A 72,089-nucleotide genomic window follows, 5' to 3' on the forward strand; every position below is an offset into this window, starting at 1 on the left:
GCAGAAAAACCTAACTATGGTGTGGCAAAAATGGCCTTGCTGGTGTGGACATCCGACGCCACCAATATGGCGCCATAGTTAGAAAATAATGGTGGCGTTCGATCCTACGCCAATGGTATATGACATGTTGCTCGCGTCCACCTTTGTCCAACGCCAATAATTTGTTTTTTTTATAATAAAAAATACTACTTCACAAAAGGGACTAATCAACTAAACATACTTATAAATTCCAGAGTTTAAAACTTAGTATTGATCAACTTAACATACTCATAATTAAACTTCAAAGTTTAAAACTTCACAAAAGATACTGAAATAATTAAACTAGCTATATAGCTACTCGTCATCAAGGATTATCCTTAGCTGGCAAAGCTTCTTTCGATCGTTCTCTCCATCTTTTTTGGAGTAAGCAACATCTGTTTGTCGGTCAATCCTCTCTATCCTCAGTTGTTTTTTCTCCAACTTTAAGACATACCTCAACTCCCTTAGTTTATCTACCTTAGTGCGGACATTAGCACCCTCTATGAGCAACTGCTCCCTTTCATTCTTCACATCGACATTTTCTTCTTTGAGTTTTTTGATTCTGCGCTCTCACGACTCCAAGATCCACTGATTCCACTGCTCCACGTCGCACATCGATTCGTTGTTGTCCGATGAATTGTCCATGTGTGTTGTTTCAAATTGTGTATAAGGATGAATCATTATGACAATTTTTGCCACTACACAACTAAATAGGAAGCACCAAGGCAAATTGTCAATATTGAATAGTTAATCGACATATCATGGTTCTTACAGCTAGTAGTACTGATGAACTAAATAACTAGTAGTACTGATGAACTAAACAACTAGTAGTACATGTTTAACAGGTAGTACTACATACATTTTCACCTACATGTTCTACTACAACTAGTAGTATAACAATTTATATCTATCATGGCGAATTCATCTAATGAAGCAACAATCATCCATTCTAGTTTTCTAGCAATCTAGGATTCTAGTTTTTTCTATCATGGCGAATTAGTTTCTAGCAGTCTAGCATTCTAGTTTTTCTTTGCATAAAAATAAGAGAAGATAGCAACATATATACCAGTCAAGGAGACGCGGAGGTGCTCGGTGGCGAGGAGGGTCTGCGTGCGGCGTGTGGTGTCGGGGCAGGCGACGTCAGGCGGGGCGGTGACGGGCGACATCGGGTGGCGAGACATCGGGCGAGGCATTGGGCAGGGTGGCGTCGGGCGGAGACGGGCAGCGTCGAGCGGCGGCGACATCGGGTCGGGCAGCGGCGGGGATCGAGTGGAGAGAGGACGGATGGAGTTGGGGATCGAGAGAGTGGGGACGAAAGGATAAGGTTTTACTGCGCTGAGAGTCGATAGTGCTGGCGTGAGCCTAATGGGCCTAAGTGTGCAACACAAGGCCTAATGTGCAACACCTACAGTAAACTAATAGCCATGTCGTACAAATTTAGCCCACGCGAGCACTATTTGAAAATATTAGTGCTCGCATTGGTGAGAAATGGCGCGCCACCAATGTAAGTTGTGGATAACCGTTTCTCCACTAGTGTATCTTTCAGATTCTTCATAGTGGCAATTGGATATTCTCAAGTAAACACAATAAATAGAGTTATGCTCCCCGACAATGGTGCAAGAAAAATGTCTTGACAACCCACAAGTATACGAGATCACAACAGTCTTCGCGTGTAGTATTACACCCTGATTTATTGATTCGACACAAGGGAAGCCAAAGAATATTATTGGTCTTAGCAGCTGAGTTGACAATTCTACCACACCTGGGATATCTGTGTGAAGTAGAAGTTTTAATAGCACAACAAAATAGTAGTAGTAGTGATAATAGTAACAATAGTAGCAGCAATTTTGTAGTGATTGTAACAGTAGCAGTAGCAATAGTAACTTAGCAAGATTTAGTATATGAAAAGCGTAGGCACGTGGACTCGTGATAGATAATGATTTACTCCCTCTATACCTAAATAATTATAGTTGGGGAGAACTAGTATAGTTCTCCCCAACTACAATTATTTATGTACACAGGGAGTAGATGACATCAATCATGCAATAGTTACACACTAAAGCAACATAGAACTAGCTTTAATTCATCAATATAATGTAGGCATGTATTCTGTATATAGTCATACATGCTTGCGATAAGAACTTGCATGATATCTTTTGTCTTACCCTCCTGTGGCAACGGGGTCCATACGGAAACTAAGGGATATTAAGGCCTCCTTTTAATAGAGAATCGGAACAAGGATTAACACATGTGAATACATGAACTCCACAAACTACACCAATCATCGGGAAGAATCCCAATTATTGTCACCTTGGGGTATGCGGATCATAACATGTAATAGGTGCTTACAACTTGCAAGACCGTGTCTAAACACTTTCATACTCAGAGAAAACATAATAGGTTTATATCTGAAATCATGGCACTCGGGACCTAGTGACAAGCATTAAGCATATCAAAGTCACACCAACATCAATATCAGAACATAGTGGATACTAGGGATCAAGCCCTATCAAAATAACTCGATTACATGACCAATCTCATCCAATGCCATCACCGTCCAGCAAGCCTGCAAAGGAATTACTCACTCCCGGTGGTGAGCATCATGGAATTGTTGATGAAGAAGGATTGGTGATGACGACAACGACGAATCCCCCTCTCCGAAGCCCCAAACGGACTCCAGATCAACCCTCCCGAGGAATAACAGGAGGTGGCGGTGGCTCCATCTCATAAAATGCAATGAAAACTTATCTCCTATTTTTCTATAATTTTGAATTTATAGGACTGGAATTAGGGTGGGAGGAGCCACGAGGTGGCCCCAAGCCATTAGGGCACGCCCAGGGGGGTGGGCGTGCCCATGTTAGCTTGTGACCAATAGGTGCCCCCCTATGGTGGGTCTTCACTCCATAAATCTTCATATTTTCCAGAAAAATCCACAAAAAGTTTCGTCCAATTATGAGAACTTTTATTTCCACGCAAAAATATCACCATGGTAGTTTTGCTCAAAACAATGTCAGTCCTAGGTTAGTGTCATTCAAATCATGCAAATTAGAGTCCAAAAACAAGAGAAAACATGTTTGGAAAAGTAGATACATTTGAGGCGTCTCAATCCCATTTGAATTCAATAGTTCTATTCATGTAGGAGCAAGTGGAAGAAGAATCGACTATTAGTTGATCATCATGAGAAAGTCGAACATAAAAGTTTTGTGTAATCAATTCTCTTGAGAGCTCATGGTTGGGGAAAGTGTGCATCAATAATTTAGGCCTCCTACAAACTTTAGCGATGCTTTCTCCTTCACAAAGCCAGAAATTACATGTATAGTTCCGATCATAATGAACTAGATGCATAGGATTAAACTTCCGATGAAATTCCACCTTCAAGCGTTTCCAGTCCCATGATCCAATATCATCCAATAGCATGTACCACATCAATGCTTATCCCTCCAAAGATAAAGGGAAAACCTTCTTCTTGCCTTTATCCCTAGATAAACCTGCATGCTTAAATAATCCACAACTCATCCACATATATCAAGAGATAATCAGGATGAGTTGTACTGTCTCCTACATAAGGATTACTAGTAGTTTCTCTAACATACCCGAAGGAATCTCATAAAAAATATTTTTAGAAAGTTAAGTAGGTTGAGGGGTAACTTTTTCCACTTTTGGTTGGGGTGAAGATACCCCAAACATGCGCCGATGGAAGGCGTGCAACCGAGGATTGTCTAATGATTCCTTGGGGATATCCAATTCGTCAGTCCCGAGGCTTAAATCCTCCATGGACTATGGGTAGTAGTTAGCATCTCGGAGGTCCTCATCTCCCTTGTTGGGTGCAGTGTCGTCAATGGGACCGTTATCGGTATTATAGCCTTCGTTGGTCATTAACATCGCGTGGCATGTTCATGTTATCGGTAGCCTCACTGTTATCTGTAGATTCTTGGTTGGTTTCCCCATTATCGGTACCTTTATTATGATGTCTTCGGCAGCGGAATTTGGGTGTCTCCTCTCCTTTCTCCTTTTCCTCGTCATCCTTAGAAATGTCCACCATGTAGACAAAGTGGGTAGACGTGGCTGCCAAGTTCCCAATGTTGCCGGACACCAGAGGTGACGTTGCATATGAAATATAGTTAATGTTCTCTTCTTTGTCATGGCCTCCTTGAAAGCATAGTGAAGCACGTCGGTTAAGTCCTCGATTGTGGCGACTAAGTGGGTGGTGGGCGGGGCAAAAAAGTGTGCTCCTCTAGGTCTACCCCTGGCGTGGTCCCAGGCCGAGGACCATCCATCTGAGATCCTGAGGTTTCGAGTTCGGACCAACATCTTGCTCAGCGCTGAGGAATCGGCTCCACTCGTCCATTGACGCGTAAGTGAGGCTCACGGCCGTTGAAGGGCCTGTGCGAGCTATGCGCTCGCACGGGGCCCCGAAAATCCTAGGGGGGCAACTAGAGTCCATATACATAGGTGTAGTCTAAAAAAATCAATTTTAGGCTAATCTTTCTCTCTGTTCGTTCCCTAAAGTATGAAAATTGGTATTGGGCTTAGTCCGATCGAGCCATTGGTCTTTGGCTTTGCCCATCGTAGGTACTCTCGTGCAGGAGATGGAGATCGATATAGTCTAGCGATCATACATCTTAAACGAAATGATAGCCCTGCCCGTAACCTCCACTTGTATTCCCTACTTCGCTTCGGACTGAATCGGCCGCGGTGGTGGCGATTGCGAGCAGTGAGGCGACGAGCGGAAGAGGAACTCGCAAACTACACATGCACGTACTTTCAAGCGTTGGACGATGCTGCGTCGGCTCCGGCCAACAACCCAATAGTGTTGCGTTGCTCTCTAATTTTGGAAGACCAACGGGTGTGGTGCCCTCCTTACTCTCTTCCCCTTTTCTCTAATTTTGATACAAATACAAAGTTGTGTTAATTTTTTACTAATATGTTTTGATTTTTTGGAACCATTTTTTTCTAGTCGTCGAAGTTCACAAGTAGTCACATATTCAAGAATTTAAGTAGTTGCTCGTCCTATCTCCAAGTCCAAAATCAAGGTTTTATCCGATTCTAAGTTCTTTGAGCTATCTATACAATTCACAAGCCTATATTTCATGTGAGCTCATCAGTTCAAATAAATTTAAGGACTATTTATTTAATTGAAACATAAACAACCATGCATTCTAGTTTGGGAAGAAAGTATAATTCTCAATCTCAATGGGGTGCGCTTGATAATATCTTGTGAAAGGACCCCAAATTGTTCTATTATGACACAAGAAAGGCTCAATGGTTTGGCGACAATAGCACTTGAAAATGATGTCTTGGAGAAGATTAACTATGAAGATATAATTGAAGATATCATTTCAAGGAACACAAAGATGTTGTATGAAATAACATAAATTGTGTTAGTATTTTGCAAAGCGTTGTATGAAATAACATAACTTTTTAATTACATAATTAGGTGATTATGCTCGCGTTATTGTATGTATTTCTAAATGTTAGAGCCCCATTTTTCTTTTCGCACCGGGGTCCCGAATTCCTGGAGACGGCCCTGGTGAGGCTGAGCCGGGCTTGGGTCGAGGCATCACCCGTAGATACCTATGAATCTTCATTGGATAGGCTTGACGCCCAAACTGAAGGGGAAATAACTAAATCTAAACTTAAAGTTAGATTCAACGATGAGGTCGAATATCGGGCCCGCCTAAGATTTTGGGGTGTGCGGAATGATATCCACGGGCCCCGTGTTGGGGAACGACGCATGGGAAACAAAAAATTTCCTACGCGCACATAAGATCAATCCATGGTGATGACCATCTAATAGAGGAGAGATTGGATCCACATACCCTTGTAGATCGCTAAGTGGAAGCATATATAACGCAGTTGATATAGTGGAACATCTATGTGATACAAATCGCAACCCGTCCCGCGATCTCATCACGATTCGTCCCGCGATCCCATCACGATCCATCCAGATCTAGTGCTGAACGGATGCCACCTTCACGTTCAGCACACGTACAACTCGATGATGATCTCCGCCTTCTTGATCCAACGAGAGGGGTGGAGAGGTAGATGAGTTCTCCAGCATGATGGCATGGTGGTGGTGGTGGCGAACTAATCCAGCAGGTCTTCGCCAACCTCTACTGAACTAATCTAGAGGAGAAAATGACCTAGAGAGAGAGAGAGCAGGAGCACACCGCTAATTAGGGTTAGGGCTGCCCTCAAATCCTCTAGTATGTATAGGATGGAGGGAGGGGAGGAGGCAGCCTCGAAAACCTCAAAGGGTTCGGTCGAAGTGGAGGAGGTGGAAGAGTCCACCTCCAATCCTACTCCTACTAGGATTCCTCCCTTCCCAACTTGGGTTTCTTTCCTTCCCACCTCCTAGCCGCATTGGGCTTTAGTGTGAGCTTTGGCCAGCCCACTAGGGGTTGGTCCACGTCCTCCCACGTCCCATGAGGCCCTTTGGGGTGGGGTGGGCCCACCTGATGGATACCCGGAGCCCATTTGTCACTCCCTGTACACTGCCGGAAATGCGCAAAACTTTTCCGGAGTTCAAAAACCACTTTCCTATATATCAACATTTACCTTCGGAGCTCCTCGTGACGTCCGGTCTATCATTGAGTACTTCTAACAAATTTCAGTCACCAACATACATAACTCAACAATACCGAAACGTCACTGAACCTTAAGTGTACACACCCTGCGGGTTGGAGAATTATGTAGACATGACCAAGACACTCTCCGGTCAATAACGAATAGCGGGACCTGGATGCCCATATTGGCTCCTACATATTCTATGAAGATCTTTATCGGTTGAACCTCTATGTCAAGGATTCAGTTAATCTCGTATGTTGTTCCCTTTGTCCATCGGTATGTTACTTGCCCGAGATTTGATCGTTGGTATCTCCATACCTAGTTCATTCTCATTTTCGGCAAGTCTCTTTACTCATTCTGTAATACAAGATCCCATGACTAACTCTTTAGTCACATTGCTTGCAAGGCTTGTTGTGATGTTGGATTACCGAGTGGGCCCCAAGATACCTCTCTGTCCTACGGAGTGACAAATCCCAGTCTTGATCCATGCCAACCCAACACACACCTTCGGAGATGCCTGTAGAGCACCTTTATAGTCACCTACTTACGTTGTGACGTTTGATACACACAAGGCATTCCTTCGGTGCCAGGGAGTTGCATGATCTCATGGTCATAGAAATAGATACTTGACATGCAGAAAACGATAGCAATAAACTAACACGAACATATTCTATGTTCATAGTTTGGGTCTTGTCCATCACATCATTCTCCTAATGATGTGGTCATGTTATCAAACGACATCTCATGTCTATGGTCAGGAAATCTTGACCATCTTTGATCAACGAGCTAGTCCTTCAGAGGCTCACTAGGGACAGTGTGTTGTCTATGTATCCATACATGTATTTGAGTTTCCAATAAATACCATTCTAGCATGGATAATAAACGATTATCGTGAACAAGCAAATATAATAATAACCAATTTATTATTGCCTCTAGGGCATATTTCCAATAGTCTCCCACTTGCACTAGAGTCAATAATATAGTTCACATCACTATGTGATAGTAATGAATTTGACACCCATGCAGTTCTGGGGTTTGATCATGTCTTGCTTGTGAGAGAGCTTTGTAGTCAACGGGTCTGAACCTTTCAGATCTGTGTGTACTTTACAAATCTCTATGTCATCCTCTAGATGCTGCTACCACGTGCCATTTGGAACTATTCCAAATGACTGCTCCACTATATGAATCTGGTTTACTACTCAAAGTCATCTGGATTAGTGTCAAAGCTTGCGTCGACGTAACCCTTTACGACGAACTCTTTTATCACCTCCATAATCGAGAAAAAAATTCCTTATTCCACTAGTTACTAAGGATAACATTGACCGTTGTTCAGTGATTCGATCCTGGATCATTCCTTATACCCCTTGACAGACTCATGGCAAGGCACACATTAGGTGTGGTACACAGCATGGCATACTATAGAGCCTACGGCTAAGGCATAGGGGACGACATTCGTCCTTTCTCTTTCTTCTACCATAGTCGAGCTTTGAGTCTTACTCAAAATTTCACACCTTACAACACAACCAAGAACTCCTTCTTTCAATGATCTATTTTGAACTCCTTTAAAATCTTATCACGGTATGTATTCATTGAAAGTTTTATCAAGCGTTTTGATCTATCTCTATAGATCTTAATGATTAATGTTCAAGCAGCTCAATCCAGGTTCTCCTTTGAAAAACACTTTTCAAACAACCTTATATGCTTTCTAGAAATTCTACATCATTTCCGATCAACAATATGTCAACCACATATACTCATCAGAAATTCTATAGTGCTCCCACTCACTTTGTTGGAAATAAAAGTTTCTTATAAACTTTGTATAAACCCAAAAACTTTGATCATCTTATCAAAGTGTGTATTCCAACTCCGAGATGCTTGCTCCAGTCCATAGAAGGATCGCTGAAGCTTTCATACTTGTGTAGCATCCTTAGGATCGACAAATCTTCTCGTTGTATCACATACAACCTTTCCTCAAGGAAACCGTCGAGGAAACAATGTTTTGACATCCATCTGCAAGATTTCATAATTGAAAAATGCAGCAACTACTAACATAATTCAACACACTTTAGCATCGCTACAGGTGAGAAAGTCTCATCGTAGTCAACTCCTTGAACTTGTCGGAAACATCTTTGCGACAAGTCAAGCTTTCTTAATGGTGACTTTTACCATCATCGTCTGTCTTCCTTTTAAAGATCCATCTATACTTAACATTCTTACAACCATCAAGTAGTTCTTCCAAAGTTCACACTTTGTTTTCATACATGGATCCTCTCTCGGATTTCATGGCCTAGAGCCATTTCTCGGAATCCGTGCCCACCATCGCTTCTCCATGGCTCGGAGGTTCATTGCTATCTAACAACATGACCTCCAAGACAGGATCTCTATACCACTCTGGAGTAGTACATGACCTTGTTGACCTATGAGGTTTGTAGTAACTTGATCTGAAGCTTCATGATCACTATCATCGGCTTCCACTTCAATTGGTGTAGGTGCCACAGGAACAACTTCCTATGCCCTGCCACTCACTCGATGAAGTGATGGTTCAATAACCTCATCAAGTTCCACCATCCTCCCACTCAATTATTTTGAGAGAAACACTTTGCCTTTGGATTTGAGATAGGAGGAACACCCAACTGTCTCCTTTGGGTATCCTATGAAGATGCATTTATCCACTTTGGGGTTCGAGCTTATTAGGTTGAAACTTTTTCACATAAGCGTCGCAACCCCAAACTTTTAAGAAACGACATCTTAGGTTCTTCCAAACCATGGTGTCATCTCAACAGAATTACGTGGTGCCCTATTTAAAGTGAATGCAGTTGTCTATAATGCCTAACCCAAAAACGATAGTGGTAAATCGATAAGAGACATCCTAGTATGCACCATATCCAATAGAGGGCGGCTATGACGTTGGGACACACCATCACACTAAGGTGTTCCACGTGGCATGTGTTGTGAAACAATTTTCACAATGTCTTAAATGTTTACCAAACTCGCAACTCAGATATATATTTACCTCCACGGTCACATCGTAGACATATTATCCTCTTGTCACGACGATCTTCAACTTCACTCTGAAATTTCTTGAACTTTTCAATATTTCAGATTTGTAATTAATCAAGCAAATACACTCGTATCTACTCAAATCATCAGTGAAGTAATAACATAATGATATCCACTGCGTGCCTCGGCACTCATTGGACTTCATACATCAACATGTATTATTTCCAACAAGTCACTTACTCGTTCCATCTCACTGAAAACGAGGACTTCAGGCATCTTGCCCATGTGGCATGATTTGCATGTCTCAAGTGATTCAAAATCAAGCGAGTCTAAACAATCCATCTGCATGGAGTTTCTTCATGCGTTTATACCAATAGGCATGGTTCACATGTCTCAAATGTTTCAAAAACGAGTGAGTCCAAAGATCCATCAGCATGGAGCTTCTTCATGCGTTTTATACCAATATGACTCAAGCAGCAGTGCCACAAGTAAGTGGTACTATCATTACTATTTTTTATATTTTGGCATCAATATTATGAGCATGTGTATCACTACGATCGAGAATCAATAAACCATTCATTTTAGGTGCAAGACCATTGAAGGTATTATTCAAGTAAACAGAGTAACTATTATTCTGTTTAAATGAATAATTGTATTGCAATAAACACAATCTAATCATGTCTATGCTCAACGCAAACACCAAATAACATTTATTTAGGTTCAACACCAATCCCGATGGTAGAGGGAGCGTGCGATGTTTGATCACATCATCCTTGGAATTACTTCCAACACACATCGTCACCTCACCCTTGTTAGTGTTTGTTTATTCTGTAGCTATAATTTCGAGTTACTAACACTTAGCAACTGAACCGGTATCTAATACCCTGGTGTTACTAGGAGTACTAGTAAGGTACACGTCAATATCACGTATATCCAATATACTTTTGTCGACTTTGCCAGCCTTCTCATCTACCAAGTATCTACGGTAGTCCTGCTTCAGTGACCATTCCCCTCATTTTTAGAAGCACTTAGTATCGGGTTTGGGTTCAACCTTGTTTTTTTTACTAGAGCAGCAACTGGTTTGCCAGTCATGAAGTATCCCTTCTTGCCCTTGCCCTTCTTGAAACTAGTGGTTTTACTAACCATCAATAATTGATGCTCCTACTTGATTTCTACTTTCGCGGTGTCAAACATTGCGAATAACTCAGGGATTATCTTGTGCATCCCTGATATGCTATAGTTCATCACGAAGCTCTAGCAGCTTGGTGGCAGTGACTTTGGAGAACTATGTTAATCACTATCTTATCTCGAAGATCAACTCCCACTCGATTCAAGCAATTGTGGTACTCAGACAATCTGAGCACATGCTCAACGATTGAGCTTTTCTCCCTTACTTTGTAGACAAAGAATCTTGCCGGAGGTTTCATACCTCTCAACACGGGCCCGAGCCTGAAATCCAAATCTCAGCTCTTGGAACATCTTATATGTTCCGTGATGTTCAAAAACATCTTTGGCGCCTCAATTCTAAGTTGATAAGAATTATGCACTGAACTATCACGTAGTCATCAAAAACGTGTATGTCAGATGTTCACAACATCCACAGGCGACACTCAGGGTTTAGCACAACGAGCGGTGCATTAAGGACATAAGCCTTCTGCGCAACAATGAGGACAATCCTCAATTTAAGGACCCAGTTCGCATAATTGCTACTATCATCTTTCAACTAAGTTTTCTCTAGGAAAATATCAAAAATAGTAGAGCTACAGCGCAAGCTACAACATAATTTGCAAAGACATTTTGACTATGTCCATGATAATGAGATCAATTAATCATATTACTTAAGAACTCCCACTTAACTCAACATCCCTCACGTTGTTCGAGTGATGCATGATCCAAATTCACCATCTCAAGTATGATCATCACGTTAGTTGAGTTGGATTCAATGGTGAACATATCTATGTTGATCATATCTACTATATGACCCATGTTCGACCTTTCGGTATCTTGTGTTGCGAGGCCATGTCTGTACATGCTAGACTCGTCAAGTTTAACCCAAGTGTTCCGCGTGTGCAACTGTCTTGCACACGTTGTATGTGAACGTATAGTATATCACACCCGATCATCACGTGGTGTCTCGAAATGACGAACTGTCGCAATGGTGCACACTCGGGTAGAACACTAATTTATCTTGAAATTTTAGTGAGGGATCACCTTATAATGCTACTGTCGTCCTAAGAAAAATAAGGTGCGTAAAAGGATTAACATCACATGCAAATCATAAGTGATATGATATGGCCATGAACTTGTGCTTCTTGATCTCCATCACCAAAGCACTGGCATGATCTCCATCATCACCGGTGCCACACCATGATCTCCATCATTGTGCTACCATCGAGGTTGTTGAGCTAACTATGTTGTTACTACTAAAGCCACTGACTAGCGATAAAGCAAAGCATCACCAAGTGCAAAATAATTAAAGACAACCCTATGGCTCCTGCCGGTTGTCATAGCATCGACATGCAAGTCGATATTTAACTATTACAACATGATCATCTCATACACCAAATATATCATATCATGTCTTTGGCCATATCATGTCACAACATACCCTGCAAAAACAAGTTAGACGTCCTCTAATTTGTTGTTGCATGTTTTACGTGGCTGCTATGGGTATCTAGCATGATCGCATCTTACTTATGCAAAACCACAACGGTGATATACAAGTTGCTATTTAACCTTCTCCAAGGACCGCCTTTGTCAAATACGATTCGACTAAAGTAGGAGAAACAGACACCCGCCAGCCATCTTTATGCAACAAGTTGCATGTCAGTCGATGGAACTGGTCTCTCGTAAGCGTACGAGTAAGGTTGGTCCGGGCCGCTTCATGCAACAATATCGCCGAATCAACAGAAGACTAAGGAGGAAAGCAATCTGAATATCAACGCCCACAAACTCCTTTGTGTTCTACTCGAGATGTCATCTACGCATAGACCTAGCTCATGATGCCACTGTTGGAGAACATCGCATGGGAAACAAAAAATTTCCTACGCGCACATAAGATCTATCCATGGTGATGACCATCTACGAGAGGAGATATTGGATCCACATACCCTTGTAGATCACTAAGTGGAAGTGTATATAATGCGGTTGATGTAGTGGAACATCTTCGCGATCCAAATTGCAGCCTGTCCCGCGATCTCAACACGATCCGTCCCGCGATCCCATCACGATCCATCATGATCTAGTGTCGAACGGACGACACCTCCGCGTTCATCACACGTACAACTCGATGATGATCTCCGCCTTCTTGATCCAGCAAGAGGGACAGAGAGGTAGATGAGTTCTCCAGCACGACGACGTGGTGGTGGTGGTGGTGAACTAATCCAGCAGGGCTTCGCCAAGCTCTATTTAACTAATCTAGAGGAGAAAACGACCTAGAGAGAGAGGGCAACATGTGGCTAATTATGGTTAGGGATGCCATGAAATCCTCTAGTATATATAGGAGGGGGGGAGGGGAGGAGGCAGCCTCAAAACCCTCAGAGGGTTTGGCCAAAGTGGAGGAGGTGGAAGAGTCCACCTCCAATCATACTCCTAGTAGGATTCCTCCCTTCCCCACTTGGGTTTCTTTCCTTCCCAGCTCCTAGCCACATCGGGCTTTAGTGGGAGCTTCGTCCAGCCCACCAGGGGATGGTCCACGTCCTCTAATAGCCCATGAGACTCTTTGGGCTGGGCGGGCCCACCTGGTGTACCCACGAAACCCGTTCGTCACTTCTGGTACACTGTCGAAAATGCCCGAAACTTTTCTGGAGTTCAAAAACCACTTTCCTATATATCAATCTTTACCTCTGAACCATTCCGGAGCTCCTCGTGACGTTCGGGGTCTGATCTGAGACTCCGAACAACTTCCACTCACCAACATACATAACTCAACAATACCGAAACGTCATCAAACCTTAATTGTGCAGACCATGCGGGTTCGAGAACTATGTAGACATGACCGATACACTCTCCGGTCAATAACCAATAGCGGGACCTGGATGCCCATATTGGTTCCTACATATTCTATGAAGATCTTTATCGGTTGAGCCACTATGTCAAGGATTCAATTAATCACGTATGTTGTTCCCTTTGTCCATCGGTATGTTACTTGCCCGAGATTCGATCGTCGGTATCTCCATACCTAGTTCAATCTCGTTTCTGGCAAGTCTCTTTACTCATTCCGTAATAGAAGATCCCGTGACTAACTCCTTAGTCACATTGCTTGCAAGGCTTGTTGTGATGTTGTATTACCGAGTAGGCCCCGAGATACCTCTTCGTCCTACGGAGTGACAAATCCTAGTCTTGATCCATGCCAACTCAACAAACACCTTCGGAGATACCTGTAGAGCACCTTTATAGTCACCGAGTTACGTTATGACGTTTGATACATACAAGGCATTCCTCCGGTGCCCGGGAGTTGCATGATCTCATGGTCATAGAAGCAGATACTTGACATGCAGAAAATAGTAGCAATAAACTCACATGATCATATGCTATGTTCATAGTTTGGGTCTTGTCCATCACATCATTCTCCTAATGATGTGATCCCATTATCAAATGACATCTCATGTCTATGGTCAGGAAACCTTGACCATCTTTGATCAACGAGCTAGTCCTTCAGAGGCTCACTAGGGACAGTGTGTTGTCTATGTATCCACACATGTATTTGAGTTTCCAATAAATACCATTCTAGCATGGATAATAAACGATTATCGTGAACAAGCAAATATAATAATAACCAATTTATTATTGCCTCTAGGGCATATTTCCAATAGTCTCCCACTTGCACTAGAGTCAATAATCGTTTATAATATTCTTGCACTATGTCAATAATAGGCCCCGAGATACCTCTCTGTCCTACGGAGTGACAAATCCCAGTCTTGATCCATGCCAACCCAACACACACCTTCGGAGATGCCTATAGAGCACCTTTATAGTCACCTACTTACGTTGTGACGTTTGATACACACAAGGCATTCCTTCGGTGCCAGGGAGTTGCATGATCTCATGGTCATAGAAATAGATACTTGACATGCAGAAAACGATAGCAATAAACTAACACGAACATATTCTATGTTCATAGTTTGGGTCTTGTCCATCACATCATTCTCCTAATGATGTGGTCATGTTATCAAACGACATCTCATGTCTATGGTCAGGAAATCTTGACCATCTTTGATCAACGAGCTAGTCCTTCAGAGGCTCACTAGGGACAGTGTGTTGTCTATGTATCCATACATGTATTTGAGTTTCCAATAAATACCATTCTAGCATGGATAATAAACGATTATCGTGAACAAGCAAATATAATAATAACCAATTTATTATTGCCTCTAGGGCATATTTCCAATAGTCTCCCACTTGCACTAGAGTCAATAATATAGTTCACATCACTATGTGATAGTAATGAATTTGACACCCATGCAGTTCTGGGGTTTGATCATGTCTTGCTTGTGAGAGAGCTTTGTAGTCAACGGGTCTGAACCTTTCAGATCTGTGTGTACTTTACAAATCTCTATGTCATCCTCTAGATGCTGCTACCACGTGCCATTTGGAACTATTCCAAATGACTGCTCCACTATATGAATCTGGTTTACTACTCAAAGTCATCTGGATTAGTGTCAAAGCTTGCGTCGACGTAACCCTTTACGACGAACTCTTTTATCAAAGCTGGTTCGTCCTCTAATCATCATCGTCGGTTTGGTGGCAAGGACTCTTCCGGCCGTCGCCCGGGCTCGGTGCTCGTACAACGGCTCGTCGGCTTGCCGATGCCCCTCGTACAGTGCGACGAGTGCACAGAGACAGTGCTGCGATTCACATCTAGCACACGACAACACCTCGGATGGGTATTCTTCAAATGCAATAACGACGGGGTATGTCCTTCTTTCTGTTCGACTTATTTGGTTCAATTTGGTTAAATTTCGGTAGCTTATTGAGGTGTTCATGTGTGTAGGAAGGTGTATGCTCATTTTGTTATTGGGAAGAAGAATACATCGATTTATTGATAGGAAGAAACTTAATAGATGTTCGTGCACTCTTTAGTATAATTAAGTCTAATGATGCGGCTGCATGTGCAATTAGAAAAGAAATTAGAGGAGAAGCAACGTCTAATTCTTTGGAATCAAAGCCGAAGAATGAAGAATATAAGATCAAGAATCCATAGAGCAACAATGAATGCATGAAGAAGATATTGATCCAACTAGTGGGAGTAGTTATGGAAGTTGGATATCTTCTAAAATGCCTAATTGTGAGTCTTGTTTTCTTTCTTTTGCTATTTTAACAAAGATTTGGTGAATTATTATGTATCAATGCCTTTGAAGGAAATAAGGAAGCAAATAAATGTGTTTCATGCTCCAAATTGAAATGCAAATAACCGATTTACGGATCGATGGTGGATGATGGCCGAATAGATCGCGCAAAACGGATCCATAAAAAAATATTCTGGTCCGTTTTGCACGGTCTGCTAGGATGCCGCTCGCGCCAGCCCACAAAAGCGTTTTTTTTGCAAACTATAAAAGCATCTCCAACAGCCGCACAAAAATTTGGCGCTCAATAAATTTTTTAGCGCGTCATTGTATCACTTTTAATGCGTGGGGACCGAAGCATCTGCAACAAACGCGCGCTAGCGCGGCGCCCAATCCAGCAGCCCCACCTGCAGTGGTCCAGATTATACCGTGCGCGCGCCGGCGTCTCAAATATAGTGCGCACGATAGCGTTTTGCAGCGTGTGCTTAAAACTTTTCAGCACGTGCACAATTTTACAGCTTTTGTTAAAGCTGTCCGGCATCCAAAAAACGAATAATTTAGCACGTGAAACATTTTTTAGACGGATGTTGGAGATGCTTTAAACGACTTTTATGAATCGACGATATACGGAGTGTGCATGGTCTAAGAGCAACTCTAGCAGTCCCCCATCCCGTCGGCCCACAAAACACGTTTGCAGTTCACGCAAAATCTGTTTTACGGACCGGCGCGGGCTGATATGGATGCAGACCCGTTTAGGGTAAAAAGTATATAAGCGGTGCGATATGATAAGTGCCATCCATTTCTCCCGATAGGCTGTGGCTGACCTAGATGGGTTCGTGGTCCACTCTCTCGCCCTCTCCCAATTCCCCCCATCCACGCGCCAAAACCGCAGCCCCATCTCCTCCTTATCTCTCCGTGCCACTGAAATTCCCTGGGAACAAACACTCACTTCCCAAGGATAAATTGTCAAGATTGATTTACACGCTAGTGGCTGTGCCGCGACGTGCGGCGGAGGGAGAGAGACATGTCTCTGCAGTGCACTGCAAACTCACTCCGGGCTCTTGCTGCGCTCCCGGCGCCATCCTCCTCCCGCCGCCTGGCGAGAAATGCTTTCCTTATGCCATGCCATACGAGTCGCATCGGTGCGCTGGTCCGAGCTGCGGATTCTTCCCCTCCCGCCGCACCCGCGTCATCGTCCGGAGCAGCCGACAACAAGGCCGTCATCCCCGACGATGAGTTCACCCTCGCCAAGGTGAGTGGCTCGGTCATTTTCTTGGTTCTCGAGAGCCAGGAGCAACAAGCAAGCGGTAGCTCTGTGTTCTTAGAATTTGGCGCGCGTTTGGCGCTGAATACCCCACCATCTGCAGGTGTCTTTTGGCGTGATTGGACTAGGGATAGGTGGCTCCCTCTTGTCGTAAGTTCAAATGTTGCAGATCCTATTGTGCAAATCAGAGAGATCCAGGATGTTCTTCTATCAGTGGCTCATGTGTTTTTTGCATCCCAGGTATGGATTTGGGGCGTATTTCAATCTTCTCCCTGGTTCGGAGTGGTCTGCTCTGATGCTAACCTACGGATTTCCTCTCACAATCATAGGCATGGCCTTAAAGGCAAGAACTCTCTTCGATTAATATCAGTGCTTCTGTCAGTTATTGGTCTTTTAAGTTATACGTCTTATGGATTTATAGTTGAATATATGTTTTGAGATGATTGGCCATGGTTAAGGTTCTTGTGAGTTTAGGTTGGACTGTTTATTGATTTATTTGTCGAGGAATGTGTTGATTCTTGAATTGTATATGCAGTATGCTGAACTGAAACCAGTGCCCTGCATAACCTACTCTGATGCTTTTGCTCTAAGAGAAAAGTGTGCTACCCCTATCCTCAAGCAGGTAATAATTATTTATGAGCTCTTGGACACACAACTTCTTCTTCCACTGCTGCACTCGATCAAATGTCATTATTTACCAGTGATGTGAATATGTCATCAAACTGTCTATGTTGTGTTTTCTTGTTTGGATGAAAACCAGGCTGTGTAGTTGGTAAGTTTGCTGATAGTGGAGTTCTAAATATGAGTGCAATCGACATGATCCGTTAAATGTTGAAAAATAGTAAGTGAAAAGTATTGTTAAATAATGTCACAAAGGACGAATATATCCAAACTACCATAGGACTGATTGGATTACCAGAACCGATGTAGATGAACTTGCCCATCGAACCACGATGATCACCTAGCAGCACCTGTATGGGCCCCCACTGACGGAACCTAAACCAGCAGATCTCGAGGTAGGGATCCTAAACTAGACGTCTGGGAGCAATAGTAACAAGGACACATGATTTTACCCAGGTTCGAGCTCTTCGAGGAGATAATACCCCACATCCTGCTTGTGTTTATTGTGTTGGAGTGTAGTATTGAGTACATGTATCTAGCAAGAGATTGTAATGTACAATGTTGTCTATCGACTAGCTCAGCCTCGGCTTATATAAGACACCGGAGGCCTAGGATTACAGGTGTCCTAGTCGGTGGAGAGGAATCCCCCGCATATACAGAGTCCTTGTCTTGAACGACAAGGCTTCTTGATTCTTCTTGTAGATTGCCATGGGCCGCCTGAAGTGGCCCAAGACGGAACCGATCTAGGAGTTCTCAGCCCCGCCCACAAGACCGGGAGTCGACGTGGCGAGAGGCCCCTTAGGCTGTGTTTGGTTCATCTTTTTTTACCAACTTCTGCTTTGAAAAGCTAAAAGCTAACCAAAGGGGTAAATGTTAAAAGCAGCTTTTGAGAATCTGTAGCTTCTTCCTAGTGTAAATTTCAAAGCTGGGGTATCCCAACTTCTCAGCTTCCAGCTTTTCCACAGCAGCTTCTCCACAACAGCTTTTCTACAACAGCTTTTTTAGAATCTGCAGCTCAACCAAACACAGCCTTAGCCGAGACATTGTGCTCGCTTCCGGCCATCGGCAGGGACTTGTGGCTCTCCGCTTGCCGGTCGATCACCGGCAGGTTAAACGCCACGTTCAATCACAACCAGCATTTCATCGGAGCGTAGACCATGCTCTTGATGTAGAGGATCCGGTTGCCATCCACCCACCACGAGACGAACTCCCGCGTTGCGATCTCGTTGAGGTGGCCTGAGCCGCTGGTGCAACTCCAGCGGCAGCAAGATCGAACAAAGGCAGGCCGACTGGCGTGTCCTCCGCCATGTACGCCACCAGCGCCATCGCCTCCGAGCCGTCCAACCCATCGCGGAAGCAAATCGGGACGCGAGGTGTGGGAACCATCCCTTGACGATGTCAGCGGATGTGCCAGTGATGACGCCGGACTCTACAATTGGACAGAGACCATGCACTGTAATTGATTACCGTGAGCTAACCAAACATGTTTAAAACTTTGCCCATTCCGTTTACGGTGCCGGTATGACCTCATTACAATTGCGTTTGCGTTACTATTCTTGAACCAAACATCTCCACAGTTCTTTTCTACCTACAGACTAGACACGCCAAGCATTTAACGAATGCAAGTGCGTCGGTTTTAGTTCTGGTGTTTGCGGAAGGATGTTTGTTTTGCAAAGTATCACCAGTTAATTGCTTAATTTTCAATATGTTCTTTAAGTCAATGCAACCATCTACCAGACCACATGTTAATCTTGCTCCTACCTCTAGGTCAGGAGTGATGTTACACGCTATAGATATGGTGATGAGCAGCACCTCGATGAAGCGCTAAAGCGGATCTTTCAATATGGTTTGGTAATTCCTTGTTTTGGTGCTTTGTCATAATCTGGACATTATATCTCCTTTTATTCCGTATGATACCTATATATTCAAGTTCACCTCAGCTCCTGAATATTTTATCTCTTTCTTTACATTGGAAGGATTCTGCTACTTTGTCCTACTTATCTTCTTTCCTTCTATCGAACTGACAGGGTGGCGGCATTCCAAGACGTAGTGCACCTATATTACAAAAGATTCAAGAAGTAAATTTTGCCATTTACTTTGTTACTTGGAGTAGTCTTTTCTGCAGATGGTTATACACTTATACTTACTGCAAACCACACATTTAATTTTAGCAATTCATATTTAGATAGTTACATCAAGTGCCATTAGATCCTTATTTTTTCTGATCAGTGGCCCCGTATTTTATCGCCTTGTCCTTGGTCACCGTTACCACAGATCTCTAGGCAACATACTAGATGGTGTTGCTTACGATGGACAATGCGAGGACTATAGCTATAGCCTAACTAGGACTAGTTTGAAAGGTAGAGTGAGATGTATTCAGGAACAGTGGTAGTTTATCTGAATACATGATGTACAAATCTCAGGAAAAAATTTAGCCTTCATGATGGAGTATTTTTATATGGGTTGTTACTGAATACATGATGTACAAATTTTAGCAATAAATTTGGCCCTCGTAAGTATTGTTATGGCTTGTTACTAAATTCACCATGTAGAAATTGCATAAAGTTTAGCCACTCTTTCAACTTCCCATATGCTTAATGGAAATTTCAGTGGCTATATTGTCTGAAAGGAAGATGGCCCTCCGCTCCGCTCCCCTCTCCCTCCGCGCTCCGCTCGCCTAGCCTCCGCGCCGCGCCGCCCGGACTACCCCGCCAGCAGCACCCTCCCCGCCCTCCCCCTCGCCCCTCGCGCCATGGCTCTGGTGCTGGCTGACCCTGTCGACCGCCGGACGTCCCTCCCCGGCGAGCGCGTCTCCTTTGGGGACTGCAGCTCTGGCTCGAAGAGCGGCTCGTCGGCACGCTCGTACAGCGACGTCGCCCGCACCCCGCCGGCCGTTCCCGCGCCGTCGACCGCCGCCGCTCCTGGCTGCGTCGCTCCCGCGGCCCGTCCTCCCGCCAAAGCTCGCCTTGGCCCCCGCTCGGAAGTCCGCCGTGTCTCGGGCGGGCCGGTGCTGGACGCAGATGGTTTCCAGCAGGCTCGCCGACGGGAGCACCGCCGTCGCCCGCGCCAGGAGGCCCCTGCCAGGGCTTCGACCTCGCGCCGCCGCAGCCCTTCCCCCGAGGAGCTCGCGGGCCTCTGCTTCCGGTGCCTCGATCATCGCCACTGCGTCCGGGATTGCCCCAACGACATTCGCTGCCGCCGCTGCCTCGCCTCCGGTCACTCCTCTCGGGACTGCGATGGTAGGCGGCCCGCGGCCGCAACCCAGCGACCCCCGTGCAACGCCCCGGTCCTGCAGACCCGGCTTCCTCGCGCTGCCCCTCCCCCAGCGGCGCGCCCCGCTCCCGTCTTGCTGGCTCCAGTCCCCTCCCCACCTCCCGCCCTGCTGGCCGCGGACGCCCCCCCCCGCGTGTTCATGGCGCAGACCGAGGAGATGGACGAGGCCGAGCTGGTTCTAGCCCGCGCGATGGTGGCTTCGGTCACGGGCACTCGCCCCTCCGTGTCCATTGACGAGGTCGCCGCCCTGCTCCTCGGCTCCCTCGAGCTCGAGGAAGGAGACTTCACGGTTCACCAGCACCATCCCGAAGACTTCCTGATCATCTTCTCCTCCCTGGCTATCATGCGGCGGCTCCGTGGCGAGCACTTCATCAGCTCCGGCCGCTTCTCGCTGTCGCTCCGGCCCTGGTGCAAGCTCGTCCACGCCGGCGCCGGCGAGCTCGAGTACCGCGTCGAGCTGGAGCTCTGCGGCATCCCCGCTCACGCCTGGTTGCTCTCCACTGCCGAGCACCTGCTGGGAGACTGTTGCTGGATCGAGAGGCTACACCCCCGCACTCGTTCCCGCGACGACATGGCGGTCTTCCGCGTCTCAGGGCGCGCGCACAACCCGGCTGCCATCCGGCGCGCCGCCGTCCTGGAAATCGTCGAGCAGCTGCCCGGCCGCGTGCCCTCGGAGGCGTCGGCCGTCAGAACGCTCACGTTCCCGGTGGCCATCGCCCTCACCAAGGCCGAGTTGATCCGACCCGCTCCAGCCGCTGCCCACTCCTCCGACAATGGTGGCGAAGCTGACGATGCTACTGGCAGGCATGGCCCTGGGCCGAGCAGGGGGCAGGGCCCTGGAAATGGACGCGCGCGCCGGCGGGGCCGCAAACGTCGTCGAACGGACGGGGCGCCGGCCGGGCGGATGGCATGGCAGTGGACGCTCTGGTGCAGCATGCCCACGGCGGCTCTGGCCGCTCCGGCGGCGTCTCCGGCCGCTCCGGCGGTGCCTGTACGGTTGCGCCCTGGCCGTCCTCGGCCGCACCGCGACAGGGGCGCCGCCCCACGCGACAGGGGATGCTCGCCTGGCCTGGTCAGCAGGGGCCTGCATGCCCGCGTCAGGGCGCCAGGGAAAGAAGGCGTCAGGGGCCCGCAGTGACGCCCAAAGCCACTTTGCCGGTGGCCCCATCGCTAGCTGCCAACTCCCCCCCGCTGATGACGGCGCGACGGCTGGCAGTGGGACGGGTGGCACGCCCCCATTCGCTGGACGAGGACCGGAGGGGGCCGCCGATTCTAACACGCCCTTGACCGAGGATGCTTCGCCCGGGCCCGCCACCTCTGCGTCCGATCCCACACCCCGTCGGGATCGCTGCCAGCCACGTCCGGCTCCTGCAAAGCATCCAGACGGGATGACCCTCCCTGCCCCCCCTGCAGCTCTGTCTGGGCCGAAGGGGGCGAGGATCTCCTCTGCCCTCCCCCCCGCACCGCCGCAGCCCCTCCCTGCACAGTCGCAGCAGGCCCACGCACGCACTCACGTCGGGGAGGCGGGACGCGATCTGCACGCTCCCGCCAATTCGGCCTTGACCTCCCCCAGCTGTCACCCCGGGGCCCGCGGAGATTGGTGCTGCTGCCCCTGCCTCGGCACCTGCGGTAGCTGACCTGGCCGGGCTGGCCGTTGCTGCGAATGGGCCCAGGACCTGGGATAACGCTGCCCCTGGGGCCGCGCAGGTTGAGACACCCGCGCTAACTGCCGCGCCTGCCGGGGCGTCTGGGCCCGCGATGCCCACGGAGCCGTCGGCCCTGCCGCGCGTGACACCGGGCTCCTCCCCCTGCCCAGGGCACCTCTCGATACTGCTGCGACCCGCGCCCAGGCAGGACTCCTCCCCCCGCGCTGCTAGCTCTAGCACTCGTGCTCTGGCCCCTGGTCGCTTCGCCTCGCCGCCGATCACCCTGCAGCGACGGCGCAACTGCCGCGCCCCCAGCCAGCCCTGGACGCTGGGTGCCTTCCTCTCCGCGGCCACCAAACAGCTCGACGCCGTTCTGCCCTCTCCCGGGAAGCGGCAGCGCCCCGCCCTCAACTTCAGTCCCAGGAGGGGACGTTCCACAGCCGCCGACAAAGCCTCGCCCCCCTGCACATCAGATCGGCGCGCGGTGGTGCAGATTATGCGCACCCTCGGCATAGTGGGGGTGAACCAGCAGATTACAGTCACAGAGATGAAGGCCTATGACGAGATGTTTGCCATGCCGCTGGGGCTTCCAGTGCTGCAGGCCATGGCCGCCTTGGTCGACCGAGCTATCCCCGCTGACCTGGCTACGCCGGCGGGTGATGCCATGGTCCGTGCGCGCTAGGCTGGCGGCGTCTGTTGTCGATCTCTCTTCCATGTATCGAGGTCCTCAGATTGTGGTCTGGAATGTTAGGGGATTAAACTCACGCGCCAGGCGCTGCGCGATTCGCTCTCTGCTTTGTACTACTCGGGCATCCATTGTATGTCTCCAGGAAACGAAAATGGAGTTGATTTGCTCGTCGACTGTGTTGGACACCCTCGGGTCAGAGTTCGATGGCTCTACCTATCTCCCGGCTGACGGCACCCGCGGCGGCATCCTCATCGCTTGGAAAACTAGGGCCGTCACCATTTCCGACCCCCTATTTACCCAAAACGCGATCACGGTCAAGGTGCGCGCGCCTGCAGGAGCCCCGTGGTGGCTTACCACGGTGTATGGCCCTCAAGGCGACCCCGAGAAGCGGCTGTTTCTGCAAGAGTTGCGGGACATTCGCGTCGCTTGCCAGGGCCCATGGATGCTATGTGGTGATTTCAACCTCATATACCGGGATGCTGACAAGAGTTCGGGTAACCTGAATCGCCGCATGATGGGCAGATTCCGGCGCGCTATCAACGACCTTGCCTTGAAGGAAGTCTACCTCAACGGGCGCCGCTTTACTTGGTCCAACGAGCAATCGCCTCCGACGCTCGTGCACCTTGACCGGGTACTATGCACCTCGGAGTGGGAGGACTGCCATGGAGAGTGCCACCTCCGTTGCCTCGCATCCGTCGTGTCCGATCACTGCCCGCTGCTCTTGGACTGCTCTCCTATGCCCGTGGCCCATAGGCGCTTCCGCTTCGAGGATTTCTGGCTACGCCTCGACGGATTCCACGACACCGTCGCCACAGCCTGGAGCTCGGTACATGACCCCGACCCCTTCCAGCGGCTGGTCCGGCGCCTGCAGGCCACTGCCCGCGCCCTTACGAGCTGGAGCGCCCGCTCCACGGGCAGTATCCGGGACAAGCTGGCCATCTCCCGCGAGCTGATTGCCCGCTTCGACCTCGCGATGGAGACTCGCCCGCTCACCCCATCAGAGGATTGGTTGCGCAGGCAGCTCAAGCAGTCATACCTCGGGCTTGCCTCCCTGGAGCGCACCATCGCGCGGCAGCGCGCCTGTATTACCTCCCTCGCGGAGGGCGATGCTAACATGAGCTTCTTCCACCGACAGTGCACCTACCGCCGCTAGAAGAACCGCGTGCATAGCCTCCTAGTTGATGGACAGGTTCGGACTGATCACGAGGAGATGGCCCAGGCCGCATTTGAGCACTTTGACGGACTCCTGGGCACTGCGGTGGACCGAGAGCACACGCTTGACCTGGCGCAGCTCATCACGCCCGGCCAGCTGGGCAACCTGGACGAGCCTTTCACTTCCGAGGAGATCTGGGCTGCGGTGTGCCGCATGCCGCCCCACAAGGCACCGGGGCCGGACGGGTTTACCGCCGAATTCCTGCGCGCTTGCTGGTGCATCATCAGGCAAGACATCCTGGACGCCTTCGAGCAGCTGTATGCGCTCCGAGGAAGAGGGTTTGGTAAGCTCAACCAAGCCCTGCTCACCCTGCTGCCCAAGCGAGCGGATGCACACAAGCTGGGAGACTATCGGCCCATTTGCCTGATCCACATAGTCGCCAAGATATTCGCCAAGGTTCTGTCGTTGCGCATCGCCCCCAAGCTCGATAGCTTGGTGAGCCGCAACCAGAACGCCTTCATCGCCGGTCGCACGCTCCACGACAACTTCGTGCTCGTCAGGCAGTCTCTGCGGATGCTCCAGCACCTGGGCGCTCCGTGCATCATGCTCAAGCTCGACCTCACACGGGCTTTCGACTCCATATCCTGGCCGTTCCTCTTCGAGGTCCTGCGCCAATATGGCTTCGGTGACAGGATCAGGGAATGGCTGTCCATCCTGCTCTCTTCGGCCAGCACGCGAGTTATGCTCAATGGAGTACCCGGCCCACCGATCTGGCACAGGCGCGGGCTGCGCCAGGGCGACTCCACATCGCCGCTGCTCTTTGTCCTGGCGGCCGATGCGCTGGCCCGCCTCATGCACAGGGCGCTCCACACCGGCATCCTCAGGCGCCTGCACCCCCGTCGCAACATTCCGGCAATTTCTCTATATGCCGACGACGTGATGATGTTTTGCCACGCCGAGATGGAGGAGGTTATTGCCGTGAAGAGCATCTTGGGCATCTTCGAGACCGCATCTGGCCTGCGGGTGAACTACGGCAAAAGCTCGGCCACGACCCTGCATGGGGGTGAGGACGCCGACGCCCTGCTGGAGGCGCTGGGCTGCCAGCCCGCGGCGCTGCCCATCATGTACCTGGGCATCCCGCTCTCTTCTCGCCGGCCCTCAGCGGGACAGATGCAGCCACTGGTAGACGCCGTCGCAGGCCGCCTCCCGTCCTGGAAGGCATGGCTCATGAACAAGGCAGGACGGCTGGCATTGGTCAAATCTGTTCTCAGCGCGATTCCGATTCACCAGATGCTGGCTCTCTCGCCCCCGAAGAAGACCCTGAAACAGCTTGAGAAGATTCAGCGCGGCTTCCTCTGGGCGGGTCGTGAGGCTGCAAAGGGAGGGCACTGTCACGTCAACTGGCGCATTGTCTGCCGGCCGCTCGCCTACGGTGGGCTGGGCATTCGAGACCTGGAGCGCACGGGGCTAGCGCTCAGGCTCCGCTGGCTCTGGCTATCGAGGACGGATGCCGACCGTGCATGGCAAGGCCTTGACTTACAGTTCTCCCCTGAGGAGCGCGGCCTATTCCATGCATCCACCCTCATGCTAGTAGGTGATGGCCTCACCGCACTGTTCTGGGAGGACCGATGGCTGCATGGGCAGTCAATTCGCGAGCTTGCGCCACTCCTATACCTATGCATCCCCAAGAACAGAAGAAAAGTGAGGACGGTGGCGGAAGGCATCGCCGGCAATGCCTGGGCCCGTGACATCAGAGGTGTGGTGGGCCTGCAGGAGATAGGCCAATACTTGAGGACATGGCAGCTCGTCGCTCGGATCAATCTGTCCTCGGAGCCGGACAAGCTCATCTGGAAGTGGACGGCCAACGGCATCTACTCGGCGAGGTCTTGCTACAGGGCAACCTTCCATGGATCATTAACATGCCACTCTTGGCAGCTCATTTGGAAAGGTTGGGCTCCCCCGAAAGTCAAGTTCTTCCACTGGCTTGCGGATCTGGACCGCTGTTGGACCGCAGCCAGGCTTGCGCGCCGAGGGCTCCCTCACCACACTCGCTGCCTCCTATGCGACCAGGAGCCCGAGACTATCCGGCACCTGCTGATCTCCTGCTCCTTCGCGCGGCAGGCATGGCATGAGACGTTGTCCTGGCTGCACCTCCCGGCCCCTCTGCCGATGCACGACGCTTCCATCCAGGACTGGTGGAGTAGGGCGCGAAACGCCACCCCCGCACCGCTCCGCAAGACACTGCGTTCTGTCGCGCTGCTGGTCCCCTGGATGATATGGAAGCATAGGAACGCGTGTGTGTTCGATCACATACCTCTGTCGCTGAGCGAGCTCTTAGATAGGATTCAAGATGAGATTAGGTGCTGGGCTCGGGCTGGGGACAAAGGGCTTAGGGTAGCTTTGCCCCCAACCTGGGATGTCCACTAGACCTACATGTAACCGTGCTGTAACTTCCTCTTCGGAGGCTGTACTATCCCCCTTTTCAATGCAAAGAAACGCAAGGCTTTTGCGTTTTCTCAATTTTTTTTTTCAGTGGCTTGTGTTTGTTGATTGTTTTTATGTTTTTAGTAAAGTTGACTGGTCTTTATCTTTGGTTTGTTTACACCAAAATTCTCTACTCCATAAAATCATCACATGATTTAACAAAAGGACACCACAGTTCACTGGCGTAATTCTCAGTTCTGGGATTCATAGTATATTTTCCATGTAGGTAACTGATGATGGGAAATACTGTTTAGTACTGGAATTTGAAGCCAAATCGTTGGGGCTATCAGATTTTGAGAAGAGGCAGGTTAGCTCCCTCCTTAATTTGTTCCTGGTTTCTAAATATACCGCCTCCTTTTTTCGTTCTGGGTTTCTAAATATAAAAAGGTCACCACTGTGGAGTTAAATAAATGCATGCAGAGAGAGCTATTATCTTAATAGTCTCAAAAACTAATTTTATACTAATCTTATAGTATTAGTTTCAGCATGTGAAAAGGACAAGTTAAAGAATTTAGCCTAACTCACTTGGTAGGGCAGTAGATGTACCTACACGCTACGGCCTTGTTCCTGCAGGGATTAATTCCACCCAGGGGTTGGGTCATCTCCACCCCCTCACCTAACCCCCAGAATTCCCTTCATTTGTAATCCCTGTCAGTGAAACCTGTTCGGTTAGCTCCAGCGAACCACCCATACAAACCATGAACAGCTTCAACCGTTGGTACAAGCATGGATTGGTGCTGATAAGCAGTGCTGCACTAAACAGTGAACACATCTCTGAAGGAATGGTGCACACATGACATCTCCATGCAAGCTATTGCAAATTTCAGAACTCCAGATCAGCTGATGAAATTCTTGCAATGCTTCCGGTCTATGTTATTATCCGCTTGATGAAAGCAATTATTCTACATGCGTACAAGGCTATTTTTATCCAAAAGGGAGATTAGAATCTCTGCCCTTTGCATCATAGTGATGCACACAACCATTCTTATTAATTATTAAGTCCAGTACAGAACAAAGGGAACCACGACCGAACCATTACAAGCTATGCCATTACCACCTATGACTAGGTCAAACTTCTTCCGCAACAACACTTTCAAGAAGGGATGAACATCGTCATGATATGGTCTTGCCATGTCTGGCCAAAAACGATCCAGACAAGGATTTTCATCCTGGTTATTGAGACCAGCCAATGAAGACCAACACAACAAGTAGACAACGACTTGAGCAAGGTAATGATACAAGTTTGTCGCTGCTGATCCCGTCCGATAAAGGTATGGACAAGAGTTTTCATCCTGGACACGAAGCACTGTTCAATCAACATCTAGATGATGGATCATTCGGTAGTCACCTCCACCAACACTCCACGCAAAGGCCAAAAGGCGCTGGCAGATTGGTGGTGTGAAGTCTTCACACCACCATGACTGTCAGGTGGACCCCATGCCTTGACGAGGAATTGGCTATTGCCACTCTACACCAGCGTGATTCACAATGCAACATCCACCATATTGTCGGAGCCGCTGTCCTAGTGCTAGAAGATGGCGTTTAACCGCTAGTGCACCCCTTGCGCATGTTACCTATGAATTGAGCTACAAGAGTGAGCGGGAGAGGGAGACGAAGACACACAAGTTTTGTGCCGAGTAATTCTTCACAATTTTTTTGGCTTTCTCCTTTTATTTTGACAGAAACGGTAAACGTGCCATGGAGCTCAGCCAACGACCAATCGTGCCATCCGTGACCCGAGCGTGCACCATGTTATCATACAATCTTGCCGAGGATCGCACAGACCATGTCCTATCAACCCTGCCACGAGAGAGTGAAGTCGACGACGCCGATCAAGAGGCGAAGCTGCTGGAAGTAGATTACGATAAATTTGCCAGTGAAGTGTTGTAGTACTTGTATGGCATTATTATCATGAGATTTGCTATATATGAGAATGCCATCAAAGTAGATTATGATAAATTTGCCAATGAAGTTCATCAAACGCATAAATGTGCTAGGGGCATTAGGCAACCCAAATGGATAACTAACCACTCATACAGACCAAATTTTGTTTTAAATGCCATTTTCCATTCTCCCCCTACTTGCATGCGAATTTGGTGATACCCACACTTTAGATCAATTTCAGAGAATATAGTGGCACCATTTAATTCATTTAGCATGTCATCTAATCACGGGATGGGGTATCAATATCTGATGGTAATGGTGTTTATGGGGTGACAATCACAACACATTCGCCAACTTCCATCTCTCTTATGCAATATAATGACGGTAGAGCACAAGGACTAAGGCTTTCGCTTACGTACCCTTTGTCAAGGAGCTCTTGGACTTGTCTTTTTGTTTTGAGATTGGCACGGTAGGGGGATCGCTTCGGTAATGGTGCGTTGGGAATAAGATCTATTCGATGTTCAATTCCTTGTAGTGGAGGTAGACCCGATGGCGTCTTAAAGGGGAACACTTCCACAAATTTCCGAACACAAGTAAGCACTAGGAAGACGAGGTGAGTCATTAGGCAAAATGACTTCATCTTTGCACAAAAGTACAAAATGAAGTACATGGGATTGGTGCTCCCTCACTCCCCTCACGTCTCTTTTGGTGGCTAGAAGGACAATATCTTTGTGGCCACTCATCATGAAGACGCTCGTTTTTGGCTTCTTTATGGTGGTTTTTTCACTAGGTTCTCCATGTTATGTGGAGCTTGAATTTTGTCGGCGATGACTTGGCTTGGGAGCCATAGGGCGAAGTACATATACCTTTGCCCTTCCACTTGAAGCTGTAGTGGTTGGTCCATCCATTATGAAGCACTCTGCGGCCAAATTGCCAAGGACGTCCCAGTAAGAGATGACACATGGAGTCGATTCCACATCACATTGTAAGGTATCCTCACAACTGTCGATCTTGAATGACACTTCAACCTGTGCTCCACTTGTATAATGTTGGGGTCACTCAACCATTGCATCTTGTATGGACGATGATGCTTCTTCTTCATGAGGCGCAACTTGGAGCATATCTTCATTTGTTTGTTGAAGTGCCAATATCTTGGAGACAACAACAGCTGAGATAAATCATTATCACAAAAAACTTGCCAATCTTTGACTTCTTTGACTTGGCGGTGCATAGCCACATTATCCAAAGCTTCCAGTTCACTTCACTTATGAAGTCGTATTCACCATCCGCATTGATGATCATTGTTTGTCTTGTAGGACACTCAAATGTCTTGTGGTCACGACCTTTGCCTGTGAAACATTGTATTTGGCTTTTTTGCTAGTGCTGTCCCTTGGGAGTACCGGTGCTGGTGGAAGCGTGAGGCTTGAAGGTACTTGTAGTTGTAGGTGGAGGTGGATGACTTGATGTAGTGGCTAATGACCTCGAGCTTGAAGTAGCACCACTAGTGGGTGTAGCTCCAGTATATGGTGCCACATTTGGTGAAAGTATTGTTGCCAAAGTTTTTTGAAGAGTAGGCAAAGTACTTGGAGTACTTCACATCTTCTTGCACTCGTCTTTCCACCTTTGTTTCTTGGTGCACAAACTCAAGTAGCTTGTTCTAGGGTTGGAAATGCTCAATTCGCTTGATTGGATGGTTGGATCCATTGAGGAAACATGCAATGGTTTGCTCATCGGACTCCTTCACATTGGCTTGGATCATTGCGAATTTGCGATCTCCATCTCCTTGTAGTATTCCTTCTTAGACTCGTGCCTTGCTTGGAACTTCTTGAAGAGATCTGAGTATAGTGGGTCGGCACATATCCTGATCGGATGACTTGCTTCATGGCATCCCAAGTGGTGATGGGCGGTTTTGTTCTTGTTGATGTTCAAGCACTTATTCCCACCAAATCATAACGTATTCATCAAACTATAGGGAGGCCATCGACATCTGCTATGCTTCATCGAAGTTGTGGACTTGAAAGATGTTGTCCTCTTTGATAGCCCAAGATAGGTATTCTTCAGGGTCGGTGCCACCGGAGAACTTTGGCGTGGTGAATTGAGTTTGCCGAAGGGCTCTTCTCCGTCATGATTGTTGCGAGGTTGACGTTGCACTTGGAGTTAAGGATGTAGATTGTAGTCCTGCTCGTCAGTGATGTGCTTTGCGAGGTGCATTAGCCATACACCTCAACTCATGGCGTCCCTCAACTCAAGCTTCTTCTTCTTGTCGCTCTTTTCTTGCCCTTTGGTTTCGCCCTTAAGGTTGTAGTTGAGGTTATGAAGGGCTTCATTTTCTTCGTCCACATGACAAGCTTCTTCTCGCCGGCATGTCTCGCATTCTTCATCTTGGTGGCGATGCTCTTCTTGTTGTCAGCATTGTTTCTCCTCTGGACACATTTGGTGGTCGAGAGCATGTTGATACGTTTGAGCTTCACATTATCGCCGTTCACGCTCGAGGATGTGACCTTGCAATCGTGAAAAGGATTTGAAGCTTGGTAGTCTTCTCGGCCTTCATGATGATGTCAATGTTGGGGTGTACTTACATCGTATGGTAGCTCGCATGAATGTCCACTTGAGCATCGTCTTGAGGATGATGAAGATGATGAAGACTTGCGCTTGGTGAGCTTGTCTTGAATGCTATCCATTTGCGCATCCGACTTGGCGTTGAGATAGTCCCTTGTACGAGCTTCCAATTGGCACACGTTAGCGGTGGGGTGCTTGATGCGCTCATTCAGAGTGTTGTTTGCATCATTTATAACTTGTGGAAGTTTGAAATAGTGAAGCTTGGTTTTGAATTCGCTTGCACACCCTTAGTCGTCGAAGACCGGACGAGATGTACCTTTCCTAGCCATCAAAGCACTCAAGCAAGGTGTAAGCAGAGATGGAAAGAACAATACCAAAATTACTTCTTGCCAATGTTGAGAGTGGATTAAGTGATCTCATGCTTTGGAATGTAAAGAGAGTGCAATTGGTACAGAACCTTGTTCAATCTCGCACCTACACACAAAAGCTTTAGGAGTATCTTGGTAGGGATTAGTGGCACAATATCATGTGATAGTGGATCAAGACGTCGAAAAATGTTGGATAAGATCCAAAAATGCAAATGTGATATAAGTAGATCAATGAGTAGAGATAGAGCAACGTGAGTACACATGCGCAACCAAGGAATGAGCATACAAGTTTTTCCTAGCGACGACTAACCTCGTGTTGCACAAACACTAGGGAGAGACGCTAGCTTGATTGCTCTCGTGGGCTAGATTCGCACTTGTGCAACAACTTACAAGATCGAGTGTATCGTCTTCCTATACCATGTATTCTTACCACAAGTATCTATGGTGCTCAACTCTTTTGCTTATCAGCTTGCTTGTATCTTTTTCTTTGTCCCTTGCTTTTTGCTATTTCTTTCTCTACCACTTTCTCTTCGAGCTATGTATCACTATGGTGCACAAGTTAACGAGTCCCGACAATTCTCAAATAGCTAGTCTCGATAAGTTAATGGTATTCACAAAGATTAGTGGTGCTATCAAGTGGAATGGCAATGAAAAACGATGTGTGCCGGAATGGATACCTTCGTCAAGGTGAGAGGGAATCGGCCTTGCTTCCGATTACGATGTGAAAGATGGAGTGGTCGTTGTCCTTGACAAAATTATTGGGAGCGGAGTTGAAGGTTTGTTGTAGATGATGAAACACTATAGAGCTCCCACTCACTTTCTTGTAAATACAAGCTTCTCCATAAACTTGTATAAACCCAAACGCCTTGATCACCTCATCAAAATGCTGAATCCAACTTCGAGATGCTTGCACCAGTCCATAAATGAATCGCTGGAGTTTGCACACTTTGTTAGCATTCTCTGGATCGACAAAACCTTTCGGTTGCATCATATACAACCCCCTTAAGAAAACCATTAAGGAACGCTGTTTTGACATCCATCTGCCAAATTCCATAATCGAAAAATGCAGCTATTGCGAACATGATTCTGACGGACTTAATCATCGCTACGAGTGAGAAAGTCTCATCGTAGTCAACTCCTTAAACTTGTGAAAAACCCTTTGCCACAAGTCGAGCTTTATAGGCGATGATATTACTGCCGGCGTCCGTCTTCTTCTTAAAGATACATTTATTCTGAATGGCCTTTCGCCCTTCAGGTAATTCTTCCAAAGACCACACTTTGTTTTTATACATGGATCCTGCCTTGGATTTCATGGCCCCTAACCATTTGTTGGAATCCGGCCCCACCATCGCTTCTCCATAGCTTGTAGGTTCATCGTTGTCCAACAACATGACTGTTAAGATAGGGTTATCGTACCACTCAGGAGCGGTGCGTGCCCTTGTGGACCTACGAGGTTCGATATCAATTTGATCCGAAGCTTCATGATCATCATCATTAGCTTCCTCTTCAATTGATGTAGGCTCCACAGGAATAACTTTCTGTGCTGCGCTACTCTCCGGTTGAAGTGAAGGTTCAACAACCTCATTAACTTCTATCTTCCTTCCACTCAATTATTTCGAGAGGAACTCTTTCTTAAGAAATGTGCCGTTTTTAGCGACAAACACTTTGCCTTCGGATCTGAGATAGAAGGTGTACGGAACTGTCTCTTTTGGGTATCCTATGAAGACGCATTTCTCCGTTTTGGGTTCCAGCTTTTCAGGCTGAAGCTTTTTGACATAAGCATCACATCCCCAAACTTTAAGAAATGACAACTTTGGTTTCTTGCCAAACCACAATTCATAAGGCGTCATCTCAACGGATTTTGATGGTGCCCTATTTAAAGTGAATGCAACTGATAACGACAAATCGGCAAGAGACATCATAGAACGTACCATATCCAATAAAGTACGATTATGACGTTCAGACACACCATTACGATGTGGTATTCCAGGCGGTGTCAACTGTGAAACAATTCCACATTGTCTTAAGTGAGTGCCAAACTCATAACTCAGATATTCTCCTCCTCGATCAGATTGTATGAATTTGATCTTCTTGTTACCATGATTCACCACTTCACTCTAAAATTGCTTGAACTTTTCAAACGTTTCAGACTTGTGTTTCATTAAGTAAATATAACCATATCTACTCAAGTTATTAGTGAAGGTGAGAAAACAATGATATCCACCCCGCGCCTAAATGCTCATCGGACTGCACACATCAGTATGTATGATTTCCAATAAGTCACTTGCTCGCTCCACTGTTCCTGAGAATGAAGTTTTGGCCATCTTGCCCATGAGGCATGGTTCACATGTGTCAAGTGATTCAAAATCAAGTGACCCCAAAAGTCCACCAGCATGAAGTTTCTTCATGCGCTTTGCACCAATGACCTAAGCGGCAGTTCCACAAGAAAGGGGTACTATCATTATCAACTCTACATCTTTTGACATCAATGTTATGAACATGCGTGTCATTACTATCGAGATTTAATAAGAATAAACCCCCTCACATTGGGCGCATGACCATAAAACATATTACTCATATAAATAGAACAACCATTATTCTCTGATTTAAATGAGTAACTGTATTGCAATAAACAAGATCCAGATATAATGTTCATGCTTAACGCATGCACTAAATAACAATTATTCAGGTTCATCACTTCTTTTCTCGAGAAAACGCAGTGAGATTCATGCGTTTCTTTGTATTGAAAAGGTAGAGTTTATGTTACAATCCTCCTAGGAGGGACAATACTGGTGATGATTACACGTAGTTAGTGCACGTCCTAGGTCTGGGGGATGATGACGCGGAGGCCAACCGCTCCCGCCTTGGTCCAGAGGGACGCCTCGTCTTTGATCCTCGCAACCAGGTCGTTCGCCGAGGGTTGGGTGCCCTCGAACACGCAGCTGTTGCGGTGCTTCCAAATCATCCACGGGGTCAGCAAGGCCATGGAGGCGAAGCCTTTGCACATGGGCTGCGGAATACTCTGCTTGGCGCTATGCCACCAGGCAAGAAGGAAAGACTCGTGGCTGGGGGGTGTGCACGACAAGCGAAGCCAGGTGATGACATCTTGCCATACCTGCCTGGAGAAGGGGCAGCGGAGGAGCAAGTGGTCCATCGTCTCGGGGTCCTGGCAGCACAAGAGGCAAGGGTCGTGGTGCTGCAGCCCTCGTCGAGCCAAGCGATCTGAGGTCCAACATCGGTCCTGGTCAGCAAGCCAATGGAAGAAGCGCACCCGGGGTGGTGCCCAGCTCTTCCATATGAGCTTCCAAGAGGCGTTAGGGATGGATCCCTAGAAGGTAGCCTTGTAGCAAGACTTGGTAGTGTATGATCTATTCATGGTCCACTTCCAGGTGAGCTGGTCGGGCGTGTTGATCAGGATGGTGTGCTCGATGGTATTCCAGAGGCGGATGTACTGGCCAATCTCGTGGACGCCGAGAGTGCCCTCGATGTCGCTAGCCCAAGCATTGGCATTGAGCCCCTCCGCAACGGTCCACACCTTCCTCTTGCGCGTGGGGATGCAGGCGTGGAGCTGCGGCGCTATCTCGATGACGGATCGACTGTCAATTCAGCGGTCATCCCAGAAAAGGGCCGAGAGGCCGTTTCCCAGGGTCATTGTGGTGCAAGCCAAGAACAGGGCGCGCTCATCCGCCGAGAACTGTAGGTCGAGCCCGCTCCACGCTCTGTCATGGTCGGTGCGGCTGAGCCACAACCATCGCAGTCGAAGTGCCAGCCCGGCGCGCTCGAGGTCCGGGATGCCAAGGCCTCCGAGCTCGATAGGACGGCAGGTCTGACGCCAGTTTACATGGCAGTTGCCCCCATTGGCAGTCTCGCGGCCAGCCCACAACAAGCCGCGCTCAATCTTCTCAAGTTGCTTGATGGTTTTCTTGGGCGGCGCAAAGACGAGCAGTTGGTGAATGGGAACTGCGTAGAGGACGGATTTCACCGTCGCGAGGCGCCCAGCCTTGTTCATGAGCCAAGCCTTCCAAGACGGAAGTTGGCCCCGCACCTTGTCCACCAGGGGCTGCAGTTGCGCCGCCGTCGGTCGTCGGATCGTGAGTGGGATTCCTAGGTAGGTAACTGGGAGCTCGGCGATGGGACAGCGGAGTAGCTGTACTGCAGCGGTTGCCGCGTCCTCGTCGCAGCGAATGAGGGTCGCCGCGCTCTTGGCGAAATTGACGTGGAGTCCGGAGGCGCGACCGAAGAGGTGCAAGATTCCTTTGACTGCGGTGATCTCGGCTGGCGATGGGTGGCAGAACAACACGGCGTCGTCTGCGTACAGCGAGATCGCCGACACCGTGCGCCGCGGGTGGAGCTGCTGCATGATTCCCAGCGAGGTGGCCCGACTGACGAGCCGGCCGAGGACGTCGACGGCGAGGACGAAGAGCTGCGGGGACAGTGGGTCGCCCTGCCGGAAGCCACGGCGATGCCAAATGGGGGGGCCCGGGTCGCCATTGAGCAGCACCCGAGTGCTTGCTGAAGATAGCAGGATGGCCATCCATGCTCGGAAGCGAACACCAAAGTCGAAGCGCTGCAGCACCTCGAAGACAAAAGGCCAGGAGATCGAGTCAAATGCCTTCGTCAGGTCCAGTTTGAGGAGGGCTCGTGGGGCTTTGAGCTGGAGGAGCAGCCGCGCAGATTGTTTGACGAGGACGAAGTTATCATGCAGGCTGCGCCCGGGGATGAATGCATTCTGGTTCGGGCTAATGAGGCGATCTAACTGTGGGCCTAGGCGGAGTGAGAGCACTTTAGCGAACACCTTGGCGACGAGATGGATAAGGCTGATCGGCATGTAGTCCCCGAAGGTGGCGGCGTCGGCGCGCTTGGGGAGTAAGGCGAGCAGCGCCTGGTTGAGGCGAGCGAAACCCCGGCCGCGCATGTCATAGAGCTGTTGGAAGACATCCACTAGGTCTTGCCGCACTGTGTGCCAGCAAGCGCGCAGGAATTCTGCAGTGAAGCTGTCGGGGCCCGACGCCTTGTGCGCGGGCAGGTGCTGGACAGCGTGCCAGATTTCATCGGCATCGAACGTCTCCTCGAGGTCGAGGAGGTCGTCGGCGGGCTCGATGAGCTCGTCAAGGTGGAGCAAGCACTCGCGGTCGACGGCGGTGCCAAGCAGGCCATCAAAGTGCAGGAAGGCCACGTCCACCATGTCGTCGTGGCTAGTGATCGCGCGACCATCCATGCTCCGATCGTGTGGATCATGTTCTTCTGCCTGCGGTAGGTGCTCTGGCGGTGGAATAAGGAGGTGTTCGCGTCTCCATCCTTCAGCGAGGTGATCCGTGCCCGCTGGCGGGCAATGGTGCGCTCAAGCGAGGCTAGCCCGAGGTAGGATATCTTCACTTGGGAGCGCAGCCAACACTCGTTGGTGGTGAGGGCCCGGTCCTCTTGCGCCTTGTCGAATTTGGAGATCAACTCCCACACAACCGCGAGCTTGAGGCGGACGCCTCCGACCGAGCGAGCGCTCCAGCTAGTCAGCGCTCTAGTTGTGGCCTGGAGACGCAGCACCATGCGCTTGAAGGGATCGGCGTGACTGACGGAGTTCCAAGCCATGGTGACCACTTCCTGGAAGCCATCAAGGCGGAGCCAGAACTGCTCAAAGTGGAAGCGGCGGTGAGCGCGAGGCAGGGGGCATCAGTCCAGTAGCAGGGGGCTATGGTCGGAGACGACGGACGCGAGGCAGCGGAGGTGGCACTCCCCATGTAGCTCTTCCCAGTCCGAGGTGCAGAGGACGCGGTCGAGGCGCACGAGCGTTGGCGGCGATTGCTCGTTCGACCAAGTGTAACGGCGGCCGTTAAGGTACACCTCTTTGAGCGCGAGGTCGTCGTTTAGGCGATGAAACTTGCCCATCATGTGGCGGTTTAGGTTGCGGCTGGACGAGCGTTGGCGGCGATTGCTCGTTCGACCAAGTGTAACGGCGGCCGTTAAGGTACACCTCTTTGAGCGCGAGGTCGACGTTTAGGCGATGAAACTTGCCCATCATGCGGCGGTTTAGGTTGCGGCTGTTCTTGTCCTCCACGCGATAGATAAGGTCGAAGTCCCCGCACAGCATCCGAGGCCCAGGGCAGTTGGCCCGCACGTCGCGCAGCTCTTGCAGGATGGCGATCTTCGCCACATTGGCCTGGGGTCCGTATACGACGGTAAGCCACCAGTGTGCGGTGCCGGGCGTGGATACTTTGGCTGAGAGCGTGTTCGTAGTGAACGTCTGGTCGGAGAGGGTGATGGACCGGCTCTTCCAAGCCAAGAGTATGCCCCCGCGAGTGCCGGCGGCCGGCAAGTAGACGTATTCGTCAAATTCGGAACCAAGCGTCTCAAGGACGGTCGACGAGCAGATCAGCTCCATTTTAGTTCCCTGAATGCATACAATGGAGGCCTCGGTGGTACATATCAGCGAGCGAATGGCCGAACAGCGAGCGCGCGCGTTCAGGCCGCGGGCGTTCCAGATGACAATCTTGAGGTCGTAATTCATGGGAACACGATCGACAAGGGCGCTGCACTAAGCGGTTAGGCCGCAATGGGGCCACCGTCCGGCGTGGTCGTGGTCGGCGCCGATCCCGGGAGGGGAGGCAACTCACGATCGACCAGCGCTGCGATCACAGCGAGCACGGACCAAGGGATGGGTGCAGCGAAGATGCCGTCGTAGGCCCGCATCTCGGCAGCGGTGATCTGCTGGTTGACGCCCACGATGCCAAGTGTGCGGAGGACCTGCACCTGTGCCCGACGCTCAGCCGTGGGCGGTGCAACGGCCTTGGAGGCGGCCCCGGCGAAGGAGGACGCGGAGCGGCCCCGACACGGGGAGAAGTTGAGCGTCGGCCGGCGAGGGCGTTTTCCTGGGGTCGGGAGGACAACACAGATGTGCTTGATGGCGGCCGAGAGGAATTCTCCCAACGTCCACGTCGCAGCAGGCCGCCGTTGGCGCGATCGTAGCATGGTGATCGGTGGGGAAGCGAAGCGGCCCGTGGGGGCATGGCCCAGGTGGGTCACAGCCTGTGGGCTGGTCGGCGTAGTCGTTGTGGGCTCCGAGGCGCCTTGGGCCGCATCCTCGAGGAGGGGGGCAGGTGCAGGAGTGTCATGGGCCGCGTCCACAAGGAGGGGGGGTGGGCTCCGGAGTGCTTTGGGCCTCAACCACGAGGAGAGTGGTGGGCACGTCCACAGCTGGCGTGGGGGAGGCAGGGTTGGCAGAGCCCGCCGTCATCGCTCCCACCTGCGACCCGACCAATATCCCGTCATCCGTGTGGGGCGCAGAAGGCTCCAAACCAGCGCGAGGGGCGTACAGGGTGGGGATTGGCCTTTGCGCAGAGGCCGGATCAGCCTCGGTTGGGGTGAGAGACTGAGTGGCTTGGGAGTCAGGGATCTCTGATTCCAGAGAGAGGGGCCCCACGGGAATCAACCCATCTGATTGGGCAAAGGTGGTGGGTTCAGCGCCAAGGGACGCCCCGATGCCATCCACGACCGCGTCGGGCGACGACGGGTTTGAATCCGTGCAGGGGCCCGCACCATCGACAGGGGTACGCGAGTCATCCTGGGCCATGAGGGTGGGCGCCCCAGCTCCTGCTTCTGATCCTGTCGGCCTGGGGATCAGGGACATGCCAGCTTTGTCGGGCGCAGTGGTTGTCCTGAACACTCCTTTGCACTTTTCTTTCTGGGGCGATGACGGGGGCGACGAGTGCCATGGGCCCCGCGGTGGCCCGGCCACGGCTGCATGGTACGGACCGAGCGAAACGCCGGCGGCTGCGTGGCCGCACACCACAGGCCGAAGCCCATCCAACAGCGATAGCGACACCGTCAGCACGCCGCGGGCGCGGTTTGCGCGTCCATGAGAGGTCGTCCATGGCCATGCCGTCGGCACGGCCAGCAGGGACGGAGTCCGTGCGACGCCTCTTGCGGCCGTGGCGGCGCTGTCGAGCACGCCTGGCGGGGTCGGCGTCGCGGCGCCCTTGGTCACCGCCTTGGCCGTCGTCGGGGTCGACCGCAGGGGCGGGGATGCTTGGCGTCGGGGTGTCGAGCTTGGCGTGGGTGAGCGTGATGGACACCTGGTATGTCAGGGTCGAGATGCATGGAGCATCCGACTGGTGGCACGAGGGGTTCAGCTCGACGATCTCCAAGGTGGCATGGCGGCGAATGCGGGCCGGGTCGGCAGTGCGGGCAGAGAGCCGGAACGTGGCGAGGTCGGCGCGGGAGCGTGTGCTAGGTTGAAGCCTCTCGATCCAGCAGCTAGTGCCCAGGAGGTGCTCCGCCGTGGAGAGGTGCCAGGCCTGGGCGGGGATCCCGCGGAGCTCGATCTCGACGTGGTAGTCCAGCCTGCTGGAGCCGGCATGCGCTAGCTTACACCAGGGACGCAACAAAAGGGAGAAGCCTGGGCCGGAGATGAAGTGGTCGCCAGCGAGGCGATCCTTGAGCTCACGGGAGGCGAAGATGATGAGGAAGTCCTCCGGGTGGTGAAGATGGACGGAGAAGTCGACGGGGCGCAGGGCGAGGGAGGTGTGGAGCAGCTTCGACACCTCGTCCGCGGAGACGGCGGGTCGCGTCCCAGTGATGGAGGCCACCATGGCCCGGCGCAGGACGCCCTCAGCCTCCTCGATCTCGACGGAGTGAGCGATGATGACTCGCACCGGAGCGGACGAGCCGTCAATGGGTGCTTGGAGCTCCGCCGGGGGCGGCAGCACGGGTGCGCGTGGCGCCGTGAGTCTCGGGGCCGCCGGCGGTGCGCGCGAGGTGTGTCGCGTGCGCCGGAGTGGCGGTGGTCCGGGCATTCCCAGGATTCGTGGCCGGACGCGAGGCAACGGCGACATCGGACGTCGCTAGTGCAGTCACGCACCCGGTGGCGAGAGTCCAGGCAGCGGAAGTAGAGGCCCGCCACCTCCTCGGGCGAGGGGCTGCGGCGGCGAGGTGATGGAGGGCTTGGCACAGCGGCGCGCCGGGGACGGCGGCGCCGGTTCCTACGACGGGGGAGCTCGGCGGGAAAGTAGCCATGGTCAAGGTAAACAAGTACTAGGTCTTTTCTTTCCGAAGCAAGTCAAGGACAACTAGGTCAGTCTGGGGGGGGGGCAGATAAAACCACGAGCACAATGTGTGAAGAGAGGGAGGTCGAGGTTTCCAAACCGACCGACCGTTGTTCGGTGGTCGACCTCGGCCGCAGCTCCCGCGTGTTCCACCCGGTGCACCTCCTACCGTGGTCCAAGGCGAGCCGTGGCCGGCACCCGGCGCACACCAGCCGCAGGAAGGGCGGGTGGGTCGGCACGGGGCGGCGTAGCGGCCTGCTGGCGCGTCGTCGGCGCCGGGGAGCGCGGGGAGGCGACGACCTCGTTGTAGGAGCGCGCGGAAGGCGAGCCGTCGATGGAGACCTGCCAACGGCGCGCGTGGCTGGAGGAGCTCGCCTCGCTGGAGCAGGAGGAGGCCATGGCGTTGGGAGGGCTGCGGGGGGAGGGGGGCTGCTGGCGGGCTCGACGGTGGCAGGAGGGGGCTGGGCTAGGCTAGGCGAGGGGCTGGGGAGCGGGGAGGAGCGGAGCGGGGCTCATCCGTTCATTCCGATGGTAACTGAAGTGAGAGCGTGCCGACGGCGATCGCATCAACCTTGGAACCATTTCCCACGCGCATCGTCACTTCATCCTTTGCCAACCTTCGTCTATTCCGCAGTTTTTGTTTTGAGTTGCAAATGTGAGCAACTGAACCGGTATCAAATACCCAGACACTACAAGGAGAGTTGGTGAGGTACACATCAATAACATGTATATCATATATACCTTGTTTGGCGTTGGCCGCCTTGTCTTCCAGATATTTGGGGCGGTTTCGCTTCTAGTGATCAGTCCCCTTGCAATGATAGCTCTTAGTTTCTGGCTTGGGCCCAGCCTTGGATTTCTTCACGGGAGGGGCAACAACTTTGCCACTCTTCTTGAAGTTACCTTCTTGCCCTTGCCATTTTTCTTGAAACTGGTGGTCTTATTGATCATCAACACTTGATGTTCCTTCTGGATTTCTGACTCAGCGACTTTCAGCATCGCAAACAGCTCGGCGACTGATTTATTCATCCCTTGCATGTTGTAGTTCAGCACAAAGCTTTTGTAGCTAGGTGACAGTGATTGGAGAACTCTGTTAGTGATCGCCTCTGGCGGGAGAACAATTCCCAACTTAGCCAGATGGTTGGCATACCCAAACATTATGAGTACATGCTCACTGACAGACTCGTTCTCTACCATCTTGCAAGCATAGAACCATCTTGCAAGCATAGAACTTATCGGAGGTCTTATACCTCTCGATCCGGGTATTTTTCTCAAAGATAAACTTCAATTTCTGGAACATCTCATATGCTCCATGACGTTCAAAACGTCTTTGAAGTTCCGGTTCTAAGCCATACAAGATCGCACACTGAACTACTGAGTAGTCATCCAGACGCGACTGCCAGGCGTTCATAACGTCTTCAATTGCCGAGAAGAGGGGTGCATCACCTAGCGGTGTATAAAGGACATAACACTTTTGAGAAACCGTGAGGACAAGCCTCAGATTACGGGCCTAGTCAACAAAGTTGCTCCCATCATCTTCCAGCTTAGCTTTCTCTAGGAACGCATTAAAATTCAGGGGTGCTACTGCGTGAGCCATTGATCTACAACATAAACTTGTAAAGATTACTTAGATTATTGTTCAATATAATGAGTTTAGTTAATCATATTAGTAAAAACTCCCACTCAAATTGACATCCCTCTAGTGTGACACATGATCCAAATCCACCAGCCCAAGTCCAATCATCACGTGAGATGAGCAGGTTTCAATGATGAACATCTTCATGTTGATCATATCAACTATATGACTCACGTTTGACCTTTCAGTCTATTGTGTTTCGAGGCATGTCTGTACATGGTAGACTCGTCAAGTTTAACTCGAGTGTTCCGCGTGTGCAAAACTGTCTTGCACCCGTTGTATGTGAATCTAGAGTCTTATCACACCCGATCATCGCGTGGTGTCTCGAAACGACGAACTTCCGCAACGGTGCACATTTGGGGAGAACACAATTTTATCTTGAAATTTAGTGAGGGATCACCTTATAATGCTACCGTCGTCCTAAGCAAAACAAGGTGCATAAAAAGGATTAACATCACATGCAAATCATAAGTGACATGATATGACCATGATCTTCTGCTTTTGATCTCCATCTCCAAAGCACCAACATGATCTCCATCGTCACCGGCGTCACACCATGATCTCCATCATTGTGCTGCCATCGAGGTTGTCGCACCATCTATGCTTGTACTACTATTGCTACTAATTTGGCGATAAAGTAAAACATCATTAAGCGCTTAAAAAATAGAGACAACCCTATGGCTCCCGTCGGTTGCCGTAGCATCTACATGAAAGTCGATATTAACTATTACAACATGACCATCTCATACATCAAATATATGACATCGTGTCATTGATCATATCATATCACATGCATACCCTGCAGAAACAAGTCAGACGTCCTCTAATTTGTTGTTGCAAATTTTACATGGCTGTTATGGGTATCTAGGAAGAACGTTTCTTACCTACGCAAAACCACAACGGTGATATGCAAGTTGCTATTTAACCTTCTACAAGGACCGCCTTTTGTCGAATCCGATTCAACTAAAGTAGGAGAGGCAGACACCCGCCAGCCATCTTTATGCAACAAGTTACATGTCAGTCGATGGAACCGGTCTCTCGTACGTGGACGAGTAAAGTTGGTCCGGCCGGGCCGCTTCATCCAACAATACCGCTGAATCAAGAAAAGACTAATGAGGGAAGCAATCTGAATATCAACGCCCACAAACTCCTTTGTTCTACTCGAGATGTCATCTACGCATATACCTAGCTCATGATGCCACTGTTGGGGAACGTTGCATAGGAAACAATTTTTCCTACGTGCAAACACGATCTATCCATGGTGATGACCATCTACGAGAGGAGAAATTGAATATACATATCCTCGTAGATCGCTAAGCAGAAGCGTTCAAGAACGCGGTTGATGTAGCGGTACGTCTTCGCAATCCAATCACGAACCGTCCCGCGATCTCCCGATCAAATGCCGAACGGACGGCACATCCGCGTTCAACACACGTACAACTTGGTGACTCCTTCACCTCCTCGATCCAGCGAGCGATGGTGAAGTAGCAGCCCGAGTCCTCCGGCAGCACGACGGCGTGGTGAGGTGTTGGTGGTGACAGCTCAAGAGGGCTTTGCCGTGGGGTATTTGGAGGGGAGAACTACGAGGGAGAGGAGGTGCAACGCTGCGACAAGATTGTCGTGTGGCCGCCCTTTCTCTACCTCTCTATATATAGGGGACAGGGAGAGGGGAGGGCGCCCTAGGGTTTCCCCTTAGGGGCCGGCGGTCAAGGGAGGGGAGGGGCGACGGCTAGGGTTGGGTGGCCCCTCCCACTTGGGTGCCTTACCACCCAAGTTGGGCTGGCGGCGCCCCAAGGAGGAGCCAACCCCCCTTCGGCCGAAGTGGGTTGGGGAGAGGGGTTGCGTGCCCCCTCTCCTTGGCCCATGAGGCCCCCAACAATTGCCAGGGCCTCTCGAAACCCCTTTCGACACTCCGTGAATCCCTTGGTACACCTCGAAACACTTCCGGTCCGATGACCTTCATCCTACATATCAATCTTCACCTACGGACTATTCCGGAGTTCCTCGTCACGTCCGGGATCTCCTCCGGGACTCCGAACAACCTTTGGTCACTAACACAATGACTCAATTATGCTTATAACGTCACCGAACCTTAAGTGTGTAGACCCTGCGGGTTCGAGAACTATGTAGACATGACTGAGACACTCTCCGGTCAATAACCAATAACGGGACCTGGATGCCCATATTGGTTCCTACATATTCTACGAAGATCTTTTCATCGATCGAACCTCAGTGTCAAGGATTCAATCAATCCCGTATGTTATTCCCTTTGTCCGTTGGTATGTTACTTGCCCGAGGTTCGATCGTCGGTATCTCCATACCTAGCTCAATCTCGTTATCGGCAAGTCTCTTTACTCGTTCCGTAATACAAAATCCCGTGACCAACTCCTTATAGTCACATTGCTTGCAAGCTCATTGTGATGTTGTATTACCGAGTGGGCCCGGAGATACCTCTCCGTCATACGGAGTGACAAATCCCACTCTCGATTCACGCCAACCCAACAGACACCCTCGGAGATACCTGTAGATCACCTTTATAGTCACCCAGTTACGTTGTGACGTTTGATACACACAAGGCATTCCTCCGGTGTCCGGAAGTTGCATGATCTCATGGTCATAGGAACATATACTTGACATGCAGAAAACAACAACAGTAAACTGAGATGATCATATGCTATGTTTATAGTTTGGGTCTTGTCCATCACATCATTCTCCTAATGATGTGATCCCGTTATCAAATGACAACTCATGTCTATGGTTAGGAAACCTTGACCATCTTTGATCAACGAGCTAGTCCATTAGAGGCTTACTAGGGATACTGTGTTGTCTATGTATCCACACATGTATTTGAGTTTCCAATCAATGCAATTCTAACATGAATAATAAACGATTATCTTGAACAAAATGAGTCCATTAGAGGCTTACTAGAGACCGAACTTAACATGAGAGAAGTCTGTGAAAAGATAGAATGATTGGAGTATCACCAAAGAACTAGTCATGGACATGGATGCGTGTGCCAGAATCATGAGTTGGTTGCGTTTTCTTATGGGTTTCAGCTCTAGCCTACACCAACTTGTTTGTTATTGTTTATTTTTTCTTTCATATATGTTATGTCAGAGATTTAGTTAAGTCATAGTTGACTTGGACCTATCTACACCCAAATTATGTCAGAGATTTGGTTAAGTCTCAGTTGACTTAGACCTATCTACGCCCAAATTAAATTAGTAATCGTGTGTGTATTATTTTCAAGATTAATCAATCAATCTTGATTCCAAGATTAATTATGTTTTTAAATTATGATCAATGAAATTAACATGTTCCTAAATTATTGTTGATAGGATACATTATTGAAGTAGCCTGATACGGTGGATATAGGTGGTTGGATGTCACGGAACATTTGGATTCACCAAACTCATGTATTTATTAGATTTTGTTGGTGAGACATGTTTGCGGGCAGCACAATGTGGAGGAGACTTGTGACGGCAACCATGGTCACCCGCTTCCGCGAGATCGGGTCCCTATAAAAATAGATGAATTGGTCCAAGGGTTAGATGAAAACCTGAACATATCAACCAACAAAATCAAAAAAAGAACCAGCAAACAAGTCATCATGTATCTTTTCTAGAATGTGAACAATCTGACAATACTGACATGATCGTATCTGATTTTTTGTCTCGACATGAACCAACACAATGTAATATAATTGGCAGCAGCTAAAGCATTTTTTGTCTCGACTGAATATAATTGGCAGCAGTACAGGATACTGAAGAAAACGAGGTAATGTTGCTACTGTTAACAATAGAAGTTTCATGAATTTGCTTGCATCTAAAGCAAGAAGAGGTGATAGATATGGTGAATATATGCATCCGACTGAGAACGAAAAGAATTACTTGACCAGTGGGTATCAATGACTCATGTTCATATAGACTAATGTTTGGAAAGAATTACTTGATTAGAAGAATCACAACATATTAAAACCACAAATCACATTCGTTGAACAGGTAACATAAGGTAAGAGAGCGATTGTGTAGGATGTACATGAGTAGTTTGTTACAGGTTATATGATCTTAAGATGTTATAGTATAAACAATAAACCATCTGAAAATTTGACAGTTTTTCACTTTAATCTAAATAATGTGTATCATAAAGCTAAAGCAGCCTCTGTTCTCAAGAATTAACTGATGGCAAATAGAATTTGGCCTGAATCAGATTAGCATGCCCCTGAAATGAATATGTAACAAGTCTGTACATTTCTAGCTTTAGAATGTTACGTTTGCAGTGAAGGTTAACACTGACTAAATCATGAAGATCATGTCACTACTCACTACAGCATTTACTTGTGACTAAACAACACAAGAATGTAAGAAACATCACCAAACATTTGATAAAATGAGTCCAAGCAGTACACCAAGGTGTGCTCCAAAGAGAAATGTTTCCTTCAGTGATTTGATAAAATGAGTGAGCTTTTAATTTTGGGAGCAACTTGAGAACGGGGGCTCAAAAAGCAAATTTAGGCAAATTGGAAGAGGCGGTCCAGATAGAGAAGTTTGAGAAATATTTGGATATAAGGACCAAATGTAGATGGGAGGTGGAAGAGTCTGCAATCCTCCATGCAACTGCTAGGATGAGACCTTGATTAATGGCTGGGAGATTTCTGATGCCCAATCCTCCCTCTTTTTTGAACATGCAAATATCCTTCAAAGCTCTAAGACAAAGGCCCCTCGAAGAGTTGTCTTCTCTAATACCGTAGAAAAACCACCCTTTAGAACTTTAGAGAGTACTTTCAATCTCCACCGCAGATCTATATATGAAATCGCGATTTTTTAAGGGATGTACTGAAACACACCCAGAAAATTAACAAAATTATGACTTCAGATTTTTAGCGAGGGCAAATAAAACGTTTTTCATGGCAATTCGAGTTGTCGCGATGAGGGCAATTTCCTTTAGCAAACATGACAAATCATGACAAAAAACTTATGCCAACCTAGTAACAACTATAATTGCCATGAAAAACGTTCCATTTGTTGCCATGGCAAGAAATCTGATGTTCAATTTGTAGTTGCGTCCAAAATTAGAATCCAATGTTGCTAAATCTGAGTCGACTAAAACTTGGTTATGTCTGAGTCGATGCTATATTCATGAGATCTTGCATGAAGTGGCTTCAAGCTTCTGGCGCTCTCTGTTGCAAGAGAGTGCCACAAAGGCTAATGGACATGTTCTATAGGACGGCGATTCGATCCTTAATGTTGTATGGCGCTGATTGCCGACTAAGAGATGCTATGTTCAAACAGTTAGGTGTAGCGAAGATGCGCATGTTGAGATGGATGTGTTGCCACACAAGGTTCAGAATGATGATATACGGGATAGAGTTGGGGTAGCATCGATTGACGAGAAGCTTGTCCAACATCATTTGAGATGATTTGGACATATTTAGTACAGGCTTCCAGAAGCTCCAATGCATAGCGGACGGCTAATGCGTGCTGATAATGTCAAGAGAGGTATGGCAGACCGAACTTAACATGAGAGAAGTCTGTGAAAAGATAGAATGATTGGAGTATCACCAAAGAACTAGTCATGGACATGGATGCGTGTGCCAGAATCATGAGTTGGTTGCGTTTTTTTATGGGTTTCAGCTCTAGCCTACGCCAACTTGTTTGTTATTGTTTATTTTTTCTTTCATATATGTTATGCCAGAGATTTAGTTAAGTCATAGTTGACTTAGACCTATCTACACCCAAATTATGTCAGAGATTTGGTTAAGTCTCAGTTGACTTAGACCTATCTACGCCCAAATTAAATAAGTAATCGTGTGTGTATTATTTTCAAGATTAATCAATCAATCTTGATTCCAAGATCAATTATGTTTTTAAATTATGATCAATGAAATAAACATGTTCCTAAATTATTGTTGATGTAATGGATACATTATTGAAATAGCCTGATACGGTGGATATAGGTGGTTGGATGTCACGGAACATTTGGATTCACCAAACTCATGTTTTTATTAGTAGTGTGCTTTTGTGAGTAGTGGTAGTAAATATGCAAGTATATGAGTACTGAGCCTTGCAAACTTTTTTCCTTATCTCACTCAGGCAAAATTCACCTCCTTTTTCGGTCCTGGGATTGAGGCTAAAATCGGTGAGTTGTCCTTGTTATTGTTGATACCCTATATCAATCACTATCTTATCATTGTTTGATGACCCAGGAAAAGGTGGTGACGATCTATATGAAGTTCGCCTTATCTCGGAGACCACCGAGGAAGAGTGACAGCGTTTGCGACCCGATTCTCTGCTACTAATATTCAACAAATGATCTTTATTTCCTTTTCTCTCTAATTTGCATATAATCTCTTGTTATTGTAAAAATATATATTTAATTTTGCTTCTGAGCTTTGTATGAAGTTCTAAATCTAGCATCGTATGCTTCATTCACATAAAAAAGACTATTGTAATAAAGATTTAAATTGACTTGATTGGGCAGCATTGGGCATAGTAGTAGTTGCAATATTTTATTTTGGAAACTTTTGAAGAAATTGAAATCTCTGGGCGTTATGATAGTCATTTAATGTTGGATTTTAGCGTCATCAGCTCAGTAATTCAACATTATTTGGGAGACCTACATGATCTCAACTGTCGCTCTCGTGTAGCATGCTATAGCCTCCACCTCTGGCAACCCCACGCTCTCCAAAATCACTGTTTTGACATTTGTGCCAATCTTTTGAACGATTTGACCCGGTTTTGATATATTTTTCCTTTTGTATTTGACTTTTTGCTACCTACGTTTGATCTATGGATGTATGTACCTGATCAATGTGCATGTGTCACGGTGTTCACTGATGTAGGTAAGTGATGACCGTGAGGGCTTGTGGTGGTAGCCTGTTAAGCATCTCTAGCAGACCCTTGAAATGGGGTAAACAGTAGAAATTCGATGACTATAAGGTTTGGTCTTTTTGGGCCAGATTAGAGCTTGTATAGTTGTACGGCTTGTAAATGTTTTACACATTATATCTAAGGGGTTTGCGGGGTTGATACCTTATCCATGCGTTGCTGCAAATCCTGCTTGATTTTTTGTTGCTGGTGACCTCTGTCCCCCTTCTCTCCTCTAGATGTGATGCGGGATGTGGCCAGCGGGCCATTGCGTCGTCGGTGGCGATGACATCGAGTGGGCGTGATGCGTTGCTTTTGATGTTGTGAGGAAGATGCCCGCCCGAAAGTACATGAAATGTAGCCTAGAGTTGTTGTCGTTGCTCCTTCATCGTGAGACGGAGGAATACAATTGTGTCAGCACTGTTGATAGGTCGGCCCCTCCACGTGTCATGTTAGGCTGAAGAAGCCCAACCCATGCAGCCGTGGGCCGGGGTGGGTGTAAGCTACAACACTGTCATTGATTACTTATCCCCCTTCGCAGGACTGAGAAGGGTATCCCGTGGATCATGATACGAACCTGGCGGAGGCGGCTACCTGTCCTTATCTCTCCCCGACCCCCTTTCTCCCATTCATGTAACTGAGCTTGTAATCGAGATTGCTACCAGAATTCATGAGTGTTTGTGCTAGATCGAGAGATACACTACCGAGTTTCAAACATTTGGTATCAGAGCCTTTGGATCTAAACCCTGACAGAGACAAGGCTGCATAAATCGATCAAGGATCGAATCATCGCCATGGAGCCCTCCTTCAAGGACTACCGCGACAAGCTGAACGACTCCCTCGACGGGATCCACACCGACATCCGTGTTGGAAATATGCCCTAGAGGCAATAATAAATTAGTTATTATTATATTTCCTTCTTCATAATAATCGTTTATTATCCATGCTAGAATTGTATTCAATGAAAACATAGATACATGTGTGGATACATAGACAAAACAATGTCCCTAGCAAGTTTCTAGTTGGCTAGTCAGTTGACCAATGATAGTCAAGGTTTTCTGGCTATATGCAAGTGTTGTCACTTGATAACTGGATCACATCATTAGGAGAATCATGTGATGGACTAGATCCAAATTATATACGTAGCATATTGATCGTGTCATTTTATTGTTATTGTTTTCTGCGTGTCAAGTATTTGTTCCTATGACCATGAGATCATATAACTCACTGGCACCGGAGGAGTACCTTGTGTGCATCAAACGTCACAACGTAACTGGGTGACTATAAAGGTGCTCTACAGTATCTCTGAAGGTGTCCGTTGAGTTAGTATGGATCAAGACTGAGATTTGTCACTCCGTGTGACGGAGAGGTATCTCGGGGCCCACTCGGTAATACAACATCACATACAAGCCTTGCAAGCAATGTGACTAAGTGTAAGTCACGGGATCTTGTATTACAGAACGAGTAAAGAGACTTGCCGGTAACGAGATTGAAATAGGTATACGGATACCGACGATCGAATCTCGGGCAAGTAACATACCGAAGGACAAAGGGAATGACATACGTGATATTATATGAATCCTTGGCACCGAGGTTCAACCGATAAGATCTTCGGAGAATATGCAGGATCCAATATGGGCATCCAGGTCCCGCTATTGGATATTGACCGAGGAGTGCCTCGGGGCATGTCTACATAGTTCTCGAATCCGCGGGGTCTGCGCACTTAAGGTTCGATGATGTTTTAGTATAGTTGAGTTATATGTGTGGTTACCAAATGTTGTTCGGAGTCCCAGATGAGATCACGGATGTCACGAGGGTTTCCAGAATGGTCTGGAAACGAAGATTGATATATAGGATGGTTTCATTTGGTCACCGGAAAGTTTCGGGCAATTCTGGCAGTGTACGAGGAGTGACGAATGGGTTCCGGGAGTTCACCGAGAGGGGCCCACCCACCCGGGAGTGAGCCCAAGGCCATAGGTTGGCGCCACAAGTCCCTAGTGGGCTGGTGGAGTCAGCCGAAGGGGCCCATGGCGCCACTTAAAGAAACACCAAAAGAAAAGAAAAAGAAAAAGGGAAATTGGGAGGTGGGAAGGAAGAGGAGGACTCCTCCTTCACAAACCGAATTAGAGGAGGAGTCCTCCTCCTCCCCCCTTGGCCGGCGCACCCCTTGAGGGCTTGGCCCTCAAGGCAAGCCCCTCCCCCTCCCTCCTATATATAGTGGTGTTTTAGGGCTGATTTGAGACAACTTTTGCCACGTGCAACTCAACCCTAGACCACATAGTTTTACCTCTAGATTGGATTTCTGCGGAGCTCGGGCGGAGCTGTGCAGGAGTAGATCATCACCACCACCGGAGCGCCGTCACGCTGTCGGAGAACTCATCTATTTCTCCGTCTTGCTTGCTGGATCAAGAAGGCCGAGATCATCATCGAGCTATACGTGTGCTGAACGCGGAGGTCCCGTCCGTTCGGTGCTAGATCGGAACGGATCGTGGGACGGTTCGTGGGGCGGTTCGTGGGACATGAAGACGTTCCACTACATCAACCGCGTTCCTTAACGCTTCCTGCTGTGCGATCTACAAGGGTACGTAGATCCAAATCTCCTCTCATAGATGGACATCACCATGATAGGTGTTCGTGTGCGTAGGAATTTTTTTGTTTCCCATGCAACGTTCCCCATCAGTGGTATCAGAGCCAGGTTCATGCGTAGATGTTATCTCGAGTAGAACACAAAATGTTTTGTGGACGGTGATGTTCGATTTGCTGCCCTCCTTAGTCTTTTCTCGATTCGGCGGTATTGTTGGATTGAAGCGGCCCGGACCGACATTACTCGTATGCTTACGAGAGACTGGTTTAATCATCTAACATGCAACCTCGTTGCATAAAGATGACTCGCGGGTGTCGGTTTCTTCAACTTTAGTTGAATTGGTTTTGACCGAGGCGGTCCTTGGAGAGGTTAAATAGCAATTTGCACATCTCCGTTGTGGTTTTTGCGTAAGTAAGATGCGATCATACTAGATACCCATAGCAGCCACGTAAAACATGCAACAACAAATTAGAGGACGTCTAACTTGTTTTTGCAGGGTATGCTTGTGATATGATATGACCAATGACGTGATGTATATTGGATGTATGGGATGATCATGTTGTAATAGTTAATATCGACTTGCACGTCGACGCCACGGCAACCAGCAGGAGGCATAGGGTTGTCTTTAAACTAACGTTTGTATTTGCAGATGCGTTTACTATATTGCTAGGACGTAGCTTTAGTAGTAATAGCATAAGTAGCACGACAACCTCGATGGCGACACGTTGATGGAGATCATGGTGTGGCGCTGGTGACAAGAAGTTCATGTCGGTGCTTTGGTGATGGAGATCAAGAAGCACAAGATGATGGCCATATCATGTCACTTATGAATTGCATGTGATGTTAATCCTTTTATGCACCTTATTTTGCTTAGAACGACGGTAGCATTATGAGGTGATCTCTCACTAAAATTTCAAGATGAAATTGTGTTCTCCCCGACTGTGCACCGTTGCTACAGTTCGTCGTTTCGAGACACCACGTGATGATCGGGTGTGATAGACTCAACGTTCACATACAACGGGTGCAAAAAAGTTGCACACGTGGAACACTCGGGTTAAACTTGACGAGCCTAGCATGTGCAGACATGGCCTCAGAACACATGTGACCGAAAGGTCGAGCATGAATCGTATAGTTGATATGATTAGCATAGGGATGCTTACCACTAAAACTATTCTCAACTCACGTAATGATCGGACTTGAGTTAGTGAATTTGGATCATGTACCACTCAAATGACTAGAGATGTACTTTTTGAGTGGGAGTTTATTAGTAATTTGATTAGTTAAATTCTAATTATCATGAACATAGTCAAAAGGTCTTTGCGAATTATGATGTAGCTTGCGCTATAGCTCTAATGTTTTTTATATGTTCCTAGAGAAAATTTAGTTGAAAGATGATAGTAGCAACTTTGTGGACTGAGTCTGTAAAACTGAGGATTGTCCTCATTGCTGCGCAGAAGGCTTATGTCCTTAATGCACCATTCGGTGTGCTGCACGTCGAGCATCGTTTGTGGATGTTGCAAACATCTGACATACACGTTTTTGATGACTACGTGATAGTTCAGTGCGTAATACTTAATGGCTTAGAAGCAAGGCGCCGAAGACATTTTGAGACGTCACGGAACATAAGAAATGTTCTAAGAGATGAAATTGAGATTTCATGCTTTTGCCTTTGTTGAGAGGTATGAGACCTCCGACAAGATTCTTTGTCTACAAAGTGAAGGAGAAAAGCTCAATCGTCGAGCATGTTCACAGATTGTCTGAGTACAACAATCGCTTGAATCAAGTGGGAGTTAATCTTCCAGATGATATAGTGATGGTTCTCCAAAGTCACTGCCACTAAGCTGCTAGAGCTTCGTGATGAATTATAACATATCAAGGATAGATATGATGATCCTTGAGTTATTCGCAATATATGACACTGCAAAAGTAGAAATCAAGAAGGAGCATCAATTGTTGATGGTTAGTAAAACCACTAGTTTCAAGAAGGGCAAGGGCTAGAAGGGATACTTCATGAAACGGAAAACCAGTTGCTGCTCTAATGAAGAAACCCAAGATTGAACCCAAACCCGAGACTGAGTGCTTCTGTTATGAGGGGAACGGTCACTGAGGCGGAGCTACCCTAGATGCTTGGTAGATAAGAAGGCTGGCAAAGTCGACAAAAATATATTTGATATACATGATATTGATGTGTACTTTACTAGTACTCCTAGTAGCACGAGGGTATTGGATACCGGTTCGGTTGCTAAGTGATTAGTAACTCGAAATGAAAGCTACGGAATAAACGGAGACTAGCTAAAGGCGAGGTGACGATATGTGTTGGAAGTATTTCCAAGGTTGATGTGATCAAACTTCGCACGCTCCCTCTACCATCAGGATTTGTGTTAAACCTAAATAATTGTTATTTGGTGTTTGCGTTGAGCATAAACATGATTAGATCATGTTTATTGCAATACGATTATTCATTTAAAGAGAATAATGGTTATTCTATTTGTTTGAATAATTACCCTCAATGGTTTATTGAATCTCGATCGTAGTGTTACACATGTTCATAATATTGGTGCCAAATGATACAAAGTAATAATGATAGTACCACTTACTTGTGGCACTGCCACTTGAGTCATGTTAGTGTAAAATGCATGAAGAAGCTCCATGCTAATGGATCTTTGTACTCACTCATTTTTGAAACGTTTGAGGCATGCAAACCATACCTGTTGGTATAAACGCATGAATAAACTCCACACGGATGGATCGTTTGGATTCAGTTGATTTTGAATCACTTGTGACATGCAAAATCATACCACATGGAACAAGAAAGTAACTTGTTGGAAGCAATGCATTTTGATGTGTGCAGTCCAATGAGTGCTCATGCACGAAGTGGATATCGTTATGTTCTTACTTCACTGACGATTTGAGTAGATACAGGAGTATTTACTTGATGAATCACAAGTCTGAAATATTGAAAAGTTCAAAGCTATTTCAGAGTGAAGATCGTCGTGACAAGAGGATAAACTGTCTACGATATGATCATAGAGATGAATATCTGAGTTACGAGTTTTTGGTACGCAGTTAAGACAATGTGGAAATTGTTTCACAGTTCATGCCACCTGGAACACCATAGTGTGATGATGTGTCCAAACGTCATAACCACGCCCTATTGGATATAGCGCATACTATGATGTCTCTTATCGAATTACCACTATCGTTTATGGGTTATGCATTAGAGACAACCACATTCACTTCAAATAGGGCACCACGTATTTCCGTTGAAATGACACAGTACGAACTATGGTTTGGAGAAACCTGAGCTGTCGTTTCTTGAAAGTTTGGGGCTGCGACACTTATGTGAAAAAGTTTCAGTCTGATAATCTCGAACCCAAAGCGGATAAATGCATCTTCATAGGATATCCAAAACAGTTGGGTACATCTCCTATCTCAGATCCGGAAGCAAAGTGTTTGTTTTGTAAACGTGTCTTTTCTCGAGGAAAGGTTTCTCTCGAAAGAATTGAGTGGGAGGGTGGTGGAACTTGATGAGGTTAGTGAACCGTCACTTCAACCAGTGTGTAGCAGGGCACATGAAGATGTTCCTATGGCGCCTACACCAATTGAAGTGGAAACTGATGATGGTGATCATTGAGCTTCAGATCAAGTTACTACACACCTCGTAGGTCGACAAGGTCGCGTGCTACTACAGAATGGTACGGTAACCCTATCTTGGAGGTCATGTTGTTCAACAAAAATGAACCTACGAGCTATGGAGAAGCGATGGTGGGCCCGGATTCCGACAAATGGGTGGAGGCCATGAAATCCAAGAGAGGATCCATGTAGACTTTGGAAGAACTACTTGATGGTCGTAGGACTATTAAGTAAAGATGGATCTTTAAAAGGAAGACAGACGATGATGGTGAAAAGTCACCATTAAGAAAAGCTCGACTTGTCGCAAAGATGTTTCCGACAAGATCAAAGAGTTGACTATGATGAGACTTTCTCACTCGTAGCGATGCTAAAAGTCTGTTGGAATTATGTTAGTAGTTGCTGCATTATTTATGAAATATTGCACATAGGATGTCAAAACATTGTTTTCTCAACGGTTTCCTTGAGGAAAGGTTGTATGTGATACAACCAGAAGGTTTTGTCGATCCTAAGGATGCTAACAAGTATGCAAGCTTCAGCGATCCTTCTATGGACTGGTGCAAGCATCTCGGAGTTGGAATATATGTTTTGATGAGATGATCAAAGCTTTTGGGTTTGTACAAAGTTTATGAGAAACTTTTATTTCCAAAGAAGTGAGTGGGAGTACTATAAAATTTCTGATAAGTATATATGGTTGACATATTGTTGATCGGAAGTGATGTAGAATTTCTGTGAAGCATAAAGGTTGTTTGAAAGGGTTTTTTCAAAGGAAGACTTGGATAGAGCTACTTGAACATTGAGCATCAAGATCTATGGAGATAGATCAAAATGCTAAACAGAACTTTCAAATGAAATGCATTCCTTGACAAGTTTTTGAAGGAGTTCAAAATAGATCAGCAAAGAAGGAGTCTTGGCTGTGTTGAAAGGTGTGAATTTGAGTAAGACTCAAAAGCCCGACCACGGCAGAAGAAAGAGAAAGGACGAAGGTCGTCCCTTATGCCTTAGCCGTAGACTCTACAGTATGCCATGCTGTGTACCGCACCTGATGTGTGCCTTGCCACAAGTCTGTTAAGAGGTACAGAGAGTGATCCAGGATTGAATCACTGAATAGCGGTCAAAGTTATCCTTAGTAACTGATGCAGTAAGGAATTTTCTCGATTATGGAGGTGGTTAAAGAGTTCATCGTAAAGGGTTACGTTGATGCAAGCTTTGACACTAATCCGAATAACTATGAGTAGTAAACCGGATTCGTATAGTAGAGTAGATATTTGGAGTATTTCTGAATAGCACATAGTAGCAGCATCTATAAGATGACATAAAGATTTGTAAAGCACACACGGATCTGAAAGATTCAGAACCGTTGACTAAAACCTCTCTCACGAGCAAGACATGATCAGACCCCAGAACTGTATGGGTGTTGGATTCGTTAAAAATCACATGGTGATGTGGACTAGATTATTGACTCTAGTGCAAGTGGGAGACTGTTGGAAATATGCCCTAGAGGCAATAATAAATTAGTTATTATTATATTTCCTTGTTCGTAATAATCGTTTTTTATTCATGCTAGAATTGTATTGAATGAAAACATAAATACATGTATGGATACATAGACAAAACAATGTCCCTAGCAAGCCTCTAGTTGGCTAGCCAGTTGATCAATGATAGTCTAGGTTTTCTGGCTATATGCAAGTGTTGTCACTTGATAACTGGATCACATCATTAGGAGAATCATGTGATGGACTAGATCCAAATTATATACGTAGCATATTGATCGTGTCATTTTATTGCTATTGTTTTCTGCGTGTCAAGTATTTGTTCCTATGACCATGAGATCATATAACTCACTCGCACCGGAGGAGTACCTTGTGTGCATCAAACGTCACAACGTAACTGGGTGACTATAAAGGTGCTCCATAGGTATCTCTGAAGGTGTCCGTTGACTTAGTACGGATCAAGACTGGGATTTGTCAGTCCGTGTGACGGAGAGGTATCTCGGGGCCCACTCGGTAATACAACATCACATACAAGCCTTGCAAGCAATGTGACTAAGTGTAAGTCACGGGATCTTGTATTACAAAACGAGTAAAGAGACTTGCCGGTAACGAGATTGAAATAGGTATACGGATATCGACGACCGAATCTCGGGCAAGTAACATACCGAAGGACAACGGGAATGACATACGTGATTATATGAATCCTTGGCACCGAGGTTCAACCGATAAGATCTTCGGAGAATATGCAGGATCCAATATGGGCATCCAGGTCCCGCTATTGGATATTCACCGAGGAGTGCCTCGGGGCATGTCTACATAGTTCTCGAATCTGCAGGGTCTGCACACTTAAGGTTCGATGATGTTTTAGTATAGTTGAGTTATATGTGTGGTTACCAAATGTTGTTCGGAGTCCCAGATGAGATCACAGACGTCACGAGGGTTTCCAGAATGGTCCGGAAACGAAGATTGATATATAGGATGGTTTCATTTGGTCACCGGAAAGTTTCGCGCAATTCCGGCAGTGTACGAGGATTGACGAATGGGTTCCGGGAGTTCACCGAGAGGGGCCCACCCACCCGGCAGTGAGTCCAAGGCCATAGGTTGGCGCCACAAGTCCCTAGTGGGCTGGTGGAGTCAGCCCAAGGGGCCCATGGCGCCACTTAAAGAAACACCAAAAGAAAAGAAAAAGAAAAAGGGAAATTGGGAGGTGGGAAGGAAGAGGAGGACTCCTCCTTCACAAAGCGAATTGGAGGAGGAGTCCTCCTCCTCCCCCTTGGCCGGCGCAACCCTTGATGGCTTGGCCCTCAAGGCAAGCCCCTCCCCCTCCCTCCTATATATAGTGGTGTTTTAGGGGAGACAACTTTTGCCACGTGCAACTCAACCCTAGACCACATAGTTTTACCTCTAGATCGGATTTTTGCGGAGCTCGGGCGGAGCCCTCCAGGAGTAGATCATCACCACCACCGGAGCGCTGTCATGCTGCCGGAGAACTCATCTACTTCTCCATCTTGCTTGCTGGATCAAGAAGGCCGAGATCATCGTCGAGCTGTACGTGTGCTGAACGCGGAGGTCCCGTCCGTTCGTCGCTAGATCGGAACGGATCGTGGGAAGGATCGCGGGACGGTTCGAGGGACGTGAAGACGTTCCACTACATCAACCACGTTTCTTAACGCTTCCTGCTGTGCGATCTACAAGGGTACGCAGATCCAAATCTCCTCTCGTAGATGGACATCACCATGATAGGTCTTCGTGTGCGTAGGAAGTTTTTTGTTTCCCATGCAACGTTCCCCATCAATCCGCTCCCACACCACCAAGCTCGACGATCTGGCCCAGTGGCGGCTGGATCTGGAGAGGTGTGTGGACTAGTTCTCCGCCGCGGTTGTCGAACTCCAGCAGGCTTGACCGACGCTCCCTACAATGGAGCAACCAATGGTGGCATCCACACCACCACTACCTACTCCACCAGTGCAACTAGTGACCACGTCGGCACCAGCAAGGACGCGGGGAGCGACGCCCTCGGGTCTTCAGACCATGGACTCGATGTTCTGCCACGAAGATTAGCACCGACGTTCGCGTCGGTGGCCACCCTGGCCAACAGTCAATTCAACCCCCAATTCCCATCCTCCTTGTCGTCGTCGTTTTCCCACACCGATTAAATCCTTGCGGGAATTGGTTGTAACAACCAAGATGTGGTCCGACCCTTATTTTGACACGAGGGCCTCGACAGGGATAGAAACACATCTCGTCGTTTCGCAAGAATGGATATCGTTACAAGTACATGTACTGAAAAGATGAGTATAAAGAGTTGCCTTACACTCGCCACAAACTACATCAGAGTCACATCAGTACAATTCATACAATCATCATGAAGAAGAGCAGGGTCCGTCTACGGACAAAAACAAACGATAAAAGAACGGCGTCCATCCTTGCTATCCCAGGCTGCCGGCCTGGAACCCATCCTAGATCAATGAAGAGGAAGAAGAAGAAACTCCAAATAGCACAATCAGCGCGCACACGTCAAAGTAACTCTTTACCTGTACCTGCAACTGGTGTTGTAGTAATCTGTGAGCCACAGGGGACTCGGCAATCTCATTTCCAAAGGTATCAAGACTAGCAAAGCTTAGTGGGTGAGGTATGGTTAAGTGGTAAGGTTGCAGCAAGCGGTTAAGCATTTATTTGGTGGCTAACTTACGAGTACAAGAATAAAAGAGGGGGATGATCTACACATATCAGACGTGAACTAATAATGATCAAATGAATGATCATGAACACCTACTTACGTCAGACATAACCCCACCGTGTCCTCGATCGGAGAAGGCACTCACGAAAGAGACAGTCACGGTTACACACTCAGTTGGCAAGTTTTTAGTTAAGTTTACTTCAAATTTTCTAGAATCGGATGTTATACAAAGTTTCTACGTTGCCACATAACCGTGGGCACGACTTTCTGAAATATTTAACCCTGCATGGGTGCTCCAACTACTCCATCACAAACTACCACACGCTGCGACGGAATAACCTCGATTAGGGAAACCCGTGATCTCCTCGGGTTCCTATTGGAAAACCTCAACCTTGAGATGACCCAAAGCATCCTCGGAATCCCTTGCACAAGTCGCCCGGGAAAGGTAAAACAAGTCCAGCAAGGCCGCCCGATGTGTCGACGATCCCGATAGGAGCCACGTATCTCGTTCTCAGGACACGATGGATTGTCCAAACTTCTGGTAGGCCAATCAAAGAGTTGCCCCTGGTAGCCACCGGCGGTTGACAGGTTGGACTAACACTCATGCGGAGCATTGGTGTGACAGCCCGAGACCGACGTTCCAGAAGATTCCCCTTTTCTTTCCGTTTTCGTCGTGTGTCCATTTTCTTTTGTCGCATCATCATCGCATCATGCGTATCATCTGCATTGCATCGACATCTCCGTTGCCGCCAGATTTCAAAACTTGCATCCGTTGTTAGTTGCCGGTTCTCGTCGTTGTCCGTTCTGAGCCCGACCGCACACGCACGCGCCCGCGACATCGTTCGAATCTTGTTTTAAAAAGTGTGTTGAAAACTTTCTCTGATTGGGTTGGAATTTGACGTGCGGTCTTATTTTAATATAGCTAGGCCGCCTATCGAATTTCATCGTGATCGGAGTCCGTCTGGTACCCGAACGGTCGACGTAGCGGCACCGTATTCGGTCTATCGTCGAACGTGTCCCGGTGTTTTAAATCGCGTTGCCGCGCCGCCTGTTTTCCCTCTCGTCTCCGGATAACCGCTCTACATAGCCCACTAGTTCCACCTAGCCACTTCCTCCGTTCGTGGTCATCGGATCGCGACCGGACGGACGAGGTCCACCCCACCCGAGACCAACCCTATATAAGTAACACCCCCTAGAGAGAGCCCTCTCACTTCACTAGGGTTTCCCCTAGTCATTTTTGCAGCCACCCCCTCAAAAACTCCACCTGCTAGCCCTCACCCTTCTAAATCCCGCAGCCCAAACCCTCTGGACAAATCTGGCCATTGGATTCACATCTAATGGCTGAGATTCGCCCAAAACCCCACCTACCGGACATGTGCGTGGTCAAATCGGACATGTCCGGGCGACCACAGGAGATCCTCCCATGCCCACATGTCGTGGTTTTGTCACGGCAGATGTCCTCGTGAAAGGACTTTGTGTTGGAGCCATCGCACCTTGGTGGCGACTCAAAGGGGTTGATCGGAAGCGAGACAGAGATTTACCCAGGTTCGGCCCCTCGTGAGGAGGTAAAGGCCTACGTCCTGCTTGGTGTTTGTATTGATGGTGTCTCGATTACAGGGAGGGCATAACTCGCCTGACCTAGCACTCGATGATTACTAACCTGTTCTCCCCTTCCTTGGGACTCGCCTTTATATACAGGTCGAGCCCTTAGGGTTTTCAAGAGTCCTTGCCTTTACACAAATCTTGATTCTTTCTATCTCTAAGTCGCCATCTTTCCAAGACTTGGAGATCTTCCCAACAATGGATTCTTCCCAAAGATCTTGAACCGCCATCTGGCTCCCGGCCTCACCGGGCCAAAGCCTGAATCACTTGAGGATGAGTCGCCAGCTTGATGACCCGACCCAACTAGGGTGGGTTACCCAAGAGGTAATATCCCCAACATTAGGCCCTAGATTGACTTGAACTTGTTCACGCCAATATCCCCACCCAGTTAGGGGCGACTCATTCCACTCCTGTTATGCACCATACACTTAAACCGCCATCTGTTGTGGAGATACTTGAGTCGCCGAACCACTTCTTGTTGGCACCTTCTTATCCCTTTAATCTTGGAAGAGATAATGACGCAATCCCAACGAATCCTTTGGCACAGATATCCCGAAAATTTTGGGCGCCATCATAGCGAATCTTTATCCCATTGGCGGTTCCCGCTCGTGGCGCCTTGATTCCAGCGCCTGACCTAATAAATAGGCGGGGGAAGAGATAGTGCACATTTCCACCTACCCGTCTTATCGTCCCCTTCTTCCTCGCCTCCGCACCGAGAGCTTCGTCGCTGCCCGAAGACCTCCGTCTCCGGCCGCCGTATCCGACGCATCCCGACGCCCGCTGAACGCGCAACACTCGCCGCGGATCTTCCTCGGTCGCCTGCAGTCGCCATCACCAGGTCAGTCTTCCGCCATTAGAGGCAGATCTTAGTTCCTCGAAGTTCATGTCCGCCGGTTTCTTAGAACACCTTGAACGCCTCCATAGTCGCTGGTTAGTTTATGATGACAACAGTAGGGACAGTAGCATCTACCATACCCTTAGTTGACTAGCTTCAGTTTGAAGATCTGCTCCGTAGATCTATATGTTACTGCCTGTCGTATGAAACCTGTTTGTAGATCCATACTTCACCATTTTAGCAAACACCTCTGAAGCTCTGAACCATCTCTCTTAAGTAGTAAGAAATTCATAAGTCGCCCTGGTATTCTGACCCGACCCTTTGTTGGCGAGTCAACAAACTCCCTTGGTTCTCTGATGAATTTTTGGCAAGTCAATGGATCTTTTAACCATTTAGTAAGCGCTCGACGAGTTAATTTACCCGTAATTTCTCCCTTTGTAGCATGGGTACCATTTTCAAAGCCGACTGGCTCCCGACTAAAGTTGATGAAGCTCTTCTCAACAACTGTGTGAAGACGGGGAATCTTGACCCCAAAGAGGTTATCGGTTGGCGTTTCGGGTTGGGAGAAGAGATTCCCAACCCGAAGGAAGGGGAAATAGTTGTTTTTGTTGAGCACCTCGAATGGGGTTTTAAACCGCCCGGATCAAAATTCCTCAGAGACGCCATGACCTTCATGAATGTCCACCTCCAAGACTTAGGGCCTAACTCGATGAGAAATTTATGTCAGTTCCAATTGTTCTGTGAAGCTTACTTGCGGATGGAACCTTCAGTTCGTTTGTTCTAGTATTTCTTTCATTTGAATCGCCAGACAGAATTTTCCAATGGCCCTAGCTTGGAACTTGGAGGTGTCAATGTTCAACGCCGTAGGGACAGTCCATTCCCGTCACTCGCCATGCCAAGCCATCCCAAAGGCTGGGGCGAGTCTTGGTTTTACTGCCAGGAAACTTCTCCTAAGGGTGAGAACAAGCTCCTTGGCTATAGGGAGGAGCGCCTTCCGACAAACTTCAAACTCCCAGACAAGCTTACCGAAGAAGAGGAGTCAGATTTTATCCCAGTGCTGTCCGAGTTAAGATCTGTGACAAACAACGGCCTTACTAGGGTCGATTTGATCCGCTGCTGGGGTGAATGGCGAATCTTCCCCTTAAGTCGCCGGGATGGCCTAATGTGTGAGTTTGATGGCACCTTGGAGCATCCTCAGTGCTACTTCCGTACATCACTGACAGAAAACGACATCATGTCCATCATCAAGAAGTTGACCGACGAGCCCTTGGCCCAGTGTGGCCAAATAGGTCTTAAGCCGTTCTGCAAGATCAACCCGGCGCCAAAGGTAAATAACTTAACCCGTCTTTACTTTATTCCTTCCGACTTACTTGAATTATGGTTCTCATAATAAAAATGCCATTTCAGAAGGGCGACAAGTTCTGGTCCAAGAGGCCAAAAAAGATGGCTCTGAAGCAATCCAAGCGGCCCCAAAGAAGAAATCCAAGGGCAAAGGAAAAGCCGCCGTTACTTAGCCGTCTGACGCAGATGAATCCCAAGTCGGCGACGTACTTTCAGAGGTAAAATTCTATCTTCTTTGACTTGCCATTCATTGTTATAGTTTTGTGTCTTATGCCTCCTTATCTCTTGTGTAGAATGAGGACAACGAGAGCCAGGAAGACTCCGTAGAGGTAATTTCTGTTTCCTCCGACTCATCTTCTCCTCCACCTAAGCCGGCTAGGCGGGTTTGTGGGAAAGTTCCCATGCCTCACCCAAATGCTTGTTTGGATCCTAATTTCCTTTTGAAGAAAGCGCAATATGCTTCCAATCGGAAAACTCGGAGTCACTCTGGAGACTTGGTGTCCGGGTTACCAACGAAGACTAAGAAGAGGCAGAATGAGGTATCCTTTTAATAGCATCTCCTTTTGTTTCTTTTGGATCATATTCATAACTTGCTCACATCTTGAGGTGTCATTTTTGCAGAATTCTCCTCCTTCGTCAGGCGACTCAGTGATGTCAGCGCTTCCGCCGATGATCCACGTTCCAGGGTAAGTCTTTTATAATACTTACATTGTCCTGATGATGATAATGTCTGTTTTTAAGTGCATCCCCTTTTCTTTTAGGGCACAAGCGAAGAAGAGGAAAACTGGCGGGTCAACTCCCACTACAGCTTCGGAGCCTGTTGAAAAACCTGCGCCGATTCAGGATAACCCGGCCAAGGATAAACCTGAAGATCAAGCGGATCTCCCGAACTTGCCCAAGGAAAGCATGGAAACGTCTAATCCGCCAAGTCCGTTGAAAACGGCAGAAGATCCAGATGCTGTGATCATCACTGGCACTCGCTTTTCTAAGCCGGCTTCAGCAGTCTTGTCGAAGCACGTATCATCATCAGCTCAACCTTCCATTGAACATGAAATTTCCAAGGCCAAGCTATCCCAATATGAGAATCTTGAATTTAAAGAACTCTGCTCTGGCTTTGCAAGTCACCTGGAGGCGAGTTATGAGATGGAAAAAAGTCTGCTCCTTATGATGAAGAACAGACATGAGGTACGCCTTATTGCATACTATATTATCCTCATTAACCCCCAAGTGCCGGGTCATCTGTGAAAAGATGAGCCGGGTCTTGATAGTAGAATGAATCTCTCGACCTGTAACCCCCAAGGGCCGGGTCATCTGTAAAAACATGAACCGGGTCTTGATAACTGAAGAAAACTTTCGACCTGTAACCCCCAAGGGCCGGGTCATCTGTAAAAAGATGAACCAGGTCTTGATAATTGAAGAAAACTTTTGACCTGTAACCCCCAAGGGCCGGGTCATCTGTAAAAAGATGAACCGGGTCTTGATAATTGAAGAAAACTTTCGACCTGTAACCCCCAAGGGCCGGGTCATCTGTGAAAAGATGAGCCGGGTCTTGGTACTGTATAATTTCGTCTAAAAAATTATACATTAGCCCCCAAGTGTCAGGGATGTTGCTTGCAATAATTCTGAGACTTGCCCCTTGATAATATATTTTGACAGGAATCACTTACCCTAGCTGAGTCAGCATTTGGCGACTTAAAGAAAAATTTAGCCGATCAGCAAGATGCACGGGCAAAATCAGAAGAGAAATGTCAAATGATCTTATTTGAGATGGAGAAGCTGAAAGCCGCCTTAAAAAAGGCTCAAGCTGATCAAGACACCCTGGTAAAGCGAGCAGAAAAAGCTGAGGCTAAATTGGATACCGTGCAACAAGAGCTGGCCGGCTTAAAGCAACATATCTCCAACATGGCACAAGCTGTCTTTGGTAAAAAAACAAGACCCTGACCTTGCACTTTGTAAATAAATAACTTAGTATAAGTTACTGACCATCATTATCCCTTATATAGGTCCGAGAGCCGCCAATCTTCAGAACGACTGCGTCCTGATGCTGAAGGAGATTTACACGTTAAGGGAGCAGCTGTATACCGGAAGCATGCTGACTGTGAAAGCAGTGATGGGTGCCAAGGAACCCATAACATCAATAAAGAAGATGCTTGGCTGCTTATCTACTCTTCCGCCTCAGATCTGTGAGCTAACCCGGTCAGCTGCCCGAAAAGGGGTACTGACTACGTTGAGTCGGTGTCTGGCGTATGCTCCAGAATTAAAACCCGAAGAAGTAGCGGCAGGCTTTCCCTAGCTCAAGGACGACGGGTCAGAATTTGCTCAAGAGGATTACCAGCGCGTTGTCAAAGAATACCGCTTGGCGGCGACTCAGCTTGCAGCAAGCTTGGATTTATCCAAGTATCAAGCCGCCTATGACGACAAGAACAAGAAAGTTAATCTGCCAACCTTTGTGACAACCAGCTTGACTCCGCGTCGACCCAATAACCCTTTTGATTTGGAGGTGGATCTCTCATCAGTGCTGAATGATGAAGATGAATTTGCCGCATTATCCAAGTGTAACTAGGTATTGGGTGACTTGCAAATTGAAGTCGGTCAGAGCTCACAGCAGGCTGACCCGGGGACATCAGCAGAATAATCCTTCATGGATTTGGACATCAGAGCCATGTAATAAGTCTTTCATAGAAAACAACCCGCTTCTGTGATGTCTTTAAAACCCTTGTGTCACCCTTAGGGCGCCTTATAATGCTTGACCCGCCCTCAGGGCGTTTTATGATGCTTGACCTGCCTTGGCAATAATGATTTTAATCATCAATCTGTTAGGCTTAAAAACATACATCAAACCATCTCAGTGAGTAATGGATGATAATAAACAATAACCGACTCAAGATGTTAAGGTGAGTCGGAAAAAATCTGAAAAACCTTGTGGCAGTGCGAGGAAGGTAAAAGATAAGAATTTCGTCGGCTCATCAGGTCGCGACAGGATAGGACGAGTTATATAAACTCAAGTGCTACCCGAGGGAGACTTTTGTATAAAAAAGCTCAAGTATTTAGACCGGCTGATCAGGCACGAGTCAAGCTTGAGTGAAGCGGGTTCAGTGAACCAATGGTTTCTCTATTTTCCATGTGGGGAACTAGCCGGTACTAGACATGTTTTAACCAAGGCGAGTTCAGGATCCATAAAGCGAAGTAACTCGCCAAGAGTTCGTGGGTCCATATGGCGATTCGGCCAACACACAGTCCAGTATAACCATTTGTAATGCGGTAATTTTTCACAGGCCAAATGGGTAGTAAGGCTGATCTCAGTGAGAGGAAGCCCCCAAGTGACCTATGATTAGGGGAAAGACCGGTGATAGGATTGTAGAAGCGTATACGCTATTACCACAAAACGACTTGAAAACAAATTGCCCCCAAGTAAGCCGGCCTAATCCACAGAATCATATAAGGCGCCTATGTTTGAATCGCGCGCTTGTAGCGACTTCGATCCTCTTTGGCTTATCGATACCCAGTTTTGTAATAAGTGCATCATGGCGACTTATGCTCTTTGGTATGGATAGCATCCATGCTTGGGCGACTTGTTGAAGAGCAAAATAAAAGATCCATACTTTCAATAAGATGAAATAGAAGGAAAGCCCCCGAGCTTGGAGGCATCAATTTTATTGCTTCATAAAAATGAAAAACTTACAAAAAGCAGAGCTAACACCTCAAGTGTAATAAGGCCGCAAGTGGGCTACGTTCCAGGGCGAGTTGACTCAGCCTCCATGGTTGGCCGATCAGGCCGAAGATCCACCAGATAGTATGACCCGTTGCGAAGGCTTTTGCTGACGACGAACGATCCTTCCCATTGTGGTGATAACTTATGCATGCCAGTGCGATCTTGGATCAATCGAAGCACTAAGTCGCCCTCCTGAAAGGTTCGGCTCTTGACCCGGCGGCTGTGGTAACGCCGCAAGTCCTGCTGATAAATCGCCGATCGGGCGGCTGCCAAATCGCGTGCTTCCTCCAAAGCGTCCAAAGAATCTTGACGCGCCAACTCGTTGTCCTGTTCCACATAAGAAGCCACTCTGGGCGAGTCATGCCTAATGTCAGTGGGAAGAACAGCTTCTGCTCCATATACCAGGAAAAAGGGAGTAAAACCCATAGAATGGTTTGGGGTGGTCCGGATGCTCCATAGTACTGAAGGCAACTCAACAAAACACCCTGGGGTGCGTTCCAGGGGAACCATAAGTCGGGGTTTGATTCCTCGCAATACTTCCTGATTCGCCCGTTCGGCCTGTCCATTAGATTGTGGATGAGACACTGCAGAGACATCAAGCCGGATGTGCTCACGATGGCAAAACTCCTGCATCGCACCTTGTGATAGATTAGTACCATTATCAGTAATAATGCTGTGTGGATATCCGAACCGGAAGATCTACTTTTTCAAGAATTTGACTGCTGTCTCCGCAGCACAAGCGCCAACAGGTTCTGCTTCGACCCACTTGGTAAATTTATCAACCACCACCAGCAGATGAGTTTTTTTGTTGGATGACATCTTAAAGGGGCCAACCATGTCTAACCCCCAGACCGCGAAAGGCCAAGTAATAGGTATCATCCTTAGTTCTTGAGCCGGCACATGAGCCTGTCGTCCGTAACGCTGGCAACCATCACATCGATGAACTATCTCTTCTGCATCTGCATGAGCCGTCAACCAAAAGAAACCATGACGGAACGCCTTTGAAACCAAGGAGCGTGACCCAACATGATGCCCACAATCTCTGACATGGATGTCGTTCAGAATCACGCATCCTTCTTCGGAAGAGACGCATCGTTGGAATACCCAGAAGTGCTTCGCTTATATAATTCGCCATTGATGATGACCATGGATTTGCTCCGACGAACAATTTGGCGAGCCAACACTTCATCCGAAGGTAACTCGCCTCGGGCGAGATACGCCAGATACGGAAGAACCCAATCCGGCATAACACGGAGAGCCGCCACGAACTGGGACTCAGGGTCTGGTATTGCCAACTCCTCTTTTGAGGGTAACCTTACGGAAGGATTGTGCAAAGTATCCAGAAAGACATTGGGAAGAACCGGCTTACGCTGTGAGCCGAGACGCGAAAGGGCATCAACTGCTTCGTTAGGGTGCCGGTCGATATGATCAACTTGATAGCCATGGAAATGATCCGCCACATCAGACACAACCCTCCTGTAAGCCGCCATCAGGGGGTCCCGAGAATCCCAAGTACCTGAAACTTGCTGAGCCACCAGATCAGAATCGTCGAAACATCTACCCGCGTGAGGTTCATCTCCTTGGCGAGTCGCAAACCATGAAGCAAGGCTTCATATTCTGCAGTGTTGTTGGTACATGGAAACATGAGTCGGAGAACATAGCAAAATTTGTCTCCCTCGGGCGAAATCAGCACCACGCCAGCCCCCGAGCCTTCCAATTGCCTAGACCCGTCAAAATTAATAGTCGAGTACGTAATGTCGGGCCTGTCTTCCGTGATCTGTAACTCGGTCCAATCGTTGACGAAATCAACCAAGGCCTGAGACTTGATAGCCGTGCGAGGGGTGTATCGCACGTGGTGTGGCCCAAGTTCGATCGCCCATTTGGCGATTCACCCCGTCGCTTCTCGGTTCTGGATGATGTCTCCGAGGGGAGTGGAGCTAACCACCGTGATGTGATGCTCTTGGAAATAGTGTTTGAGCTTTCGACTTGCCATAAAGACCCCATAGACAAACTTCTGCCAGTGCGAGTATCGTTGCTTGGAGAGAGTTAGCACCTCACTAATGAAATACACCGGGTGTTGCACCGGATATTCCTTCCCTTCTTCCTTCCTTTCGACGACCACTGCCACGCTCACCGCTTTGGAGTTTGCCGCAATATACAGAAGCATAGGGTCCTTTTCAGCCGGGGCGGCCAAAACTGGCGGGTTGACCAGCTGCTGTTTCAAGGCTTCAAAAGCTTCATTGGCCTCATCTGTCCAAACAAAACAGTCAGATTTCTTAAGCAATTGATAAAGGGGAATAACTTTTTCTCCCAGGCGGCTTATGAAGCGACTTAAAGCCGCGATATGACCCGCCATCCGTTGAACTTAATTGATATTTGCTGGTTTCCCAAGCGAAGTAATCGCCTCGATTTTGTCCGGGTTGGCTTCAATGCCGCGCTCAGATACCAGGAAACCCAACAATTTTCCTGCAGGAACGCCAAAGACACACTTGGTGAGATTAAGCTTCATCTGGTATACCCGCAGATTGTCAAAAGTTTCCCTTAGATCTTCCAAGAGCGTCTCCTTCCTGTGAGTTTTGACCATAATGTCGTCGACGTAAGCTTGGATGTTGCGTCCGATTTGACCACGGAGACAATTTTGGATGCAGTGCTGGTAAGTCGCCCCAGCGCTTTTGAGCCCAAACGGCATGGACACATAGCAAAAAGCCCCGAAGGGGGTTATAAAAGCTGTTTTCTCCTGATCTTCCACAACCATCTTGATTTGGTGATACTTGGAATAAGCGTCCAGGAAGCGCAAACGCTCGCAGCCCGCCACTGAATCAATAATTTGATCGATACGGGGAAGGGCGAAAGGATCCTTTGGACATGCTGTGTTAAGATCTGTGTAATCAATGCACATGCGGAAGGTGCCGTTCTTCTTGAGCACCAGGACCGGGTTAGCCAACCATTTTGGGTGGAAGACCTCTATGATGAATCCGGCGGCCAAAAGACGGGCAACTTCTTCCTCGATTGCCTTGCGTCTTTCCTCATTGAACCTGCGAAGATATTGCTGAATCGGTTTTGCTTTTGGGTCAACATTAAGGTGGTGCTCAGCGAATTCTCTCGGTACACCAGGCATGTCAGAAGGTTTCCATGCGAAGATGTCCCGATTCTCACGGATGAATTCGATGAGCGCGCTTTCCTATTCGGGGTCCAGACCCGCCCCGATAGTGAACTGCTTGATTGAGTCGCCAGGGACGAAATCCACTATCTTAGTGTCGTCTATTGGTTTGAACTTGAGGGGCGGCTCAGCGTCTGTTGTTGGCTTCTTTAGAGGTGACATGTCAGCTGGATCAACATTGGCCTGGTGATCTTTGAGCTCTTCCGCAGCGCAGGCGACTTCTGCATAAGCCGCATCCCGTTCTTCAGACTCTCTTGCGATCCTCCTATCACCATCAATCGTGATGGGCCCCTTAGGACCGGGCATCTTGAGTTTAAGGTAAACATAGCAAGGGCGAGCCATGAAACGGGCGTAAGCCGGTCGCCCAAACAACGCATGATAGGGGCTCTTTAGCTTGACCACCTCAAACATAAGCGACTCACTCCTGTAGTTAGATGCTGTTCTAAACGCAACTATGAGCCTAACTCGGCCTATGGGGTATGCCGATTTACCTCGGACAATTCCGTGGAATATCGTGGTTGAAGGCATTAAATATTTCTCCAGCAGGTTCATCCTTCGAAAAGTGTCGAAGTATAATATGTTGATGCTGCTACCACCATCCATCAGTTGCTTCGATAAGGTATATCCCCCGACTTGAGGAGCCACGACCAACGCTAAGTCGCCGGGGTTGTCGACTCTGGGCAGGTGATCCTCCCTACTCCATGATATAATCTGCTCGGACCAGTGGAGGTACCTAGGGAGTGCCGGCTCAGATACACTGTATGCTCGGTGATTCACCTTTTTATCACGCCTGCAGGCATTGGTGGTGAAGACATGGTATTGCCCATTGCTTAATTGTTTGGGATTGTTGCGGAAACCACCATTATCAACTTGCCCCTACGGAGCCCCCTGTGGGGGTGGCTGTTGAAAAACCCCGGGCGGGTTATACCTTCGTTGGTTATGCACTGGATACTGGCCACTGCTTGGCTGCGAGCCGCCCTGAGCCCCGGTTCGGGGAAGCCGCCGAATGGGTTCTGGCGTTTATTAGGTGCACCAAACTGTTCCTGCCGTTGGTCCGGGTCATCGCCTTGCCCTTTTTTGATCGCCTCCGCCCGAAACTCCCGCATCACGTAACAGTCCTCCCAGGAATGAGTCGCCGGTCCGTCTGCCATGGCGTGGTGCGGGCAGGGCCCCTTGAGTATCTCGTTATAATTGCGCGGATTTTTGCCACTGTAACCCCTCTTCTTCTGGCGCTGGTTGCTGTTGTTGGCATTGGTGTTGGCGACTAAGTCCGAGGATTCTTCCTGCTACCTCCTCTTGCCATTTGTTCCGTGATTATGGCGGGCGCGTCCCTGAAACCGGGTATGAGTTTTGGATGACTCGCCTTTCCTCGGCGAGTTGGCCTTGCCACCATCCTCTCCTGGATCTTTGGTGTCGTCCGCCTCGGCGTACCTAGTGAGGGTGTCCATTAATTCCCCCATATCTTAGACTTTTCGCTTGAGTCACCCCAACTTCTGCACCAAGGGCTCATAGTGGCAGTTTTGCTCCAAGATCAGCACAGCCTGAGCCGCCGTGATGCCGTTCGATGAGTGAATGATTTCCGCGACCCGCCGCGTCCAGTGGTGGGCCGACTCATCCGGGCGCTGAACGCAGTGCTGTAAATCGACTATTGTCATCAGGCGCTTGCAAGTCCCCCGGAAGTTTTTGTCGAAACGCTCTTTCAATTCAGC

At 48.3% G+C, this 72,089-nt stretch overlaps 1 protein-coding gene across 6 annotated transcripts; it reads left to right on the top strand.

Moving 5' to 3' along the window:
* The first annotated feature begins 16,727 nt into the window (after positions 1–16,727).
* LOC123407002 (thylakoid membrane protein slr0575) lies at positions 16,728–48,949 on the top strand. Of its 6 annotated transcripts, none has more exons than XR_006612516.1 (9): positions 16,729–17,121; positions 17,237–17,283; positions 17,374–17,476; positions 17,669–17,755; positions 19,522–19,605; positions 19,782–19,832; positions 27,225–27,305; positions 47,769–47,975; positions 48,570–48,607. XR_006612516.1 is itself a non-coding variant. In XM_045100030.1 (9 exons), the coding sequence occupies exons 1-8, from the start codon at positions 16,894–16,896 to the stop codon at positions 46,242–46,244; spliced, it is 738 nt and encodes a 245-aa protein (XP_044955965.1). In that variant the 5' UTR covers positions 16,730–16,893; the 3' UTR covers positions 46,245–46,254; positions 48,570–48,607. The 6 variants fall into 6 exon arrangements, 5 of the variants coding, with proteins under 5 accessions (XP_044955967.1, XP_044955965.1, XP_044955966.1 ...); XM_045100030.1 differs by lacking the exon at positions 47,769–47,975 and adding an exon at positions 46,188–46,254 and having other exon boundaries at positions 16,730–17,121; XM_045100028.1 differs by lacking the exon at positions 47,769–47,975 and adding an exon at positions 48,683–48,949 and having other exon boundaries at positions 16,733–17,121; positions 27,225–27,301; positions 48,570–48,615.
* Positions 48,950–72,089: the final 23,140 nt, after the last annotated feature.

Source organism: Hordeum vulgare, chromosome 7H (assembly GCF_904849725.1).
Source record: "Hordeum vulgare subsp. vulgare chromosome 7H, MorexV3_pseudomolecules_assembly, whole genome shotgun sequence".
Classification (NCBI taxonomy): domain Eukaryota; kingdom Viridiplantae; phylum Streptophyta; class Magnoliopsida; order Poales; family Poaceae; genus Hordeum; species Hordeum vulgare.

Excerpts from the sequence above, each read along its gene's own strand:
- LOC123407002 (XM_045100028.1), top strand. The coding sequence starts at position 16,894 with ATGTCTCTGCAGTGCACTGCAAACTCACTCCGGGCTCTTGCTGCGCTC. Across the intron at positions 17,122-17,236 it reads ATGAGTTCACCCTCGCCAAG|GTGTCTTTTGGCGTGATTGG; the intron begins GTGAGTGGCTCG and ends CACCATCTGCAG. Across the intron at positions 48,616-48,682 it reads TGGGATTGAGGCTAAAATCG|GAAAAGGTGGTGACGATCTA; the intron begins GTGAGTTGTCCT and ends TTGATGACCCAG.